Source organism: Helianthus annuus, chromosome 4 (genome assembly GCF_002127325.2).
Source record: "Helianthus annuus cultivar XRQ/B chromosome 4, HanXRQr2.0-SUNRISE, whole genome shotgun sequence".
Classification (NCBI taxonomy): Eukaryota; Viridiplantae; Streptophyta; class Magnoliopsida; order Asterales; family Asteraceae; genus Helianthus; species Helianthus annuus.
Window position 1 is genome coordinate 159611280 of NC_035436.2, and position 72089 is coordinate 159683368.

Sequence of the window (72089 nt, forward strand, 5' to 3'; positions counted from 1 at the left end):
ATCTGATTTTATAACCCTAGAAGGTTATTATTCATATCTGCATAAAGGAGGGAGGTAAACGCCTTAGTAAGATCGGTCTTATATCTTGTTCTTTTATTTGTCTGTTGATCTTGTGTTGTTGATGTCGGGGTTGTAAGGACCGGTTTATTATGTCTAGTTGTTGTTGATGTCGGGGTAGTGAGGACTGGTTTATTGTTTGTTCTTGGTGCTTGTTGTTGTCTCATCTTCTATATTGTTAGTTTTTTGGCTCCTGTGTAAAGACCTGTCCAGGCATTATAAGTGACGATCCTGGAATCTGGGCCCTGACACAGCTTCGCCTTAGGGTTTTACATCTTGTCTGTTGTTTTCTGTTGGTTGATTGTTATTCTTATTGTTGTTTGTTGGTTATTGATTGTTTGTCGATATGGTTGGTACTTCTGCAACACTTATTAGTAAACTTAATATAGGAGATCCACTTTACTTACATCCTAGTGATTCGAGTAGTCTTACTATTGTTAGTATCAAACTCAAAGAAACTGAAAACTATAGGGTTTGGTCTAGTGCTATGAAGTTGGCTTTAGAAGCAAAGAATGAATTTGGTTTCATTGATGGTAAATGTGAAAAAGATTCTGATGATCTTGTGTTGAGTAATCAGTGGGATAGATGTAACTTTGTTGTCTTAAGTTGATTCTGTGTCTGAGGAATTATACCTAGGTCAAGTTTTTTTCCAAGTTAGCTTCTGAAGTCGGGGCAAATTTGGAAGAAACTTATGATAAAGTTGATGGCTCTGTAGTGTATGGTTTGTATAAAAAGATTAGCTATATTTCTCAAAGTGGGAGTTCTGTATCAGAATATTATCATAAACTAAATACTATGTGGAGGCAATTTGATGTTATGTTTCAATTGCCTTCATGCTCATGTCAAGAAACTAAGTATTATAATGATTTTACTACCTTAATGTAAGGCCCTTTCGACATTTTAATAATTTCTATAGTGTATATAGTGCATTCAAATGCCGTTTTTCAAAAACATTAATATAACGACATTTACATAAGTTCCATAACCTTTAAACCAAGTTTACAAAGTTTTAGAACATTTTATGTTACTATTACATACTTAACTTGCAAAGCATTAGTTCAATATTTAAAAAGTTGAACAAAACAACCCCAAAGAGTTTAGTAACAATAGTTGTGATTTAGTCGCAGAAGCTTCAATTAAGTGTGTATTCGGTTCTTTCCTTTGCTTGATCGCCATCCGTCTAGTAAATATAGTTACCTACAATAAAAAACACCCAAAATGGTTAGTTTATGATAGTTAAGACTTGGTTGAATGAGTTCATGAGGTCAAAACATACAACAGCAACAAATTCAGCAAACCAAACCCGTCGCGTGCCTTGACGGGAGTGTCTGTTTGATGTCGCGCGACGCGACAAGGGTCGCGGGCCGTGGCGATGTTGCCGGTATGTGTCGCGTGACGCGAGCAAGCAGTTTCGACAGATAGATTGTTTAAAAAACCTGCACATTCCCGGCTCAACTAAATTTTACTAAAACGATCATAACTTCTTCGTTTTTGGTCTGATTTGGGTCACGTTTCTTTCTACATGATCGTAATCAAGTCATCTATAACATGGAATAAAAATCCAACATATGAATGAACAATTTTCTTGAGTTTACGCCCTCAGCTTATGACCTGTTCACTAACATGAACCATAAACTTAGTTTTTAACTTCCAAACTTCTACACAACTAACATATATAACATGCCTAACATAACGGTGCATTAAACATGCAATTTATGTAACCTTACTTATATGGATATGGTTAAATTCGGTATCATTTCGACGTCTTTATTCATGTAATCTTTCCGGATTACATCAAAACATCATATTGACACGTTTAGCTTTCTTAGCGAAATTCATCGCTTCATTTTACCAAAGTTCATTACTTTGGTTGTTTTGACCCGTTTGGTTTCCTTAATGACATTCGTCGCTTTATGTTACCAAACAATCACCAATTAAGTCCAATTGACCCATTTGACTATTCTAGTGAAATCCATCACTTTTATTATAGAATCATAACTCTAACTTCTGATTTAAATTATTCGGTTTGTCTATACAGAATCCACCGTTTTGACAATTTCCGAAATTCATCACAATACTTTTATCATTCAATAAAATTTAAAGTAAATAACTAACAATTTCTACGCAGCGTATAGCCACGTACCTTTAAAGCTTTCCTTTCAACCGATTATCCGCTCCGCCTTGGTTACTAGACGATCCACCCAAATTGCCTATAAAATCCAATTCAGAAATATCGCTTAGAATCCATATTTCTATATTCAACTTCAAATGTTTTTAACTAGTCAAATAAGTGATTATTTCATAATTCTCACTTATTTCAAGATCATTCAAGCATTTTATCAAACATCTTGTGTGCATAATTAGTATCCTAACACTATCATGTTCATAATTAACAACTTTAACCATGTTTAAGCATAGTATTTCGACTCATATATTAAGAATACCATAACCACACTTAAACTTACTTCCAAACATTCAAGTAACACTAAATCATCCTTACAATTCTAGTGAAGAGTTCTTCATTCTATTCACAAACCCATTATAATCACACATAGGATAACATTGAATTCAATAAATTATGACATGAAACTACAAAATTCTTCTCTAAGAGCATTCACATCCAACCCACTAAAATCCGTGAGTGGAGGTTTTATAATATAAAAAGTGGTTGTGAGTAAAGGAGAGAGAAAATGTTACTCTTCATCTGTATATTTGAGGGGACACTGTTCACCCCCTATAATTTTTTAATATATTTTGAAAGTGATTGTGAGTGGATGAGAGAGAAAAGGTAATGATAAAGGTATAAAAATATTATTTAATTGAACAGGAGAGAGAAGATGTAGTGTTTTTAGTGTAATTTAGGGTGAAAAATTGATGGAATGGATGTGAATGCTCTAAGACTTGTTCTTAGGATTATAATCATCCTAATTTAGTCATAACATCAATCAATTCTCTAATAATTTCAATTATGAGAATTTAAGAATAATCAAAACATCATCATATATCAAAATTTAGCATACCTTTTGATCTCCTAAGGTTAGTGATCAAGATTCTAGCTTAGGATTGAATCCTAATTGAATTTCTTCTTTGATTTTTGAATGTAATAGAATGAAATTAGGGTTGAGATGAGGAAACTCTGTTTCCCTGTGGTTTTGGTCGATCAGTACAAACACACACACAAGGTGTGTTTGAACTTATCCTGGTTTACTAAACATTATCCAAAATGACTAGTTAGTCCCTCAAGTTTGAAATTTATATAAAAAGGTTAAAATCTTTTGAGTCCCCATCTTTTATGACAAGATTTTTAATTAGGTTAATTATTCCTAGTTTTAAATCTCACTATTTTATTTCAATAGTAATAATTATACATGTATACATGCATATATAATTTAATATTTTTAGGGGTGTTACACTTAATAAAACTAATGCAGTTTCTTATGGGTTTAGATGATGTTTATCAACCTGTAAGAACAAATTTGTTGACACGAGAGCCATTTCCTTCAGTCAAAGTTTCTTTTTCAATTGTCTCCAGAGAAAAGTCATATAGAAATGTTAGTGGAGGAACCAAATGTCAAAATATGTCTTTTGTGTCTAAAGTTAATCAGTCTGTTGATCAAAAAAAGAAAATGTTTAGAGAACCCAAACCTAATCTTAAGTGTACTCATTGTAATATGTTGGGTCATACAATTGATAGATGTTTTGAATTGGTTGTGTATCCTCCAGGATTTAAGAAAAGGTCTAGTGGTCAGGTTGGGAAAAACTTTTCAAATAATAACAAGTCAAATGTGTCATCTGGTCCTTCTGTGTCTCCATTCTCTCCTGAACAGGTTGCTAACTCTTAAGTCTTGTTGGTGAAAAAACTAGTGCTGATCCTTAAAGTTCTAACATAGGAGGTGAGTCTAATTGTGTGTTTAATCCTTTTGGTATTTTTGTTAGTTGTTCAAGTCTAATAAACTTTGGTTTTGATTACAATTGGATTGTTGATTCTTGTGATAATCAGCACATGGTTAAGAAAGATAAAGATTTGTTTAATAGTATTGATGTGTCTGAATATGATTTATAAGTGTGTCATCCAAATGGAACCATAGCCAAAGTGTCTAAAATTGGGAACACTAAACTTGCTACTGTAGTTGTTTTAAATGATGTTTTCTATGTTCCTGACTATGATTTTAATCTTCTGTCTGTCTATAAACTGTCTAGAGATAGTCAAATTACTGTTGTGTTTAATGAGAATACTTGTTTACTTCAGGATTCGAAATCAAAGAAAGTCCTGGTGACTGGTAAACAAGATAATGGTCTGTACTTTGTGAATAAAAATGGTAATTCTGTAAACTTGTGTTTTAATAGTCTGAACAGTAGTAATCTTTGGCACAGTAGGTTAGGACATCCTGCAGACTAGGTCTTGACCATTTTAAAAGGTGATTTGGGTGTTGCTGATGTAGTTAGTCATCCCTGTGAAATATGTCATAGGTCCAAACAAGTTAGAGGCTCATTTCCATTAAGTGATCATAAGACAAAACATACAGGTGATATTATACACTTAGATGTTTGGAGTCCGTATAAGATCACTAGTAGAGATGGATTCAAATATTTTTTAACAGATGTAGATGATTATTCTAAAACTATCTGGTGTTATCTGTTAAAAAATAAAATGGAAGTGTTTGAAAATATAGAAAGTTTTTATGAATTAATACTAACTCAGTTTAAGAAAAGGGTTAAAGTTTTTAGAAATGATAACGGAACTGAGTTTGTTAATAACAAAATGAGTATTTTTTTTTTTTTTTTTGTAAAACAAATGGTATATTACATTAGACATCATGCTCTTGCACACCATAGCAGAATGGTGTGGTTGAGAGAAAACATCGACACCTTTTAAACATGGCAAGTTCTTTTTAGTTTCAGAGTAGTCTTCCGCTTCGTTTCTGGTCTGATTATATATTAACTACTGTATATTGATGTGCGTAGTGTGTGATAGGATTTTAGTTATATTTTAAGCCCTTTTTAACACTTTAGTCATGTTTTAAATTTATAAAACACGATATTTTACTAACACTAAACACACAATTTGGTAAGTGTACCCATCGTGAGCGTAGTATAGCGTTGGTAAGAAACCGAGGTCGTCCAAGGACACAAGAGCTTTTAATACCGGTTTATTCTCAATGTCTAATCAAATCAAAAGTTTAGAAAAAGTTTTAAATATGAAAAGTAAAAACTAAAAAATGCTGAAAATAAAAATAAAAATAAAAACAGATAGACAAGATGAATCACTTGGATCTGACTCGCCTTTAGTGTAACCTTTAATGATTTCCGCACTTTTGCACTTTTTAAGAGATTATCTTAGTTATAGTAGTAGGCCCCTCTTTTGAAGGTGACGTTACCCTCAACCCAGTAGTTTGAGTCAGCAATGATACAATCCTAAAGGGTCGGAATATTGAAAGATAATTAATTAAGTTATTAATGCGTAATGTGGCAGGCTCCTCTTTTGAAGGTGACGTTACCCTCGGCTAAGTGGTTTGAGTCAGCAGGGATACAATCCCAAGTAGCCGGGTTAGTGTATTACTAGTAGTTTACATATGAGGGGATCAAGCCATTCGCTTATAATTTATATGTTACATTTTACACACATCAAATACCCCCACACTTGAATCTTTGTTTGTCCTCAAGCAAAACTCTTTATAATGTGGCTTACACTCCCAAATGGAATGGGTAGAAGAGAAGTTTTGGGCTTGTCTTGAGTGTCGGGAATCCAAGATCTTTATTAGGCTTTATTTTTATGTTATTTACAATTCTATTCGTTATGATTTATTTGGAACATTTCATAAGAGAAATTACTTATTTGGGCATAACATGCCTCTTTAAAATTCCATTTATATACAAGTTCACATACCTCACGGGAGATCTCTCAACACTCGGCCAAAGATATATTTTTGTGAAACACTCGAGACCGGCATGGAACTTACTTCTACCATATGCTTGCCAAGCAATCAATCCTCCTCCTTTTTAACTATACATCTTTGTAAATATCAAGAGGACTTGGGGAAGGGTTAGGCTTGGGTTAAAGACAGGTGGTTTTGGGTTAGTGGTTAGTAAAAAGGGCGAAAAGCGTAAAAAGCGTCGGCCATCGTAAAACTTTTTGTTTTTGTGACTTTTATTCAAACGAAACATTTTCAAACAAAGTTTCTTTGAAGAACTTGTTTGTTTATTGCTAGACTTCATTTTTTATAAGGAATGTCACATGAAAACCGAGCTTTTTACTAAAATATAGGGTTAAAAATAAAAAGGGTTTTGGTGGGTAAAGGGTGTTTGTTTTGTGGGTTTAGAAACGAAAAGGTTTAGGCTCAAAGGGGTTAACTAGGGGGATTTTGGATAGGTGAAAAAAAATGAAAAATAATGGTGTAGAAAAGAAAAAGGGTTAGTCCTAATGCCTCCATCATTTACTTACTTGGGTTTAAGTTGGTAAGGACCGGGAATGTATCGTCATGGCAAGTTCTAGAGTCGTAAGAAACCAAGCGGTTATTCACACAGGAAACGAAAAATGAGCATTTAATTTAAAGATGGATGCTTTTATGCTCAATAAAGGCTCAAAACTCACTTTTTGTGGGAATGAGTTTTTAATGTGATCAAGTATATATAATCAAATTTTAACTAGATTTGTCATGCCGTTTCATAATTTTCTTATGTTTGTTCTTTTTATCACGACGCTATCGGTTGTAAATTTGTAAAAATATAACCTTTTTAGAACTTGTTATTCCCAAATTAAACCAAGATAAGTAAAAAAAATGATAAGTTTTTTGAAAAAAAATTGGGGTGATTAGCGGTTCCAATAGAGTTTTGTGTAAGGCTTGTTATTAGGACTTGCAAAATTCAAGGTTTTAGCATCCCCCCACACTTAAATTACACATTGTTCTCAATGTATCACAAAAATAAGTTTTTAGGTTGATTGAATGTGCAAAAAGGCGTTAAAAACAAAATTTTATGTTACTGGGCGTCTGGACACGGGCCCGTGTTGATCCAGGCACGGCCCCATGTTCAGATTGCCAGTATCATAATTAACAGAAGGCTGGGCACGGGGGTGTGTTCAATGAACACGGCCCCGTGTCCAGTTACCTGAACTGAGCATTTTCTGCAGATCATTGGTCACGGGGCGTGTTGGGCTGAGCACAGCCCCGTGCTGAACTTGCTGTAATGTAGAAAAATTGTCGGGTGGCTCTGTTTTTGTGCATGGGGTGTGGGTTCAAGTTCCCCTTAGTATCCTCCACCATTCCGAGTGTGTTTTATTCCTGAAAAGTTAAACTAAACTAGAAAACATAAAAGTTAATCTACACTAAAGCTAAGGATAGTTCCGCGGAATGCCTCCGTGGTGTGCCACGTTTATAAGGGTCCTTGGCTAGACCCAAAGTTAGTCATATGTTACCCAAGTGGGATGTTTTGCATCCCATGTTGCACCGTCGGAGAGCGTCATCCAAGCTTGAGTCTATGACTTTCATGTAGTTGACCGGGTCGTCGTCTTCTACTCTTTTCCCAACCCCAAACTCTATCTCCTTGTCCCCAACCCTTAGTGTTAGTGTCCCAACATTCATGTCTACCACTGCGTGGGCCGTGGCTAGTAATGGTATTCCTAAGATGAGTGGTACTTCGGTATCTTCCTCCATATCTAGTATGACAAAGTCGGCCAGGAAGACAAAGTCATCGACTTTTAACAATAGATTTTCGGCGACACCTTGTGGATTGTATGCTCATTTTTGTAGGGCTTGTTTTCCCTAGTCTGAGTTGGTCGAACATTGACACGGGCATGAGGTTGATGCTAGCCCCAAGATCGGCTAGTGCATTGCCTATGGGTGATCCCCCAATCGAACAAGGGATGGTGAAGCTTCCGGGATCGATCTTCTTTTGTGGGAGTTTGTTGAGTAGCAAGGCGGAGCATTATTCGCTTAAATTAACTAATTGCAATGATTCAATTTTCCTTTTGTGAGTGAGAAAGTCCCTCATAAATTTTGAATATTTAGGCATTTGGGTTAGGACATCTACAAATGGAATATTGACATGCAATTGTTTTAGTAGATTTACGAATTTTTTGAATTGCTCATCGATCTTTTGGCGAAGTAACCGACCGGGGTAAGGTACCGGAGGATTCTTGTTAGGCTCTTGATTTGGTGGAGGAGTCATCTCTTTTTGGGGCGTCGGTGAAGTTGTGGTTTGGTTAGACGGGCTCTTTTCAGTTGGAGGTAGCGGAGCCTCCTCGGGACCTATGGTATGGTTTCTCAACGTGATGAGATGTACTTGCGCCTTTGGGTTGGTTTTGGTATTGCTAGGTAACGCGCCTTGTGGTCTCTCGTAGAAATTTTGAGCTAGTTGATTTAGTTGTTTTTCAATGTTTTGAATACTAGCTTGTTGGTTTCTAAAGTTCGATTCCATTTGTTGAAATCGATCCGAGTTTTTCTTTTTGGTGTCGGAGATGAGGCGTGAGATAGTATCTACAAGCCTCTCTCGTCCCCTTGTTGTTGTTGAGAGAAATTTTATGACTCGTTGCTTGGTTGTTGAAAGTTTGTTCGTTGGTTTTGACTTTGTTGGTTATTACTATTGCCGGGTTCTCTCCAACCAAGGTTAGGGTGGTTACGCCATCCTTGGTTGTAGGTACCCGTCGGAGGACCTGGCGGCCTAGGTCTATTATCAATGTAGTTTACCGTTTCTGTTTGATTATCCATTTCTTTCATACAACTCCAATTTTCATGTGGTCCACCACACCCTTCACAAGCCATAACCGAGGCTGTTTTTGCCATTCCTAACTTTTTGATTTTTGAAGAGAGGGCCTCGATTTGGGCTTGCAAAGAGGTGCTCTCATCAACCTTATGGGCGCCCGGTGCAATATATTTTGTGCCTCGGGGAGTGTGCCAGTGAAAATTGTTTTGAGCAATTTCCTCAATTTAATTATAAATTTCATTTGGGCGACGATTACCTAGAAGTCCCCCGGAGCTAGAGTCAAGTGTTTGTCTTGTGTGTGGCAACAACCCATTATAGAAAGTGGATACTGGTTGCCATACCGCAAGACCATGATGAGGACATTTTATTAGTAGCTTCTTGAACCTTTCCCAAGTTTCATATAAGGATTCCCCATCCTCTTGTGAGTATGTATTAATTTCAGTCATTAATTCAGCCGTTTTAGAAGGAGGGAAATACTTATACAAAAACTTTTGGGCTAGTTCATCCCAGGTGTTTACCGATCCAACTGGGAGGGTGTTAAGCCAAGCCTTAGCTCGGTCTTTTAGTGAAAGTGGAAACATTCGGAGTCGGATGGCGTCATTGGATGCTCCGTTGATCCGAAAAGTATCACATATTTCCAAAAAGTTGGTAATATGTAAATGGGGATCTTCGTCCGCAAGCTCGTGGAAAGTTGCAGAGTTTTGGAGCATTTGTATCAAATGCGCCCGAAGTTCGAAGTTGTTGGCATCGACATTCGGTGCATTGATAGCGGCGCCGAGATTACCTACCGTAGGCCGTAGGTAATCCATTAGAGTACGTTGATCCGCCGTTGGAAGTGGGTCCCCCGAAACTTTCTCTTAGTTTTTAGCCTTAAGTATTTTTCTTAGAAAACGTATGAGTTCGTCTAGAGGTTCTTTTTTGTATTTATTGGAACTGGAGCTCATGCACTGCGTAGGAAGTTCAGGTGCGCCGCCTGGGTTCCAAGTCCTGCGATAAAAACGAAAAGATTGTTGGTCAGAAATTTCACCACGGCCCCATGCTCAGCTGAACACGGCCCCGTGGTCGCAGTTACAGTCAATTTTTTCCGGATCCCTATTACGGGGGAGTTCAACACGGCCCCGTGCTGCACTAACACGGCCCGTGCTCAACTCTCTATAACTTGTAAAATAAAAACTACCAGTAACGATGCTGGGCACGGCCCGTGTCCGACCAGGCACGGCCCCGTGCTGAGCTCTGCAGAAACTGAAAAATTAAGAAAAATCCTAAGAAAAACAGAAAAATAAGAAAAACGATTAGGCCGTTGATTCCTAACTTTCTTAAATTCCTTGTGTCCCCGGCAACGGCGCCAAAAACTTGATGTGCGTAGTGTGTGATAGGTTTTTTAGTTATATTTTAATCCATTTTTAACACTTTAGTCAAGTTTTAAATTTATAATACACGATATTTTACTAACACTAAACACACATATGGGCAAGTGCACCCATCGTGAGCGTAGTATAGCGTTGGTAAGATACCGAGGTCGTCCAAGGACACAAGAGCTTTTAATACCGGTTTATTCTCAACTTCTAATCAAATCAAAAGTTTAGAAAAAGTTTTAAATATGAAAAGTAAAAACTAAAAAATGCTGAAAATAAAAATAAAAACAAAAACAGATAGACAAGATGAATCACTTGGATCCGACTCGCCTTTAGTGTAACCTTCGATGATTTCCGCACTTTTGCACTTTTTAAGAGATTATCTTAGTTATAGTAGTAGGCCCCTCTTTTGAAGGTGACGTTACCTTCAACCCAGTAGTTTGAGTCAGCAAGGATGCAATCCTAAAGGGTCGGAATATTGAAAGATAATTAATTAAGTTATTAATGCGTAATGTGGTAGGCCCCTCTTTTGAAGGTGACGTTACCCTCGGTTAAGTGGTTTGAGTCAGCAAGGATACAATCCCAAGTAGCCGGGTTAGTGTATTAATAGTAGTTTACATATGAGGGGATCAAGCCATTCGCACCCCTGCCATCCAATACCAGTGGGTATTGAAGGAGGTCCTAGTAAGCTTGACCCAGGTCCTTGCAGGATCTATACCCTGAATAAGGCAAGAACCTTACCAACCATTCCCTTAACCCCCGATCAGGTAGCCAACATATCTCTATATAGACCGTAGAGATATGAATGGTGTAAATCTTTTATTTTATATAGACAGTAAAATAACGCCAAGACAGTACGGACAAATTATAAGGAAGTTTCACCTTCAACATAAGAAACTAGTTATTAAAGTCATTAATACAAAACCAAATAAAAAGTGCGAAAAGATTATAAATCAAAAGTATTACACTAAATGTTTGTCTTCACCAAGTGATGTAAGAGACTTAGACAAACATGGCCTTTGATTGTCAAGAACTCTTACTATCAATCTTGGATCCCGAGACTACTACACACACTCTATGATGGATGATGGATGATGGTGGTGGATGTGGGTTGTAGTGGTGGTGGAGTGTGGCTGAAGTGGGAGAGAGGTGGTTTGCCAAGGGATGCCTTTGAAGTGAACCAAGCACCTATATTTATAGCCTGCACAGAAGCCCGGACACGTCCCCATGTCCATTGGGAACGACCCTGTGTCCATCCTCTTTCTCTTTCTTCATTAATTGCAATTTGTTTGCATTAGCTCCACACGCCCCCGTGTCCGCTGGGCACGGCCCCGTGTGCGGAAGCGTATCTGTACTATCAAGATTTGCTTGGATTCTGCGAATCTTAGCGTTGACCACGGCCCGTGTTGAGCTGGGCACGCCCCCGTGTCGGGAATAGAAGCTTCTATAGCTTTGTCCTTTCTACAGACAACTGGCCACGCCCCCATGTTCGCTGGGCACGGGGCCATGGTCAGCCTTCTGTTCTCTTGTTTTTGCTTGGGAAAATGTTGTCGAGGGGTCGGGCATGCCACGGTTTATTCCTTTTCTTGTAATTATGTTAGATTTTGCTGCATATTTTCTCCTTTTGTTCATTTACGCTCATTTATTCTTGAAAATACAAAAGGAAGACAAAAGCAAACTTTTTCCAACATTAGTACTAAAAAGGGTTAGTTTTATGCCTCATTTGATGTAATTTATATGTTGCATTTTACACACATCAATATCTTATTAATAGGTTGCCCTCATCTGTACTTTTAGGAAAAAAGTCCATACGAACTGATGTTTGGATTTAAACCCTCTTTTGCTCACCTTAGAAACTTTGGGTGTTTAGTTTTAGTACTATCTTAAATGAGTCTGACAAATTTTATTTTAATGCTGAAAAGTGTGTCTTAATTGGTTATCCCAATGTTAAGAAAGGTTATAAGTTGTGGAGTTTGGATAGTCAAAGGGGGTTTTACTCTAGAGATGTAAAATTTTATGAAATTGTTTTCCCTTTTAAGTCCAAACAATTAAGTAATCAAGATGGTAATGTTTTTGAAAATGTGAATCATTTGATTTTTTTGATAGTGTTTAAGTGTCAAAACCCAATGATGAAGAGGGGAATAATGGATCTCACGAGGATACTTGTGATGATTAGCAACCAGTCCCCTCTACATCTGCCCATTCTAGTGACGTTGATAATCAACATGCTGGAACTGGAAGTGAGAGTAGTAGTAGTGGAGGATCTGGCAGGGCAGAGGATACGGGTACCTCAAATGTTGAGACCAACCCATCTGAGGGAACAAGTTCAGTACTTAGAAGGTCTAGTAAGAACATTGTTTTGCCTTAAAGGTTTGAAAATTTTGTGCTAAGTAGTAAAGTCAAGTATGATATAGGTAAAGTTGTTAATTACTCTTGTCTGTCTGTGGATAATCTCTGTTTTGTTACTGCCTTAAATAAAACTATAGAGCCTGCTTGTTATGAGGAGGCTGTTAGTGACCCTAGATGGGTTGAAGCCATGAACAAAGAAATGGAAGCTTGTTCAGGAATAATACTTGGGTTCTAACTGATCTTCCTTCTGACAGAAAAGCTATAGGTTGTAAGTGGGTCTTTAGGGATAAGTATAAGTCTAATGGTGAAGTTGAAAGGTTTAAATCCAGATTAGTTGCAAAAGGCTTTAACCAAAGAGAAGGCCTAGATTTTGGGGAAACCTTCTCACCTGCAGTAAAGATGGTTACTGTTAGATGTATAATAATCTTAGCTGTTCAAAATGATTGGCCTTTATACCAACTTGATGTAGATAATGCTTTCTTGTATGGTACCATTTCTGAGGATGTTTACATGAAGTTGCCTCAGGGTTATTATTTCAAAGATGAAACTAAAGTATGTAAATTGGTTAAATCTTTGTATGGTCTTAAACAAGCACCTAGAAAGTGGAATGAAAAACTGATTGGTGTGTTAATGAGTATTGGATTTGTTCAGAGTAACTGTGATCATTTATTGTTTATCTTTTCTAGAGAAAATGTGATTGTTTACTTGTTAGTGTATATTGATGATATTGTTATAACAAGTAACTCAACTAATGAAATTAAAAAAGTTAAATAGATTTTGAGTGATAGTTTTAAAATTAAAGATCTGGGTTTGTTAAAGTACTTTTTTAGGAATTGAAGTCTTATATAACAAAAACAGTATTTATCTAAGTCAAAGAAAGTATTGTTTGGAACTGTTAAGTGAGTTTGGGTACTTAGGTTGTAAACCTGTCAGTACTCCTATAGAACAAAGTTAGTTGGTTACTTCAAAGGTTGATAAAAATCAACAGTTATTAAAATATGTTTTTGTTTTCAAAAATTAATTGGAAAATTAATCTATTTGTCTTTGACTAGACCTGATATCAGTTATACAGTTTAATTTTTAAGTCAATTCATGCATAGTCCAAAAGAAATACATTTGAACTTGGCTCTAAGATTGTTAAGGTATTTGAAACAAAGTCCTGGTAAAGGACTGAGTTTCAAGAAAAGTGATAAATTAAAACTGTATGGGTTTGCTGACTCTGATTGGACAAAGTAGTGTTTGTCCACTCGGAGGTCAGTAACTGGCTTCTATGTTTTCCTGTTGAATGCCTTGTTTCTTGGAAAAGCAAGAAACAAAACACTGTTTCCAGATCAACTGCAGAAGCAGAGTATAGGGCCATGTGTTCTGCTACTTATGAAATAATGTGGCTTAAGAATTTGTTAACTGAATTGAATGTTAAATGTCAGTTACCTATTGAATTGTATTGTGATAGTCAGGTTGCTATGTCTATAGCAGCTAATCCGGTGTTTCATGAAAGAACGAAACACTTTGAATTAGATTTCCATTTTTTGAGAGAAAAAGTGGCTGATGGGATTATTAGTCCAACAAAAGTTGACTTAGAAAGTCAACTTGCAGATGTCTTCACTAAAGGACTTAGTGTTATTCAGTATGAATTTTTTTGTGCAAAGTTAGGATGTATTGATTTGTTTAAGCCATATGAATGAATGGGGGATGTTAAAATGTTATGATTTCTGTCATTCATATGGTTTGGGCTTGTATCATGGTGTAAATATATGGGCTCAATTATTATTGTTGATATTTGAGCTAAGTTGTTTGTGGGCTTTATGTGAGAAGTGATCTATATTGTTAGTTGTGGTTTAATATGAACATGCTGGAATTATGAGGGGCTTATGTGAAAGATTAGAGGGACCGTGATCATCTTATGTCATTGTTGGAGGTCTTAAGTGTAATTTATCATAGTTGGAGTATAAAAGAGAAGTATCCAGAAGTTGTTGCCATTCACACACTCTCTCTCTTGTTTCAGTTGTTCTCTGTATTGTGTATTAGGGTTTTGAGATTCGTTGAAGATTGTATTAACAATCTCTCATCCGTATCTAAGAGATTGATCTTGTCATGTTGATGATCATCACGAGACTCTTTGTATTATGTATTGTTTATAGATCTTACAATTGTAAGATCTAGGTTTTTTTGTCTCTTTTTTTGTCCCTATTTCTATTGTTCATGGTTGTGATTGTTGATTCATAAAATTCTAAAATTCCACTGACAAATAGTGAAAGTTTAAAAAAAATGTCACATCAAAACTAAATTTCACAATAAGTAATCGAGAACAAAGCATCTAGACTAAAAACTCCATCTAAATCGACAATGAGAAAAAAATGTCATTATCATCAACCCCAATTAATACTCCAAACATAATTTATAGTGAGGATAACAAAGTCTTCCTCATCGGGAAAAAAATAAAGTGTATGAAAAGTAAATGGTTAAGGGTGAGCGGGGCACTTTTCGGGGAGTGTTGCGGTGAGGTGAGTCCCCGAGCGGGAATACCGTCGCCATCAACTCGGGGAGGGGAAGCGGGGTGAGGGATCGGTGAGAGGTTACCGCATGGGAGAGAGGGGATGATTGGTTGTTAATGTGGGTCCACTCTTTTTCCATAATCATATTTTTTTCTTTTTTTTTTATAAAAAATAATTGTGTGAGTGGAGTGATGCCAACATTTGAGTGCAAAATGAGGACTTAAAAGGGGAGTTGACGTGGCACGTGCTGATTGGGTGTGTGTAAGAGGGGTCACTCCTCTAAAAAAAGATGTGCCCCTCTCACCCTAATGGTTTATCCAAACATAATCTTGTCTTGTAAGTCGTGTTCAATGTCCAAAATTCACAATCACCCCGATTAATACTCCGTTTTCATTTAACTTATCCATTACATGCCTGTATAATTTCCATATATAATAACCAATTTTGGTAAATATAAGAAATGAAAATCATTATGTTAATTGGTATTTAATTAAATTTTTCTATACACGAATATTGGCGCAAGATTATTATATTATCTTGAACTTGAGAATCATAAATTGGATATTAATTGGAATTTTTTTTTTGAACATTAATTGGTATTAATTGGATATTAATTGGTATTTAATTAAATTTTTCTATACACGAATTTCGGGGTAAGATTATTAGACCATAGGTAATGGTTAATGCCCACTAAGGGGCATTTTTCACCACATCATCATCATAATGCCCTTTTAAAAAAGGTGTAATGGTTAATGCCCATTTCATTTATTACTTTCCATTATTTTTCTTCTCTTTGGGCATTATTATAGAAATGCCCCTCACTCTTCATGCCCCTATAATGCCCATGAGTAATGGTGTAAGGGCATTATCAAAATCTTTCATGCCCTTATAAAGCCCCATTACATATGGTCTTATACTTATTTTGAAACTTTATCTGATATTTTTCAGATGTAAATATTATTTTTAACAGTAAAAGTGAATCATTGGTGAAGCACTAGAGTATTATCGTGTTACAGCGAAACCTAGGGGGGGGGGTTATTGCACGGACCTCCCGGCCGCTGGAGTGATCCCACTCCACAAGCTAGCAACGTCTCAATGCTGCCTGGCGGTTAATACCCCATCCCGAGCTGAGTCCGTTTCCCTCTGGGAAGAAGGTGGCAGAATACCCCCTGCCTGGACTCGAACCCGGGTCTCTGTGAAGAGTAGAGGTGGGACTGGCCAACTGGGACACCCCAGTTGGTTGTGTTACAGCGAAACCTATTGATTATATCCATGCATAAATTAACACTTGATTAACTGTTATCATTTAAAGATCATCCTATTATCCTAACGCTTATATCAAAGGAAAATATTCAATCAATTTATATAATAATAAATAATAAAAGAAGTGACACGTATTTCCGCATTTTTCGTCTATAAATAACCCAATGTTATAACAACCCTCCTGAAAATTTTCCGACACCCTAATATATTTTAAAATATCCCAATATGTCCTAAAATACCTCCCATACGTAAAAATGGACCCCGAATACCTTAATTTTTATTAAATTTAATTAAAAACAAGAAAATAGGGGCCCTGACGGGCCGCGACAAACTCCACTTAAGTCTACGCGGGCCGCGAGCGCCTGGATAAGCGGCCGCACCCTGAGCCGCCACGTGTCCTCACGCGTGTCGACCCTACCTCGTGATCGGGCAAGGCTACGCCCTAGACCACCTATGTCGCGGGCCGCGAAGGCCCTGCCTTCCTTCGTCGCGGGGCGCGACGGACTCGCTGATCAGCCCTATAAATTGCTTTGCTCGGCCTTCTTTCCAATTCGTTCAGTCTTTTCTTTTCTCTCTCAATGTCTACGTAGTGTACACTATCCCTAAATAACGAGGTTCTGCTCCGTTGTAAGCATCATAACCCCTGGATACGTATTAGATACGCCGCCCGATTAATCTAGGGTTCCGTAATGGCAGTCGTGATTCTGCCCGACGTAGTCGTTGGAATGCCGTCTCGGGGAGGGTATTATTAATGTTAAAATGGGTTATTATACTAACACATTTGTGTAATTTATAGATTGTCACCAGGAAACTTTTACAGAAAATCTAAGACAGCAATGTGAGTAATCTCCTTTTTGCAAATTGTTTTTACAAAACCTCACACGATTAATTATATATTAAGTAGTTATTGAGTATTTGTAAGGATACAATTATCGTTGATATGTTGGGGTTTTGTAAACAAAATTTGTTACTGCCTTGCGAAGGGTAACATTTCCACAAGTCGGGTTGACAATACCGTGGGTGGTAATTGGTATGACTTGGAAACAAATGTAATTGCGAGACCGCCCTCAATACTGTACAATGGTTTTTATTTAAACTTGATTAAACTGGGATTCACTCACCAGTATTTCCCACTGACAAAATGTTTTTTAAACGCGTTTCAGGTAACAAAATGTGAAAGCCAAATAGAAGTCAGCTGGACAACACTGAAGGCTTGGAAAAATGGCAATAAAGTTACCTAAAAATAAATAGATGTTTTATTAAATAAAAATAACATTTATTCCTATGAAAATGTGTTTACTCAAAACTTGGGTTTTATCCTATGTGTTTAATATTATGAGAATGTGGTATTTTACTCTAATAAAATATTTCCTAACTACGGCCCTGATGTAATTTCCGCTGCCAAAATGGATAAAATACAGATACCACCAAAACTGACCGCAACCGCCCGTTCCCGGGTTGTTAGGGGACGGGGGTTGTGACAAATGTACTCCCCTTTTCTAGCACCTAGCTCATCCAGTAGGCTCTCATCTTCTTAAACTCACAAGAGTTGTACGTTAGGCAGAGAGAGTTGTACGTTACACATAAAAAAGTTGTAAACCGGTTATTGGTGTAATGGCAATGGTAAAACCTTGTTAGACCTATTGGCGAAAAATAAAACATTTGGACTATACTGGCAAAACTGCCTAAAATACAGGGATCATTTTGGCAATTTAAAAAACATGTCACATCAAAAACAAATTTCACAATTTAAGGTAACACAAAACATCTACACTAAAAACTCGATCTAAATCTACAATGAGAAAAAAACTAGTCATTATCATCAACCCCATAGTGAGGATAACAAAGTCTTCCTCATCGGGGAAAAAATAAAGTGTATGAAAGGTAAATGGTTAATGGTTTGTTCAAACATAATCTTGTCAGTTTAGATCATTTGTAAGTCATATTCAATGTCCAAAATTCACAAACACCACATTTATTAGTCCGTTTTTATTTAACTAATCCATTAGACCCGCATGCGTGAAAATGTAGCGTGGAAGCCCCGCCACGCCGGGCACACCACCTCGCGTATGGCGGCCTTGTGGTGGGGCTTGAGGATCTTCACCGGCATGGAGGGCAATTTTGTTGGTGATTTGACGAGAGCTCACTAGTGGTTTTGGGTAAGAGGTTTGTGATTGGTAAGTTTTTTTAAACAAAAGGTGGGGTCCTTTTCACGCCCATCACCACCCCGTGCTTTTCTACCACGCCCTCTTGTTGACGTGACTGCCACATAACGTTTAATGCCCTCTCTTCATGTCCTCCCACACTGTATAATATTACATACCCGCATAATTTTCATATATAATAATACCCCCTATTTTGGTAAAGATAAGGAATGAGAATCATAAATTGGATGTTAATTGGCATTTAATTAAATTTTTCTAAGAATCATAAATTTGATGTTAATTGGTATTTAATTAATTTTTTCTATACACGAATATTGGTGCAAGATTATTATACTACCATCTCATAATGATCCACGTATAAATTAAAACTTGATTAACTGTTATCATTTAAAGATCATCCTATTATCCTAACGACCTTAATAAAATATTCAATCAATTTATATAATTAATAAATCATAAAAGTAATGACACGTATTTCGGCATTTTTGGTCTATAAATAACCCAATGTATCCCCTTTTCTATCACCCATCTCATCCAGTAGGCTCTCATCTTCTTAAACCCACGAGAGTTGTACATTACGCATAGAGAGTTGTACGTTACGCATAAAAAAAGTTGTAAACCGGTTATTGGTGTAATGGAAGGGGGAGTGCATCCGGCTGATGCGTCGTCGTTTAAAGACTGTTTTTCGTTGGCATGGAAGAACCCATACGTTCTGCGTCTTGCTTTCTCTGCGGGTATTGGTGGACTGCTTTTTGGCTATGACACAGGTGATTACTACCTCTCTGTCTTTGACAGTTATTTTTTCCGTTAATTTATGGGTTTTGTGGCTGATAGTGTTGGGAGGTGTGATTGTGTAGGAGTGATATCTGGGGCGCTGCTTTACATCCGGGATGACTTCGAGTCTGTGGATAAGAAGACTGTATTACAGGTGCGTATAATATTAGACCATAGGTAATGGTTAATGCCCACTAAGAGGCATTTTTCACCACATCATCATCATAATGCCCTTTTAAAAAAGGTGTAATGGTTAATGTCCATTTCATTTATTACTTTCCATTATTTTCTTCTCTTTAGGCATTATTATAGAAATGCCCCTCACTCTTCATGCCCCTATAATGCTCATGAGTAATGGTGTAAGGGCATTATCAAAATCTTTCATGCCCTTATAAAGCCCCATTACATATGGTCTTATTTAATATTTACGTTTATCCAATTTAGTAATATTTATAATATATAATGATGTCCATTTAGAAATAACATATAATTCGATTATATTTATGTCATGTGTTTGGAAATTACAATGTTTTGTTTCCATCACACTCTTGTTTTGGAAATGATACTGATTCGGTTACACGAGCTAAGCATAATTTCTCTGAACGGTGATTAATGTTACCCTACTCATACTTTAAATTATATAAAATTAACCTTAATCTACGTCATGCGAAAATCGAACCTTTGATCTCTCCCTATAGCGCTAATTTTCTTTTTCCTGATTTGTTGGTTACTATTTTTAGACCCGACCGAACGGTTAAACTATGATATATTTTTCAAAACATTGATTAACAGTAGTTATTTTTACGAGTGAAAACGGTAATTTAAATATTGGTGATATGTTGTAAAAATGGTAATTTACATATTGGTGTTATGTTGTGATAATGGTAACAGAGAAAATATAGAAATGCATTCAGAAAGTCGAAAAATTTTAAAGGTGGATAATTGGATATATTATGGAGATTTTAGAAAAAGTAATTTAAAAATCTTTTTCGCATGATAATAGGGTTGGGTTTTTTAAGTTATAGTTATTTTTTAACGATAAATTTCTTTTAATTCTTACGGATTTGAACTCAAAACTTCCCCTCTCAGTAGGGTTGCATGATTATGAATATTTTTAAAATTTATGAGATTGACTAAATATTATTTACAAGATAAAAACAAATTTTTTAAAATAAATCTGATTCTAATGATGCCAAATACTCCTTTTATTTTTCACGAGTTTTTACCAAAGACAATATAAATGTGTATATTAAAACTACATGATAATATAAATTATTAAACGAAAAAGATATATCCGGTTTTTATGTTCTTGTTTTCTATCGCATAGGAGTACTTTGTTTTTTTCTGAACGTAATATTTAAATTATATTTTACTTTGTGATCCTAACAAATATAATAGAAAAATAAATAAAATAAATTATATTTTTTTCTTTTTTGTTTGGAATCTAGAAGTTAATGAAGTTAATTGTAAAATTTAGACCGCATATTATCTCATAATTTATCCTTTAATTTTAATTTTAATTTTGTTTGGAAGCTAGAAGTTAATGAATTTAATTGTAAAATTTAGACCGCATATTATCTCATAATTTATCCTTTAATAAACACAGAAAGCGAAAGCATGCTTAAAAGGTTATTAACATTTATATTATGGTATTACTTTGGAATTTGGATTTCTATGTTTTCTTTGAAGGAAACATAAATATACACAATTTTCGAACAATAGGACTTGAACCCCTCACTAGTTAGGAAGATACACCATTTCTAACACCTTATACCATTGGGTAACATGCTCTTTAATGGATCTATATGTATACAATAAGTTGTTCCTAATCAAACAAAGCAATGTCATTTTCAAAGTATAATATATTTATCGATTATTTGGAATATTTTTGTTCGAAAGAGTCCAATTTTGACACAACAAGTGAACCCAAAAGTCACAAACCAAACTCTAAAGAAATACGCATGCAAATAGACAAAGTCTCAATTTAAGGGAATATTTGCATTTCTTTTTTCACACCACTTTATTTTATTTCATCAAAATCTAGAGTTATGAGCAAGAAGCTCAACTCCAACCAATGTTCATATTTACAGAAAATTTGGAGGATTACATTGAAATATTATAACATACTTATACTAATTCAGAATAAAAGGTTTAACTATAAATACCTAGAAAAATAAAGTTTTGTGAACTTAAAAACATATGAAAATACGAAAATTACCTGCCAACATTACCCAATGATTAAGAGGCGTGAGAAAATGCAAAGCAAAGACAAACACATATGACCTACCAACATCAGAGGGTTCTAGTCACTACAAAGGTCAAAGTCTTCACTTGGAACTTTATGTATCAAAATAGACCACTCTTAACAACCCTTTTTTTCTTTCTCATATTTAATTGGTATATTTTTTTTTTCCAATAATCTCTAGATCAAGTGGTGGAAGACTTGCATTTCTCTTGGGAGATGCAAGTTTAACTCCCACTTGGTGCAAAGTGAGGCATTGGTGGGCAATGATAGGAGACCCAGGGAAACCTAGGTTGGATCCTTGAGCTAAACGGGTTTTATCGGTAACTTCATCGTCGTGCCTACGGGCGGGTGGGTTACCGGGTTTTCCTCGGAATTGGTGGTGGACCCGGGTTACTCTCGGAGTACTCCATTTGGTCCAGTGGGTGCCCCGAGAATGCTCGAGATTGATTCTGTTGGCCGTTCGAAAAAAATTGGTATATTTTATTCAAAATAGACCTTTAGTTAAATTAAAAAGAACATAAGTTCTATATTATTACCTTAGATTAAGATTATAGTGTTGGAACCTTCAAGAAATGGCGTAGTGGTAAACATATTCAGAGATTCAGGTTTAACTTTCACTGCTTTCTTGTAATAATCTTTTGAAGGTCACATATCCGGCCTAAGCTGCGATTTACATGATCTTGTTGGTTAACGATGTATTGGCGGGGTCTTTTATAAGTTTTTTTGATGGGAGGTTGTTATGGTTAAAAGTTTACGGGTTTGAAACACGAGTATTTGATAGGTAAAAATGTTATTCCATCACTGGATTAATAAGAGCTTTAATTTATTTTTTCTTGATTCTTCTGAAATGTTATTTATGAAATATGTTTTAACCAATGTTTGGCCACCAAACGTTAGCCTAAATACGAATAAAGGGTCGGTTAGTAGTTCGTCCAGAAGTTAAGCATGCCGACCATCTAAATTCACTTCCAAACCAAATTCAGCTTTTCTTAATTTGGATAGCCGTTTTAATATCTCCTAAGTAATATATTACCCTTTTTCTATCTTAAAATAACATATTGTGTTAAATACGATGATAATAGTTATTTAATTTTTAACGTAAATTCATTTAACATTTTATTTATATAATTGCATTTGTGTAATATAGGAAACTTTCGGCTAGTTTGATCTATGTACCTTATTCTATCAGTTTAACCACTTAGATGTAACATGTTACCCAAAGGCCAAAACTACACTTATATAAATATATGGATACAACATGTCAACTAAATACTTTCAAATAATGTATTACATTTATGGATTCGACAGGAAAGCATTGTGAGCATGGCAGTTGCTGGAGCAATCATCGGGGCCGCATTCGGAGGGTGGCTAAATGACCGTTTTGGGCGGAGATTCGCTCTCCTATTTGCAGATTTTCTATTCTTCATTGGAGCCGTGCTCATGGCGGCTGCACCCAACCCTAGTGTCCTCATCATGGGCCGTATTTTCGTCGGGTTTGGCGTGGGAATGGCATCAATGACCGCCCCGTTGTATATATCGGAGGCCTCTCCGGCTAAGGTCCGAGGCGCTTTGGTCAGCACCAATGGGTTCTTGATCACTGGAGGCCAGTTTCTGTCTTACCTCATCAATTTAGCCTTCACAAAGGTGTGGAATAACAAAAATACATTACAATTATTTGGTGTGACATATAAATCAATTAATAATAATAATTATTTTGTATTTTTTTTAAATTGTATGATTGGAAAGTTTATTCTTGTATGATTATATTAAATAGTTACATTATTTATTAACCAGATATTTTGAATTAAAAGAAGCCAAATTTGAAAAGTAGTGGCAGTTACAAGGCTCTTTCCTAGAAAATGATTGTTCTCTTTTTTTTTTTTTTTTGATAATTGGATACATGTGAAGTAGGAACATTATGCCCTCACCCCACCATTAATCTTTCCCCTACTTGTGGAAACAATCCACAATATGAATCTACTTTTGTGTGTTATGTGCCCACTAGAAAAGTCACTTTTACATAAACATGTGATGATGTTACATGTAACACTCATACCAATTAATATTGTCTGTTTTTAGGCACCGGGAACATGGCGATGGATGCTTGGAGTTGCCGGGGTCCCGGCCCTCCTACAGTTTGTGCTCATGCTTGCGCTTCCCGAGTCTCCCCGTTGGCTTTACCGCAAGGTCCGCACTCTCTAAATGTTTTGTTTATACAAGTGTAAACAACTTATGATATAACGGAAATACCGATTTGTTGACAGGGAAGAGAGGCAGAGGCGATAACGATTCTAAGAAAGATATATCCGGCGGAAGATGTTGAAGCAGAAATCGAAGCACTCAAGGACTCGGTCGAAAAAGAGCTTGAGGAAACCGGGTCATCAGAAAAGATCGACGTGATCCAACTAATGAAAACCAAAACCGTAAGAAGAGGCCTCGTAGCAGGGGTCGGGCTGCAGGTGTTCCAACAGTTTGTAGGAATCAACACTGTAATGTACTATAGCCCAACCATAGTTCAACTAGCCGGCATTGCTTCAAACCAAACCGCGCTTCTCCTCTCACTCGTGACCGCAGGGCTCAATGCCTTGGGTTCAGTTGTCAGCATCTATTTCATTGATCAAACGGGGCGAAAGAAGCTTTTGGTCCTCAGTTTAATCGGTGTTATACTCTCGTTAGGCCTTCTTTCGGCTGTGTTTCAAGAGACCACAACACATTCACCGCCGGTTAGCATGTCCCAAACCACTCACTTTAGTAACTTCACGTGTCCGGCTTTCGAGCACAGCAGATCTTCGGCTAATTGGGATTGTATGAAGTGCTTAAAGGGTTCTCATTGTGGGTTCTGTGCTTCATCTGTTGACAAGGTAGAAACATAAAGTTATTAATAACTTTTGGACTCAAAGAATATCATTAATTTTTAACTTGTCTTGTGTTATTGTCACAGTTGCTGCCTGGTGCCTGTTTACTCTCTGATAGCTCGGTTAAGATCGCGGGTAAAACGGTTAAGGAAACGTGCCAGGGCGAAGGTCGATTATGGTACACTCGTGGCTGCCCAAGCAAACTCGGGTGGCTTGCATTGGTCGGGCTAGCGCTCTACATCATATTCTTCTCACCGGGCATGGGCACGGTCCCATGGATAGTGAATTCGGAGATATACCCGTTAAGATTCCGAGGGGTATGCGGTGGCATAGCCGCAACCGCAAACTGGATTTCAAATCTTATTGTAGCACAATCGTTTTTATCGTTAACCGAAGCCATCGGGACATCGTGGACTTTCCTCGGTTTTGGGGTGATATCGGTAGTGGCGTTGGTTTTTGTGCTGGTTTTCGTTCCCGAGACTAAGGGTTTGCCGATCGAAGACATCGAAAAGATGTTGGAAGAAAGGGCATTTCAGTTAAAATTCTGGGTGAAAAGGCCTGAGGATGTGAAGAAAAACTCTGAAGTTTGAGTGATGGTGTGTGGAAGTGATGCATATAGTAGTAGATAGTTTGTTATAGTTTGGCAATTGGCACTTTGGTGCATATTTTGATGGGATTGTGTTAGGTGTCCCCAATGAATTAACACTATGTTTTTAATGGTTATTCATCGTATGAGATGCCTACTTTAAAATACCTATCAATTATTATTATAAAAATAAAACAATGGTTGATGCTAATGGGAGCATGCAAGTTCGTAGTAAACAAGTTTACTCCATGTTATTTTTAAATTTTAAGACTTTACTTCGCCACAATTTTTTTCATTTCATTGATTTAAGTATTGAACACCTTTTAAGTTTGTGCTACTCCTATTCTACGGTATTCAAACAATCGGCATGTCTTAATGCCTTTGACCAAGGAATATCCCCGTCAGGGGCGGATCTACTTGGGATCCAGGGGTTGCCCGGGATACCCCTCAACTTTCGTCGCGAAGTACAATTTTTGTTGCAATTTTTTTATAATCTTCGATTTATGTATCGGGGATACCCCTAAGTAATATTAAGATAGCTCTAAATATAGATGAAGATGAGACGAACCAAAATTTTCGGAAACGAAATTTCCAGTCCACAAAAAGTTGCAGAAGATACAAGGTGAAGAAGATGAAGTTGTTATTAGGTTATGTGTAATGGGGCGCGAGAAAGGGCCATAGCGCCGCTATGGCGCCAAGAACACCGCCCCCCGGGGCGCCATGACCAAAAAAAAAACAAATGGCGTTAAAACTATCGCAGCGCGAGGAGATGAAGAATTTTAATTTTTGACCGTTTGATAACGGTCATATATTAAAAAAAAAAATCAATTTTTTTTTACTTTTCACACTATAAATAACCTCATATTCTTCCATTTTTTTTACAACTCAATACATTCTCATTCTCATTCTCTATATATTTTTAAAAAACCTAGTGTCACCTTATAAAAAAATGGGTTCCCCGTCGGAAGAGTCTTTCACCGAAATTTACCGAAGATATTTTTCGCCCGACGAAGACGCGGCCGAGGAAGAAGCGGTTACGAGTGCATGTACTTTTGTGCTACAAGCATTTGAGAACATTCGGCCTACTCCCCCTCCACGACCCATCTTGCGACGCACCTATATCTTGCGAGATCGTGAAGCCGCGAACGAGCGTTTGATGAAAGACTATTTTGATGCGGCACCGGTTCACGGACCGAATGTTTTTAGACGACGTTTTCGGATGAGCCAAAGGTTATTTTTGCGCATTAATAATGACTTGGAAAATACGTATGATTTCTTTAAGCAAAGAATGGACGCATGAGGATATCTAGGCTTCACCTCAATTCAAAAGGTCACATCCGCCTTACGCGTATTATCATACGGAAACACGTACGACATCAACGACGAGTATTTGAAGATGGCGGAGAAAACAACCCGAGATACCTTGGAACATTTTTGCTATGGTAAGTTTTTATTGTCTTTTATTTATTTACTTTTATATATTTATTTTTTCGTAACTTATTAGTAATACTTTTGTATATTAAATTATATTTTAGGAATATGCCAGTTATATGGAAAACGTTATTTGAGAAACCCCACTTGGAACGACCTTCAAAAAATATATGAGGTGCATCTAGAAAAGCATGGAATACCCGGCATGATTGGTAGCTTGGATTGTCGTCAATGGCGTTGGTATAATTGTCCAACCGCATGGCGAGGTCAACATACACGGGGTGATCAAAAAGGGCCAACTTTGGTATTACAAGGTGTTGCGTCATACGACCTTTGGGTTTGGTCGGCCTTCTTTGGTGTAGCCGGGTGTTTTAACGATATTAATACGTTAGAGGCTTCACCATTAATCGAGGGCTACATTTCTGGAACTATACCAAAGGCCGGTTTCCATGCAAACGGGAACGATTACGAGCATGGCTACTACTTGGCCGATGGTATCTACCCTGAGTATTCGATTATTGTTAAAACGTTTTCTGAAACTTTCGATGAAAAAAGAAAGTATTTTAAAAAATTACAAGAGTCTTCGAGAAAGGACATCGAGAGGTGTTTTGGGGTTCTACAGCAACGATGGCATTTTATCAGAAATCCTTGTCGCATGTGGCATAAGGATAAAATACGAATGGCCATGTATGCTTGCATCATTTTGCATAATATGATCATTGAGGATGATGGAAAAGCGATATGCCAAAACTATATTCCCGAAGATTTGGTCGAACTACCCAAGCGACAACGGAAGAGAGACTCGCAAATGCTCAACTACTGCGATCTAGAGAAATACATAACACGTTGAAGGCGGATTTGGTTGAGCATGCTTGGGCGATTCGCCCAATTCGATTAAACAATGATCACGACGAAGATTCCGAGGAAGAAGTGGTTGAGGAATTCGAAGACGGGAACTTTGAAGACGTAGGTTTAGATGCTGGAGAAAACGAAGAGGAAGAAGGAGAGAACGAAGATGACACCGAAGAATAAATTTATTTTTTAGGTGTAATTAATTTTTTAGGTGTAATTTATTTTTTAGTGTAACTTTTTTTTTTTAATTTTAATGTAGTGTTTTTTATTTAATGAAATGTTTTTTTATTTTATAAAACTTATAAGTTATTTAAAAAATTGAAAATTAAATTAATTGAGTAATGATTACACAGGGGCTTTATGACTACGGCCTCAAATTGCATAAAGCCCCATAAAGCCCCTTGCTGACGTGGCATGCCACATGGCGCATAACGCCCCTTTAAGGGGCTTTATGACTACACATGCCCTTATAATTAAGCATTGGAAAGATAAATGAAAGGTAAAGCAAGTCTACAAGTCTACAATTAATTTGTTTATTTACTTTTCAATTAATATTTACTTTACTTCAGTTAAACATTATCAGATTCTGTTTGTTTTTTTTATGATATATTTTTGTTAGTTAGTTTGTTTGTTTGTTTATCATTTTATTATTAAGTATTAAATTTATTTTATATTTAAGTATCAAATTTACTTTATCAATAATTTTCGGTTTTTTCTCGTTGAATATATGATTATACAAACTAAATTTTATATATAAAACTTTTAAATAACATTTGAAGTTTTATAAAAAAATATTTGATAACATTCGTGTTTGTGTTTGGTACACCAATTAATAAAAAAATAAAACTCAACATATGCTTCAGAATATAAAAATAAAATTATATATCGATAATATAATTAAATAGTTTTCGTTCTCACACTTTGTTAGAGAATAATACTCTATTATAGAGTATGGATTATAAAAAGTTAATTTTACTTTTGAAAATAGTTTCACAACGCACATCAAAATGTTATATCTTATCTCAAAATGTTATATGTATACCTAATTAATACGTAATTTCAGTTATATCTTATCTCAAAATGTTATATTGTAATTTCTAAATCCTATTACTAACAATTAATAATTTTTATTATAAATACATGTGTCTGTAACCTAGTAATTATATATATATATATATATATATATATATATAAGCCCATTTTTGCTAGCCGCTCAAGGCCCCTAAGGGCTCTCGAATTCTCAGGCAGGTCCCTGGGCTAAATAAAATTTAAGGGTTCATTTTTACTACCCGCATCTGGCTTTTGAATTCTCAAGAATAGTCCTCGATAAAAAAAAATAGGGATACCCCTGAGTTTCTTTTCTAGTTCCGCCACTGATCCCCGTAGCAAAAACGAATAATGAAATAACGTAAGAAAGGTTTTGAGATAAGCTCACACGATATAGGGTTCAGAGGGCTTTTCTATTCATAAACTCAGGGTTCGGATTTCCACTTATTTTGGGCAGTGGGAACGACTCGAATGTTACCGAGTTGAACCTCAAACTGACTAGATTACTTAAAAGTTAAAAGCACAAAATAATATATATATATATATATATATATATATATGTATATATATATATATCATTATGTATAACTTTCTAAAATGAAGCCCAAACAAAGGCGCACATAAGTGAACAAAAAATAATTTGACCCACAATGCCTTGACTAAAATGAAGCCCAAACAAAGGGGCACATAAGTGAACAAAAAATAATTTGACCCACAGACACAGTGCCTTGAACTCCGCAAAAACAAAGTCTTATCAACTCTTTCATCACTACTTTTGTGCTTAATAAATGAATACAATAATTAAATCCTAACTAAAAAATTTGAATATAATAATTAAATAATAACTAAAAAATTAATACATGTAAGGGCTATTTATTTAGCTTTTAATGGGGCTCTTAAGACTATGGGGTATGAGGCCTGGGTTGGGGCGGGGGTTGAGGGAAAACGCCCAAGCCACTACCCCGGGTGAGCTTGGGTTGGGGCGTGACCCTTGGGGCTTGGGTTTCAAGCCGGGCGTGGGGCGGGGAAGCAAGCTGACATGGCGGGCTGTGAATGGCAAAATCAAACTAGCCGTTGGCCTAGCCGTTGGGGGCTAGTTTAAAAAAAAATTCTTTTATAAATACCTTACCATATTTAATCATTATAAATACCTTACCATATTTCAACGATTCCTGGGTTCAAAACCGACGAAGATGACGAAGAATGATAGTTTTTTTATTTTGATAATTATTTTGTATGTTTATGTTGTTTTTAATGATTATATATATAGGGAGCGGTTAACATACAAAAGGCCTTATCGTACTTCACGTACACGACACTGATAACCATCAGATCTGGGATATAATCACGCATTGGACAGTAAATAACGCATGGAGCCGTTGGTTTTGTAATAATCACGCATGGGAGCCTAAGAATCACGCATGAGAGTCAAAAATCACGCATGGGAGCCCTAATAATCACGCATGGGAGCCCTTATCCTACAAATCACGCACCTTATATATTAATCACGCAAGTTGTTTTTCTGTCGCGTACGTTAACGTACGTTAAGCCCTTTTGTACATTATACTTTCTCTCTCTCTCTCTCTCTCTCTCTATATATATATATATATATATATATATATATATATATATTAAAAAAACCTGATGTGGCTTGGCCACGCCAGCCAAGCCACGCCCACCATACCCCATACAAAATGGGTTTTGAATTGAGTTATCAAACTTTCCACGTGTCAACTCATGCCCCAACCCAAGCTCCACCATACCCCACGGTCTAATGGTTTAGACCTTATCTTTTACTGGTTCAGCACCTAATGGTTTAGACTATTTGTTTCGCAAGCAGATGTCTGAATGGTTCAGACATTTGCTTCTGAATGGTTAACAATTATACTAAGTTTGAATGATTAAGACCTCTAATCTGAGTTGGTCAGACATTTGCCTCTAAACGGTTAAGTATTATACTGGTTCTTAATGGTGCAGACATTTTACTGCTTTAACACTTAATGATTCAGATCTCTTAGTGGTTCAATATTTACCCAATCAAAAGTTGCCAAACATTTTTGGTCCTATACGGTCGCATACCCAATGAGCCGGCCTTAGATACCGGTAAGACGGAAGCGCTTTGGTATTTACTCGTTATGGTAAATACATTTCTTTTTGTTAATGTATCTTATTATTATACAAACTGGTTCAACAAGATAGTTATTTAACTTATTTTTGTTGTATTTAACTATTAAATTAAATTACTTTTTCTGGGTAAAAATCAAACTTTACATTTCTTTCGACATTAGTCAATAAAAATTGCTTTTATAGTATTTTGTATTTCTTTTTTTTACAAAATAACGTATATATATTTTACCATTATATGTTTATAAATATAATGAACATTATCCCATATATAAATAAGCAAATTTTTTATGCATACCAACTTGTAACATGTGCTTTGTGAGTTTTTCAAAAAAAAACTTCCTTTTTTAAATTTAATCCAAAGGTTTTTAACTTTTACAATTTTAACCCTACATAATTTGTTTTTTTAACTTTAACCCAAACTTTTCATTATTTTTAACCTAAAAGTTTTTACCTTTTGCAATTTTAACCCTACAATTTGTTTTTTTAACTTTAACCCAAAACTTTTCATTATTTGCAATTTAACTTCACAACTTTTGTCACTTATACTTTTCATCTTCGGCAAATTTTCGTTTTACGTATAGTTCTTAATTTTTCGAGTTAATACGACGCAACGTACAAGTGTGGTTCAACTTTTTTATGTTTTGTTACCTTTTGCAATTTTAACCCTACATAATTTGTTTTTTTAACTTTAACCCAAAACTTTTCATTATTTGCAATTTAACTTCACAACTTTTGTCACTTATACTTTTCATCTTTGGCAAATTTTCGTTTTACGTATAGTTCTTAATTTTTCGAGTTAATACGACGCAACGTACAAGTGTGGTTCAACTTTTTTATGTTTTGTTTCAAATTTTGCAAGTTAATACGACGCAACGTACATGTGTGTTCAACGTTTTTACCTCTATTTTTCCATGTTTGACAGGTTCGTCGCAACACGCAAACCCTAGGTCGAGTCAGTGTTGGTGGTCAATAACGGTTGTGTGACATTAGTACTATTTGACACCGTTTTACGCCGCGTCGCAACGCGGCGTGTGCTTTGGGGGTTTTCCAAAGAAAAAATCGTTATGCATCTGGTTGTCGTAACCTTGGCTTTGGGGGTTTCAAAAAAAAAATTGATTTTTTTACTTTTCACCCAAAAGTATTTCATAAATTACTTTTAACCTGAAACTATTTGTTTTTTTTACTTTTAACCCAAAAATTTTTATCTTTTGCAATCTATCCTCACAAATTTTTTTACTTTCAACTTTGGTCATTTACAGTTTTCATTTTCCACAAATTTTTCGCTTTATGCTTGGTTCTAAATTTTGTGCCTTAACACATCGCAACGTGCGTCTTTTGTTTAATTTTTTTACGTTTCGTTCTAAATTTTGCGAGTTAACATGACGCAACATGCGTGTGTGGGTGAATGTTTTTACATCGTCTATTTTTCCCGTTTGACAGGTTTAACATAAAATGCGAGTCCTAAATCGACTTAGTCATAACTAAAGAATCCCCGCCGCATTACGGCGGATCTCAATTCTAGTTTACTCTATCTTAAAACAAAAAGTCGTGGCTTTTGCCACCAACTAAAGCCCCCCCCCCCCAAACCAACATCAGACCAAAACACCCTCAAACTTTCACAATAGAACCAAAACGCCCCCAGACTCTCACATTACACATCATCTTCTTTAACTTCAAACTTTTCTACTTAATAACTTGACACTAATTTTGTTTAAACTATTTTTACGACTTTACACTACACCTCATCTTCTTTAACTCCAAACTTTTCTACTTAATAACTTGACACTAGTTTTGTTTAAACTACTTTTACGACTTTACACCGCAACGTGCGTCACATTATTATAATATTTTATATATTTCTAACCACGTTAATGCCTATATTATTTTTACGACTTTACATTGCTGTCTAAATTACTTTTATGACTTTATAACGCAACGACCAAGACATACTCTTTTTATTATCTAACTCTAATAACGTTAATGTCACGGACGTAACGTGTGTAACAAAGTAAAAACCGCGTAATGTCGCTTGCGGGAACCACACGTTAATGTCATCATCGTAAACTGTAACCACAATGCTTGTATAGGTTACACCAAGTTAGATCGGATACGTCAAAACAAGTGTTTTTATATGGTTAACACATCACATAACGTGCTACCAACTATAAACAACTAAGGCGTCGCCGCCGCAACGCGCTGCCTTTGGCAACACTCTAGTTTGTTTTTAGAGTTAACTTTCATTTTCCTCCCTATGATTTGGTCATTTTAACGGTTTTGCCCCAACAGTTTAAAAATAGCCATTTTCCTCCCTGATTTTTCTAATTTATCGTTATTTTGTTCCCTGCCTCTAACTCCATCCAAAATAAACCTATAACTTGTTTATTTACACGTATATAAGTAATTCTTTTCTGATCCCCCATATTTCCAACCACTCTTTCTACCGGCCACAACCATCCACCACCACCTGCAACTACCACCTGTCGACCACGACTACCGCGACTTTTAACTAAACGTATTAATTGAGTTAGAGCCAGAGAGTAAACTACCGAAACACCCCTACTTTTAATTGAACGTTTTAACCGAGTTAGAGCCAGAGAGCAAACTAGCGATAAACTCGAAAGATCAGGAAGGAAAATGGCTATTTTTAAACTATTGGAGCAAAACCGTTAAAATGACCAAACCACGGGGAGCAAAAAGAAAGTTAACTCTTGTTTTCATATCGGGGAAATGGACTGTATCACCCTAAACTATGCAAAATTGGCCAATACCACACCCAACTTTCAAGTTGGCTCCCACCACCCTCTACTCGACAACTTGGTGTCACTGTCACCCCTTCGTTAAAAAATCACTAACTCAGTTAGGTTTTTAATCCTACGTGTCATGGGGATGATAAGGTGGACAACCTACGTGGACTCAAAACAAACTAATCATGTCTTTCTCTTCCTCTTTCCATTTGTTCTTCCCCAATTCTTTACCCCTTTTCAAAACCCTAACCCTCTCTTCTTTCCCACTTTCCCCACTAAATCTTCAAATCATTAAACCCACCACAGTCCAATCAATACCCACAAGATCATTTCCCATTAACTCCACTTCTTAATCATCTTCAAACCCCAACAACAACACACTCCAACCCATTGAAGAACTCCCCCAAAAGCTTCAAGAAATCATCAATCTTTTCCGGTCCGTACAAGACCCAAGAGCCAAGTATGGAACAACTGTTTTTCTATTGCAAGAACCTTACATCGAAACCCAGTTCAAAACTGATGAAAATAAGGTCAAAGGTTGTGTTTCTCAGGTCTGGCTAAGAGCTTACTTTGATTTTGATCACAAAAAATGTCATCTTTGAGGCTGATTCTGACTCTGTACTTACTCAAAAGTGTCATCTATGGTGGCGGAGTTTGAGCTTGAAATTGGATTTTTTGAAAGTTCATCAAAGTCGACATTTTTTGAAGAGGGGTTTAGAGCATACGTGAGTTTGAGCTTGAAATTGGATTTGTGTGGGTTTTGGGGGTAAGAAATGGTCCGGGCTATGGTGATTTCTGGGTCGATTCTTGCGATGACGGATTTGATTAGCGAACAGACGCTGAAATGTAAGATTAAATATATTTTATGTTATATTTAATCTAGTAGCCATTATAATCATTTACATTATATGGATCAAAATATATAACAATCCTATTAAATAATTAGTTGGTAATTGTTGATGGGCCTAATTACCCTTATTAACTAATTAGGGTTTCCTCCTAGGTGCATATATAAGGAGAATAATGTGGAGGTTAAAGGGTTAGACAATTTCACAAACCCTAATAACACATAACATCAATCTCGCCTCCCTCTCCATAACCGATTCCCTTGTCGGTTTCGTATCATCACCATCATTAGATTGCACCCTAAGGAGGAACCAGATCAAACTGACAATCATGTCAAACACTGTTGCTGCGTCTCCATCTGGATTCTCTGCTGGCCTGTGCTGATGCAATCAGGTATGTTTTCATGTTTTCCATTATGCCTAAAACAGAACTGATCAACATGTGGTATCAGAGCATATGTTGATTAAATCAGTTCTGTTTTTATCCATTATTCTGGGATAGAAATCTGGAAAACGGAGTTTGAAAACTCAATAAACCTCAACAGTAGGTTTCGAGTTCTTTGAATGTCACCGAAAACACTTTTTCGATAAACTGAATTGGTTAATAATGTGACTCGAAATCGAATAGGTTAATTTTATGTCCGAAATCTGTTTTAGAAGCCTTAAAATTCAGGTTTCGGGTTCCAGAATCATGTTTTTTTTAGGGTTCATCATGTTTTCTTAGGAAAATTCGAAATTCCTTTATGTTTTGGAATATAATTTGGATTTTTGAGTGTTATTTCCCTGTTTGATCCAATTGAATCTGTTAAGTTCATTCGAAAACTGTTAAAAGATATACAGTTATAATTTTCGAAATATTATGATAAAATTAGATCATCACTAAAACAGGAAACCATATCTCAAAATCCCTAACAATTCGAATTTTCGGTTATGTTTTCACATTAATAGCTGTAACAGAAGTTTCGAGATAAGTTTTAACCACCCGAGACAAAGGTCTCGACTCGAGACCACAAGAACTCGACTCGAATTCATAAGTGTTCTCAAATGTTTACAACTCGAGACAACGATTTCGACTCGAGATCATAAGGTCTCGACTCGAGACCACTGAGGTTTCGACTAAGGGCTTAAATCTGTACAACTCGAGACAAGGTCTCGACTCGAGACCATAAGGTCATAACTCGAGACCATAAGGTTGCGACTCGAGACCATAAAGTCACAACTCGAGACCATGGTTGCGACTCGAGACCTCATAAAGAGTCGAGATCTCATAATTCATAGCAGTCGAGACCATGATTACGACTCGAGACACTGAGGTTGCGACTCGAGACCATTAATGAGTCGAGACCTCATAATGTTATAAGCTGAGTCGAGACTTGACTCGAGATCTGACTTGAGACCTCATAACTGACTCGAGATCTCACTCGAAACCTCATTATTTTAGGTTGTTTAATGTGAACTAAGATTTAGCTGAGTCGATCCGCGCTAACAGGTGGTTTGCTATTAAATGATTGGTTTTTGTAATTACTTAGCTAATTAATAAGGATCAAATAATGTTTTACAAAACCAAAATGGCTTTACTTGAATGAGCTTCTGATGTATCATTTCTGGCCAAAGCTGATTTGATACATCTACTTATCGTTCAAGTATTACGAAAGCTATGTTAAGTGTGCATCATAAACATGAATGTCTTAATATCTGGCCAAAGCTGATTTAATTCCTTCATAGATGGCATACTTAACAAGTGCATAACTAAAGTGATTGTCTCAATTTCTGGCCAAAGCTGATTTGTTACAACCACTTTGCACACATACTTAAATGATTACACTTCTGGCCAAAGCTGATTTGTCTTCGTTTAAGTAGAACTTTAAATAGTCTATTATTTTGATGTTAGTAATAGACATATCACAACCTCTTCATATAATGATCCTTACATTGATGATCCTTAATTAGTTTTTATGATCATTTCGTCTGCTTTATTCTTAGTACCCATAATTTTACTCACTATAATTTTCTTCCATAAATCTATATCTCATCCACTCTAATTCCTAAACCTAAAATGTTTTGCTTTATTTAAAGTTTCTATAAGAATTAGCTCTTAAATCAAACCCTTGATTATCTCTTAAGACACAATAATCCTATTGCTCTTTTCTGATAAAGCACTATAGAAGAAAAGTAGAGCATGATTAATAGGACAAATCGAACATGATGTCTCTTATGATAATCAAGATCTCTCTAAAATAATTGTTATCACTAAAGTTATTCCAGATTAAGTCTTTCCTAAGACTAATCTATTATTGTGGAATAATCACAAGAGCTCCTAAGATGCATGCCTTCATTTAAAATTATAAACTATAAAGCTAAGTGGTATATGTGAATACATAATAATGTACAATACCATGACCCATAAAGTTAAGGGCTTACGCATGGAAATAAGTACATTTTTCCAGTACATTACATACTAAGATTTTCACTTGTACAATTTGATGCCTTATAAATCAACTATAATACTCAAAAGTACCAAAGTATAATGAGTGTGTTGATAAGCAACATATGTACAAAGAAATAAATGTTTAAAGCTGGAAAATAAGTTGTTACTCACCTTACAACCACTTAAACTTTAAAAGAGGATTGTTTTAAGGTCCATAGACAAAATTACAAGTACTAATTCTACCTCTAAGGTTCTTCAAGGGAAAATCTCACTGCATGATTATGCCATTAGACTAGGCATAAGCAACGAGACTATCCATTAATCCAAAGAACAGTTGGATAAGTTAATTAGGTAGTCATTTCCTAATGATATTTAAGTCTGCTAATTTTAATATTCCAATTAACACATGATTAGTTGACTCTAGTTCCATACGTTTCTTTACCATAATTTGACAAATAACTAACATGAGAGTTAGTGACAAAATTAATTGTTAAGGCTATAAGAACCATAATAAGCAGTCTTCTAACAACGCCTTTCGATACCTTATATATTCTGAAGATTAATCAGAATATAGTATCATAATTAAGCAATGTTATGAAGGTTGTGAGGTTCGCATAGTCAGCATAAAGTCACACTTATCTTAAACTCTCATTTTATTTGTTCTAAATATCTGGATAGAAACATTACTAAGATGAAACTAGATGATACCTTACATTTTCACAACGTTTGTTATCATGCAAATGAGAATTTGACAAAAGGAAAATGAGACTTATAAATTTCATCCATTATAACCAAAATTCATGAAAAATCATGGCATGGTTAATGAGGATGATTTTTTTATCTAATCTCATTCAAAGTGATTTTAAATCATGACGTTATAGCCCTAAATATTACTTGGCTTAAGGAATAAGTATGGGTCCATCATAAGTCATTCATTGACATTCGTGGAACTTATTCCAAATGGAATATTCAGACACAATTCATTTATCATTTAAGAGACTATCAACTTGTATCTAAATTTTGTCGCATATGGCTCACGGTCTTAGTAGAAATCTATTCATATATGTACTTACTAAGATTTCTATTAGATATGTCCCTAAAGTTTCGTATGACATCTGGACATTAAGGAAATCAAATAAAGTCTAACGTATATGTGATAGGTTCCCACGTCACGTAGCTCATTGAAACTTCTTTTGTAGCATTCTATAGATATTAAAGATCAGTGGGAGCATTGAGTGTCTTAATAGTATCTTGCAATAGTTGCAAGTGGTGGGGCAGTGAAAACTTCATATTACTTAAGTTTACACCTCTTGTACAAGACACTGCTCCATCACGACACTGTTCCATCAAAGCTTGTCTCCTTAAAATCTAATGCTACTCTTACAAAAGTTTCATTGTTGCTCAATTGTGGGCACACTTAGATTTCTTACCTAAACTAACATAATCCTCAACAAGAGAAATCACAACGACTAACGTCATTAACTTGTTTCTCTATTAGAATTTGTTGGTCGTTACATATTGACCCTAAGCATGCTGAGTTCCTTGTGGGAGCAGTCAAAGTCCTTATCATGACTTGCAAGGAATACAAGAGGCGGGGGAAGAGTGTCATTAAATTTCACTCCGAATTTAACTCCGATTACACCTCTTGTACACCATACTGCACCAACTCTTTCAAACTTAGAATGAAAATGATAGCAACCTAACCAAGAGCTAATCCATAAAACTGAAACTTCTAACAAACCCAATAATCAACTCAGGAGGTCATCTAGGTTTAGAAACCTACTAACTTTGATGATTACATAACCTCCCTAACTAAAGTTGAAATGGATTATGGAAAAGTTTACTGATCCTATCTCTTCGAATTAAGCCATTAGTGTCAATCAATCTTCTGAATGGAATAAAACAGTTTTCTAGTAAAACTGATTTTATGTGTTCAAATAACGTTTGGGATTTGATTGAATTACCTAAGAGTGTTCATAACTAAACCAAATCCTAATATAAGCATGATTGATTGTCAAAGGTTATACTTAGGAAGAGATAAATTATCAAAGATTTCTTTGAGGATCATCACTGTTCTAGTAGCTTATAATGGTTTAAAGCTACATTAGATGAACATTAAAAAGAATTTTCCTTAACAAACTGGCTGACACATTTACATGTTCATAAAACAACCTGAAAGTTCTAAACTGAATGTTAAAGAACACTTTATTTGTAAGCCAATAAAATCCGTGTATGGGTTAATGCAAACATCATAATGTGATGAAATCTTAACGTAATTATTTTCATCGACAACCAAGTGGATTAATGTACCTACCTCAAAATGAGTGGGAGCAACTAAGATAAACTTGTCTATATAGATGATATTCTTTTGACAAGTATATGCTACATAAGTTAAAGCATTGTTAATACAAACTTTGATATAATAGATCTCAGAGAGATCTCTTATGTAACAGATATCATAACATACCGAGATAGACCCAATGGGACATTAGTTTCAGTCCATAAGTTTAACATTAAATGGTTCCTTACATATGTAACAAATAATACTGCTCTCCTTTAGAGGATAATAGGATAAAGGAGATTATTTCCTTACGCTTCATTAATTGGAAGCCTTATGTAAGTTTAAGTCTATACTCGTTTAGATATTACTCACATTGCAACACACTAGATTTGTCTAGATTAATGTGAAGCATCTAATGGAGTATTACAATATCTTTAAAAGAAACGAGAGGCTACAATTAGAAGAAGAATTGAGAACTAAAAACCGGTTGATTACTTTAACTTTGGGATATTCAAAGATGACAAAATGTAATTTCGGGTATATCTTTATGTCAGCAGACAAAACCTATCTCATGGAGGAGTCATAATGCACTGCTATCAACAACCTAAGTTGTAACGACATAATATATTCACTAAATGTTGTTGGAAATTTATCAGTGGACTCATAAGTTTATTAACTTCGTATAATTAATGTTTTGAAGACTTAGTGTGATAAAGTCAGCTACCATGACTCCTTGAACAGTAACAGTTCAAGAGGTGCTGCATTAAGTTTCGATACACAATTAATTATTCGTTTATGAACGAATTGAGGAAACTAAGTTTTGTAGCGGATACATTCATGATATGCTTAAGGATCCTGTAACTGAAGGGCTATTACCCATAAGTCTTATTAAGAGAGCTCATAGACGGGTATTAATAAATGGTCGTGCGCAATTGCATATCGTACTATGAATGACTAAGTATTAGTTAATTTTCCTCATCAGTTTGATTTTGTATGTCTCTAAGAATATGTCAAGTCGACATAATGGCATATAGACAAATAAAGTTACAAATCAAACAAAGGGTTTATGCGTATTTTGATCATGACGATTAGGTTTTAAATTAAGGCTATAGTATGATTAATGGGGGTCCTGAGTCGCATAATGATTCAACGGCTGTATTTCTCTGCTATAGTACTTGTTTAAGGCTAAAATGAGTGTTAACTCCTGATCAGGCTTATCTAATACTCATAGTAAATGATTACTCAGCTAAGTGGGCGAATGTAAGATTAAATATATTTTATGTTATATTTAATCTAGTAGCCATTATAATCATTTACATTATATGGATCAAAATATATAACAATCCTATTAAATAATTAGTTGGTAATTGTTGATAGGCCTAATTACCCTTATTAACTAATTAGGGTTTCCTCCTGGGTACATATATAAGGAGAATAATGTGGAGGTTAAAGGGTTAGACAATTTCACAAACCCTAATAACACATAACATCAATCTCGCCTCCCTCTCCATAACCGATTCCCTTGTCGGTTTCTTATCATCACCATCATTAGATTGCACCCTAAGGAGGAACCAGATCAAGCTGACAATCATGTCAAACACTGTTGCTGCGTCTCCATCTGGATTCTCTGCTGGCCTGTGCTGATGCGATCAGGTATGTTTTCATGGTTTCCATTATGCCTAAAACAGAACTGATCAACATGAAAGGGTTGGGTTTTCGTTGTCTTCTTAGCTTTTGTTGCCGGATTCTGTTGGAGGGTGGTTATGGTTGAGGGTGATTCGAGGGTGGTTGTAGGCAGCTGATTTACCACAGGGAAGATAGTGGGCTATTGGAATTTGCAGACCTTGATCAACTGGAGAGCCCTGATTTACATGTTGATTCAGTTAGAATGATGAGTTTGCTTAGGAAGGTTAGAAAGATTATTGATGCTATTGGAATTTGCAGACCTCGATCAACTGGAGGCTTTGAAGATGTATAAATGGGTTGTAAGGGGTGAGTCCATGTGGGCACGCCAGGTCACAACTCTTTTGCCACGTAGGATTAAAAACCTAACTGAGTTAGTGATTTTTTAACGACAGGGTGACAGGTACACCAAAGTGTCCAGTTGGGGGTGGTGGGAGCCCATTTGAAAGTTGGGCGTGGTATTAGCCAATTTTGTATAGTTTAGGGTGATATAGTCCATTTCCCCTTTTATATCACTTTTGAGTTTACACTCACTCTTCTACAAATTCCAAGTACAAGGACTAGGCTAATATGTTGTCGAAAAAACATAGTTACTACCGCTTCTTGTTTACTAGTTTGTCGTCTTCGTGCACCTCAAAAACTATGGTTTGGTAAAGTTATCGACATGTCACTACCAAGACTAGGCCCGATATAGTATAGTGGATCGTGGATAACAATTGAGTTAGATTTAAGACAACTTTTTCTCCAACCAAAGCTTCCACTATAAAAAAAACTTTGAAGTTCTTTTAAACTATAGTAGATGGTTAGTTGAAAATTCTTAAATCTGTTGGGACGAGATCACACCTTAAAAAGAAAGAAAAAGTATCGCATTTCGCTTAGATATGTTTATCATTCTAAGTGACACCCATTGTATTAGCGACACGTTAGAGAAACATATTGCCACACAATTTGACAAAACCTATTTTTCTCGGTAACAAGAACATCAATGTGGGAGACAAAGGCAAAGTTATACAAAGCAACTGGAAAAAAGCAAAAGAAATCACATAACTTGCTAGCCATAGAAATAAAGTCGAAAGTCGTGGCTACGCCATGTACAAAGGAACCATACAATCTTGACATGTACACAACACTTTGTTGCAGGTTTCTGTCTTATTAAAGGAAATGCAAACATCAATATGTGGTCGTGTTGTGAAAAACATAGTGGATCATCTCATAATGATATAAAGGAAGTGATCTAGAAAGTAAAATAAGATCCTAAAGTTTGTGTAATAAACCAATTATTTTTTGTTGTAGATTTGTAATCTAAAAGTCTGCTGGTATAATTCTTGATTTACTCGGGTCAAAATTCTAGATAAAAAGTGGTGTATCAATGTTTAGTTACTAAAAGCCCAAAAAATGACTTTTTGTGTCACATTGGCTAATTTAAAAAGATACTAGTGAAACTCATAATCTTTCTGCTATCGTTAGTAAGCATTAGTCTTTTTGAAACCCAAACTTTATTAAAAACCATCAACCCATGAAATGGGGAGGCTCAAAGAGAAACTACACAATTACATAATTACAAAATTACACCATTCAATCCACGACATGTACCTAGAAATATCTTCTATCCTAGCCTGACCATCCAAAAATTTAACATCATTTCTGGTCCGCCAAACATTCCAACAAGTCACCATCACTATCCCGTGGAAGATCTCTTTCGTTTCGCCTCGTAAACCAATATGATCATGAATATCCAAAAGCTCCCTAACTGTGTTGACAATGATAGGCACAATTTTACATCATCTAGTGACAAAATGTCAAACTCTATTCGCCACAATACAAGTTGCGAAGAGATGATTGCTCGATTTGTAAGTAGCAAGTCTATTAAAACTTAGCAATATATATAACGTTTAATACAAACAAAAAGAATACCGTTTAGGTCAAATACTATTCAAGACGACATATTTATATTTTTCTTTTGTCAATTCAAATCAACCTTCAGTAATTTCACTATGAACAGGTTACTTCAATTGTTTGGTTTGCTAAATGTGACACAACAAAACAACTGCTGAAATAAGATGTTTGCTTTTCCAACGTTAGGTAGATATTCGTTTTTTTTTAATGGCCAACGAATTCTCCAAATAAGCTACTGGCAAAATTCATCACATCGGGATACACTCGCCTCCGAACTGAGAAAAACCCTCAGTGGCGAAGCTTGAGATTTCCGACCGGGGGGTCGGAAGTCACCGGACCTAAAATTATACCTTAAAAATTATAAAACCGGGGGGACGAAAACGTATATATCTAAAAAATTCTATACGAAACGTACATACATAACACTACTGAGCGAAAAGTTCGGGGGGTCGGGCGCCCCTCCCGGCCCCTTCAAAGCTACGCCCATGAAAACCCTCACATAGGGAAGAAGCTCGTGAACACTCATTTTATATGATAATATTTAACATATATAACACTATTACTTTCTTAGTCCGGTCCACTAGATGGAAATGGTGCATTCGTAGGCAAGTAAACATTCTTGGGTGGTGGGTGTTATTGGATCGACTACTGACTAGAACCAACTTGCCAAATAGAGGGCTAGATATACCCTTGGTTCTTTGTCCTTTTGGTTCGATGGCAGCGGAAACAATGGGGCGTTTGTTTGGGGATTGCCAGGTGATGGCTAGGACTTTGGTGCGTGATTGGTAGATGACTCGATTTGATATTATCGTGTTCTTTAGAAGATCTGGTTTTTAGGCAGGCCGGGGCACTCCACGCGTAGGGTTCCCCAGGTTCGAAGCCATGCCAGAACACCGTCGCCACCCTTGCGGGTATGGCTCGCGGGTTCAACTAGCTAGCACCACTACCCGCTCGAGATTTTGCTATTCTCGATGAATCCGACCGTTTGACAACGGTCAATTGACCATTATTTAAACAAATCTAACTTATACACTTTATAACAAAATATTGACAAGAAACTATATGACATATAAGATTATTAATTAAAACGTTTATCTTTACTTGTTTATATATCTAAATAAGGGTAGATGAATTTAATTATTTAAATCTAAATGTAACCTTTTATTTTTTAGTTTTTTAGAAGAAAAAAATGTATTATAAAATCATTTTGACTTTAATACTGTATTTAAATGGGGATATTTCCTAAACAACCATTATAACTTTCTGATTAAAAAATAGGAAAACAAAAAGAAAAAGAAAAAGAGTTAATTACATAGGTGTTGTTTGTTTTTTCAGAGGTAAAACGTCTGCAGTCTGCGGACCACATCTGCAGACATCTGTAGCTGAAGAGGTGGACCAAACCTCTGCCGTCTGCAAGAAGAAGACTGTTTGTTTTTTAACTTCTGCAAGCTGCTGAAATAAACTGAAATATAAATAAACTGATTTTATTTAACTTAAAAGAGTTTTTAACATTCAAACATAAATAATAGTTATAAATACTAAAATAATATTTATAAAATGATAATAACATTTTTTTAAATCATTGAATCCATGCTTTGCATTAACTGCTCAGCAATCTCATCTCGTAACTAAGTCCTTTAAGCGTAAACTTAAAGTTCATATAAGATAAATTTTACCTTGTACAAATCTCTATATGCTAATGTGTGAAAAAAAAAGCATATAAAAAAAATCAATGTTGAAAATTTAGGGGCGGATCTAACGTAGGTTGACCCTCAACTTTCTAGGAGAAGTAATTTTTTAGCGTATTTTTTTTCTTCTTGGTCTGTATCGGCTACTCTTGAATAAAAAAGAAAAATTAGCCTGCACTACCCCTCATCTTTTCTTCTAGATCCGCCAACAGTTGAAATACGATGATACATATTAGTCGCTTTGACCTCTAATGAAATTCATACTAAGGCTCACAGTTGATGATATGGTCATGTCGTGCATCGACCTCTTTTTTAACGAGAACGTTATCAACTTTCTGTACTCTCATCTACCCCATCCCGTTACGACGAGGATCTTTCAAATTTGCACTGCGCGCAGCATGTCCACTTTATCATCGCAAAACATTCACATAAGTTTTTGGAGCCAACTCGGAAACTCGTTTATTACTCGAGTATAAATTGTTCATTTTTTCAAGTATATGAGGGCAACAACCTCAACTGTTTGGTACAATCTAGGTAACCTATACCAACAGTTGATGATGATAAGAATTTCCTAGATATGTTACATGATCACATACATCCAAAAACATGCAAGAAATAATAGAATAGTCAATGTATTCCATCTGAAACATAATATTGGTATCAGTTTCTACTACTAAAAGTAAATTGGTATCAATTTCTACTACTGAAAGTATAGAAGGTACAAACATTAGTGTGTCAATGTAAAGTGTAACCTATCTAAAAACATTCTCCTCTTTGGTTTTCACCCTCATTCTTCTGCTCATACTGGTATTATATGTATCAGGTATGTGACCGCAACTTTTTAACCGGATCGGTTACACCGCCTCTGCGAAATCAGACACAAAAAAACATCATCAAGCTACTGATTGTATTTTAAAGATAGGACTATGTTCAAGCATGTTATATTCTTGATCACAATTAACAGTTTTCAAAGCTACTGAATGTATAGGGCAGTGACATATGCAGGTCAATTATTCCATGTATTAGGCTACATAATGAGTTAGAAGGCTCACTTCAGCATGTGGTAAGTGATAACAACATTGTCCTAACACATGCAGTAAATGAAATCGTTATTATCAAAAGAATAACAACTGAACTCGGTGGCTATTATCATTTGTGATAAACCAAATTGTAACTCATCTTTCAAAGAAAGATCAGAGCATATAGATGTGAGCAACAAGCATGAGAGAAGCAGGGACAGTTTGGGTGGAGAAGATAAAGTACACATCATAACAATGCTGAATAAATAACACTGCTTGTTATAATCCGCAATGCAGATACATGAGATTGTTATAATCTTGATTTTGTGAGTAAATATCAAGATCTACAAAGTTTATCCTTTATATTCCTCTCTAATAGCACAAATCATATTATAAAAACAAAGTTTATCTTTTATATTTCACACCATATCAAAGCCATGAATCAGATCACACTAGAGTAATCTAACAACTCTTAACATTACCTGTATATCATAATAAAATACCACCTACTGAAAAAGACATCAATCATCACAAGGGATATCAACAACGAATCAAATAAGAGAGTATAGTATCAAACAGAGTGAATAACATCAAACCAATGATTAAAAATCACTAATTTTATGCACAATCTGATAATGCCATTGGATCTCGTCACGTACCTGAAGGTGGAGATGAGGGCTTCGTCGGAGATGAAGATGGAGATCGATGGAGATGAGGGTTTCGTCAGAGATGAAGATGGGATTGATGGAGGTGAGGGCTTCGTCGGAGATGAAGATGGAGATCGATGGAGTTGAGGGCTTCGACGGAGATGAAGATGGAGATCGATGGAGATGAGTTTTCGACGGCGATGGAGGTGGAGATCGATGTGTCAGCTGGATGGATGTGGAGATCGATGTGTCGTCGGCTGAATGCTAGGGTTATTAGATTTGTTTTGAAAGAGTAGAGAAGAAGAGGGTAGAAGACCCTTGAAGACACTAGTCCACATCTGTATGAGGAAGTGGTGTTGAAGACTTTTTTTTAACAAAAGCACTTCAGGAAAACAAACACACTGCAGACTTAAACGTCTACGCGTGGTCTGCGTGGGGCAGACATAAGAGGTTCTGAAGTGCTTTTGACAAAAAACAAACACCCCCATAGTTAGTCTTTGTGGTTTGTACAAGCCACAAAGTAACATACTTAGGTAGTCATAGTTTAAAATCACATTCTAGAGTATTAACTTTTCATTTTGTAACGTTTGGGGGTATTAACGTTATTTGTAGGTTTAAAATCACATTTTATTAGTACCTAAGTATGTCATTTTGTGCAAACCACATGGACTAACTATGTTAATACCCTAGAAGTTAATATCACCAAACGTTACAAAATGAAAAATTAATACAAGAAGGTGATTTTAAACTATTAATACCTAAGTATGTTATTTTGTGCAAAACGCAGGGACTAACTATGTAATTAACTTAAAAGGAAAAAGAGGAAAAAACCTTGATGGGCTAAAAGGGGGGAAGAGACGGAGCTGGGCCAGTATACGGGTCTGGACTCTGGACTTTAGAGCCTCGTAACACGTGTGAGGTTGTGAGCTCTTAAAAAAATTGGGCCTTTAGCATGGCTTGAACAGTTAAACCGTTGTCAGACTTAGCGGCAATGTTGCTACTTGCTACAACAAATAATTTCGTTTGATATATTTGATATATTCACAGATTCGTAGAGTTATAAATATTCTAAAAACATTGTTCGCACTTAATACAACCGAACTTATTCTTTCAAGTGAGTAAATTTTATTTACATTTACCACTACCCATAATTTTAAGTACACATTTATCACATAACGAGAAAAATCATTGTTGTAGCTCATGAAACCGATTGAAGACCATTGGTCTTTGTCTACACTTCATGTCTTCAACGATGCCCATTTGCACAATAATTTCTAAACTTCCCAATCTTCTCTACTCGGTTGTGGATTAGGTTGGATGATCATTTGTTCACTGGGGTTTTACTATGTAGCGGGGTTTTGAACCTATCTCATGGGTTACTTGCAAACAACGCACAATTAGATATGGGCGTTCTCTCGAGTCGCTAGGATTTCTAGAGATCAAGAGTTGTGAGCTTGTGATCTACGACTGTGGCGGTAAAAGCAAAAATTGGGGTGGGATATTGATTTCGGAAGAAGTAAAAGAGATAAACCATAGTGTGTGTGCGCGTGTGTGTGTTTAATGAGTCCTGTAGCAAGATTAGACACCGTTGTGGCTAAAGTTAGCCAAAGTGAGCACCCGGATTTATCCTATACTATTGCTCAACTTGGCGTTGACTCGTGGATAAAGCCACTGCTGAAGCTTCATGACCCTATTGTGGTCCAGATGAGCAGTGGCTTGAGCGAGTATTTTTTACTTTTAAACAAATGCAAATAATAAATATAAACTAAAAACATAAATTTTATAAAATAAAACATAGAACATACAACTAAATAAAGAAAACATAAAACATTTTTTTTAAAAGAGCACCGATAAAAAAAATCTAGTCCGTTGTGCTTTGATGTTTCTCTAGCTCCTTTGCGATACGCTCCTTCTCCTTTTCAAGTATCGTCTGGCGAGTAGGTGATAGGTTGTTGAAGTCCTTCGTAAGAAAGTCCAAATTCCTCAACCTCTGTTTCTCTTTTTTCGCTAGCGCCTCGTCTCGATACTACTTGAGATTTCCCGAATCTCAGCACAAAATTCATTATCGGCTTCTGATATTATTTTTTTCCCCGGTCCCTTCCAGCTAGATGACATGGTCCCTCTTCTGCCTCTTCATACTCGTCGGTGTTTAGATCAATCCCTACATGAGCATCCGAGCTACTAGAGGAGACGCATGCCCCGGATGAATTAGTTTTTGTACGCTTTGACCCCGACTCGGCCATTTCATCTACGCTAATTAACTTGGTCCATTTCGAGCAATGCCGTAGAATGATCCACAAATAGTCCTCGTCAAACGTTTTCCTAAGAGTTAATTACTGTTTTCGTCCTTGTGGTTTGTCAAAAATCACTATTTCAGTCCATTAGTTTAAAAATTGCGATTTCAGTCCCTCTGGTTTCACTTTCGTAACCATTTCAGTCCCTATGGTTTCATTTTCGTAACCATTTCAATCCATTATTTTGTTAAGTACAGGGACTAAAATGGTTACAAGGTGGACTGAAATGGTTACGAAAATGAAACCATAGGGACTGAAATCGCAAATTTTAAACTAATGGACTTCAATAGTGATTTTTGACAAACCATAGGGACGAAAACAGTAATTAACTCTTTTCCTAACCTTGTGCTTACGAAGCACCTCTTGCTTCATTCTTTGCAAGTGAATCGGTAAACTTGAAGGTCATCACTCCCACTTGATTATGTGCTATACTACCTACTTGCTTGTAGAACACCTCTTGTATTTTTTCCCAAAATACTCTAGCTTTTTGGTAGTCCGCTACATAAAATATATAAAAAAAGTTTATGAAACCAAAAAAATTTATATAAGAAAAATATATAAAAGAGTTAACTAATATATTATATCTTTATTATTTTAACATTTTTTACATCTATATACAAACAAACCAACTAATATATTATATCTTTATTATTTTAACAATTTTTACACATATATACGAACTAACCTTACATTTGTAAGGATTTTAAGTTTTTAACTTAACCTTACATTTATTAGGATTTTAACAACACTATTTGTTTTGTTTATGACAAGCACTATATATTAAGCAATTGTCCTGAATTTTGTTATCTTTTATAGGTAACAATTGTCCTGAATTTAGTTATCATTTATAGGGTAACATACGGTTAATCCATCACACTCTTCTCATGGGTGACACTTGACTTCACCAACTAGTTGTCCTGAATTTATTTGTCGACCATAACTTGTCAATAAACTCATGTCGTTTTCGTCTTTATGCACATTTTTTTAAATATGGGACAATAGGTGGCCTATAGACAAAGTACCTATTCGATGAAATGGTAATAAATACAATTGATGGTTGGCACCAAATACTAAATTTATTGCACGTGTTCTTTATACAAATACATCTTTCTTTCTCCATTTTAATTTGATTTCCAAATTACAAATTTATTCATGAACGATGTAACACGTATTTTATTTAGAAATTTGTCATGTCATCGACACTGGTTAACATAATTTTTATAGTATTATTTAGGGCTGGCATAACGGGTCAACCCGATCTGTTAAGACACAAACATGATAAGACATGAACCCGAAACACGTAAACACGAACACGACATGAAATCTTATCGTGTCAGATTTTTCAAAACACGAACACGAACCTGTTAATAAACAGGTTACACGAAACGACCTGTTAAGACACGAAAAAATTACCAACGTATCATACGACCTGTTTAAGACACGAACATGACCTATTAAGACACGAACACGACCTGTTTAAGACACGAGCACGACTAAATCGGGGAAGCTGTGAACCGAATTGGGAATGGTGGTGTTTGTGAGAGAGATTTAAAAATTAGAGTGGATTGTTGAAAAAGAACCGCGTGTTTGTGTATAATTCATCCCACATCCCACGACTGATGACCCCATGTCCCCATGTCCACACCCACATATAATACTTTTTTATTTTTTTTAATTATTAACATGTACTTAACGGGTCTTGACAAGTTAACGAGTTTTAACCTGTTTAGACACGAAACCCATTAAGGTCAAACACGAAACATGATAACTTCGTGTAGGTTTGTGTCGTGTTATCGTGTTCGTGTCAGAATTGCCAGCCCTAGTATTATCGTCATTTATGGTTTTACATACAACCTGTGGCGGAGCTTGACCAAAAGTTCTGGGGGGCGGAAAGTCATGAGACCAATTTTTTTCTTATCACTATGTTTCGAGTTATATGTTTGGGTCGGATATTCGGTTCGGGTCGAGTCAAACAACAATAACTCCAAATAAAACTACATAATTTTTATTCATTCAAATAATGCGTTCTTACACATAAAACTAAATAGAGTTAACTGCCATTTTCGTCCCTGTGGTTTGGTCACTTTGGCCATTTCAGTCCATTTTTCAAAAATGCGCCATTTTCCTCCCCGACGTTCTGGAAAGGTGCCATTTTAGTCCAAAAATCATAACCCAGTTAAGTCGGTTAGTAAATAAGGACTGATTGTGTAAATTTGTAACATAAAGGACTGATTGTGTAAATTTCTAACACCACCACCACTAGCCATGCCACCACCATCACTCCGCTGCCACCACCGCCACCACCGCCACCACAGCCACTGCCACCACCACCACCACCGCCACCACAGCTACCACCGCCACCACAGCCACTGCCATCACAGCCACCACAGCCACTGCCACCACCACCACTCCGATCTGCCACCAACATCTCATACCACCATCTCCACCTCGTTCACCACGGAGGTTGGCGGTGAACGAGGGTTGTCGGAGAGGATGACGACGATGAACGGAGGTGAACAATGGTGGTGAACGATGACCGGAGTGAGGTTCAGGTTAAGTTCAGGTGGTTATCTGGCACGGTGGTCTCGAGAACTCCGAACACAGCGGTGGTGATGTGCTTGGTGATCGTTGTGATCGTTGACGGAGATGATGACGATGATGAACGGTGACTGTTGATGAACAATGATGGATGGATTGGTGTATGCTCTGCAATCACCACCATAGTATGATGAATAAGTTGAAAGTGAAATTGCTCAGAGGAACTAGGCTCCGGTGAGAGAGATTTTGGTTTCGTTGGAGAGAGTTGCACAGATGGGATTGGAGGATGATTGATGATAATGTTGTTGCTGCTGTTACTGTTGCTTCCTTCAGATATTATTTCCCACAATACAATGGAAACATATTGGTATTCTTTTGGTCTTGCTCCTAGTAGAGGCTACATTATGAGGGAAACATATCCGGAGGCTTCTATTTGAAGCATATCCGGAGGCTTCTATTTGAAGCATATCCGGAGGCTTCTATTTGAAGCAAACGTGATGTTTGCCGCCGCCACCGCACATTCTCGTTCATCGTTCATCACCGCACCATCACATTCTCGTTCATCACCGATTCACCATCACATTCTCGTTCCATCGTCATTACTCCGACATGCTCCTCATCACCGCACAATCCGAACACCGCAGTCACCTCCGACAACCATTAACACCACCGTCTCCTCACCGCTGCAGCATCACCATAACCCACCACCACTTCACCGTAAACCACTGTTCACCTCTATCATCACCTCCATTCACCGCAGTAAAACCGACAACCTGCAACTCATCTTCATCAATCATCATCACAGTCGGAGAGAGAGAGAGAGATAACGACGAAAGAGAGAGAGAAGGAGTGGTGGTGGTGGCGGTGGTGGTGGCAGGGCTAGTGGTGGTGGTGTCACAAATTTACACAATCAGTCCTTTATGTTACAAATTTACACAATCAGTCCTTATTTACTAACCAACTTAACTGGGTTATGATTTTTGGACTGAAATGGCACCTTTCCAGAACGTCGGGGAGGAAAATGGTGCATTTTTTTAAAATGGACTGAAATGGCCAAAGTGACCAAACCACAGGGACGAAAATGGCAGTTAACTCAACTAAATATTATTTAACAAAAATAAAGACCAAAATATTTATAATGATGTGAGATAAATGTAAAATTTTTTTATTGTAAGAAAGAAGCATTGGAGGAACAAAACTAGAAGTAGGCACTTTATTATGTCTTAATGTCAGTCTGTGTTAAAATGTTGCACAACACTGGTGAAGTGATTACTTTAGGTTTCCTCCCCAACGATACACTATCAATCATGAACATATGTATAACAAACAAGCATAGTAGGTTACCAATGTTGCATTATAAAGTTAACCAGGCTAAAGATGAGAATGTATGAACACAATCGAAAACATTAAATATTGAAAATGCACAAATTGTGGTAAATGATTGATGAAATAAGTTGTTAGGCAATTTAAGACGAACTTTCGGCGTGATTCCTTAGCTTCTTTGATATCTCCATATAATGCAGTTGTAAAGACATTAAAAGGCATATAAACCTTGGAAATGCAACTTTAAATTCATATAAAAAGCCAAAAAGAGATAAACTTTTATAAATGAGCAACCAACTAAACGTATTACCCACTATTTATCGTTAGTTGTCAAGAAAATCTAACGACTATGAAATGTCAATGGTTGAGTTATGACCCGTTTATAAGTTGATAGTACCGCATAACGCCACAACCTCACTCATATGTAGGGTTGGCTTAATATGTCAGAAAGAAATGATAAGACACGATGATCTAAGTTGTTAGACACGAACACGACCTGATAACTAATTGTGTCATTTTTTCCAAACACAAACACGGACATGTTTGGAAATAGATTAACACGACACGAGCTGCTAAGGAATATGTTTACTCGAGGCTCAAATTTCATAAAAATAGACGATCAAACCCTAGAACCAACAAAGAGGCGAAATGAAAATCATAACAAATCAGATCTAAATACATAGAATATGAGCAAAGTGAAAGATTTTACCAGTGATTAGTGATTACTGAAAAAACATGTGAATACGGAACTTGGTATCCCTCTACTTGAAAGACAAAGTGGATGAAGACGATGGCCCGATGAAGACAAATAGAAGATTTGAGGATGAAGAGGATGAACCGATGTCTTTGACTGAACTTTGATAACCAGACTTGAAGCCTTCAAACGGCGCTAATTAAAATTTGATAATCGTTGAAGAGGATGAATCGATGAAGGCAAAGAGAAAATACAAGAGGCGGCTTGTGAGTTGTAAGGTGGGAATAAAAATTTTTCAAATTAGGGTAACTCTACGGTACCACGTATAGAAGATTACAAGGTCATATTATTTTTAAACTAAAAAAATATAAACATGCTATAAATAAGTTAACAATTGTTTAACCTATTTAGACACGAACTTAAACAGGTCATAACAAGTTGACCTGTTTAAGACACAAGACATGTTAAGCTCAAACACGAAACTTGCTAACTTTATGCCATTTCATGTTAACACGAATTTTTGTAAGGTCAATCAGCCTTACTTGCATGATTGACCTTACAAACCAACCATACAAAGAATGATTGATCTTGTGATTTTAAATAGCTCTAATATGCTTAAATTAGCGTCATCGTTAAAATAACACGGATTTATATTGATCTCTCTATTTGTATGCGTTTAGATGAGTTATGAAACTGGTTTATAAATGTATCTACACTACATGCATTAAGTTAGATTGCTAATATCCGTAGACCTAAATATTGTGGGGTATACACGAGTCAAATTCGAGTATAAATTGAATTTCATATGTGATGATAAGGTGATACGTGATAGTAGTTTTGCAAAGATGACAATTTAAGGAGGTATCTCATATACATAATTGTCACTGATGTGCACAAAATGCAACATATAAAGTACATCAATTATGGCTTAAAACTAACTCTTTTTTAGTACTAATGTTGGAAAAAGTGTGCTTTTGTCTTCCTTTTGTATTTTCAGGATTAAATGAGCTCAAAATAACAAAAGAAGCAAAAAGACAGCAAAATCTAACATAAATACAAGAAAGGGAACAAAAGTGACATGCCCGACCTCCCGACAGCATCTTCCCAAGCGAAACAAAGAAGACAGAAGACAGAAGACTGAACACGCCCCGTGCTCAGTGAGCACGGGGCCATGCCCAAAGGACGGCAGAAAAGACAAAGCCATAGAAGCTTCTGTTGCCCACCACGGGGCCGTGCCCAGCGGACACGGGGGCGTGGTCAACTCCCTACAGACGCATTTATTGCAATTGCGAATTACAATTAATGGAGAGAAAGACGCGGATGGACACGGGGTCGTGCCCGAGCTTCTGTTCAGCCAATAAATAGGAGTGTTTGAAGCTCTTGCAACTCATCCCTTGGCACACCACCTCTCTCACACTTCACCCACCACCCACCACCACCATAACACCATCATCCACCACCATCATCCATTGTCTATCATAGAGTGTGTGAGTCGTCTCGGGATCCAAGATTGATCGTAAGAGTTCTTGACAATCAAAGGCCATGTTTGCCTAAGTCTCTTACATCACTTGGTGAAGACAAGTGTCTAGTGTAATACTTTTTATTTTTAATCTTTTGCACTTTTTAATTGGTTTTGTATTAATGACTTTAATTACTAGTTTCTTATGTTGAAGGTGATTCTTTCTTATTGTTTGTCCGTGGTGTCTTGGCATTATTTTACTGTCTATATAAAATAAAAGATTTTCACCATTCATATCTCCACGGTCTATATGGAGGTATGTTGGCTACCTGGTCAGGCGCTAAGGGAACAGTTTGGTAAGAGTCTTGCCATTGTTCAGTGTATAGATCCTGCAAAGGACCTGGGTCAAATTTAGTAGGACCTCCTTCACTACTCAAAAGGTATTGGATGGCGGGGGTCCAAACTCTTTGATCCCCTCATAAGTTAAACTACTATTAAAATTTTAACCCAGTTACTAAGGACTGTATCCCTGCTGACTCAGACTACTTAGCTGAGGGTAACGTCGCCTTCAAAAGAGGGGCCTACCACATTATGCATTAATAACTTAATTAATTATCTTTCAATAATCCGACCCTTTAGGATTGTATCCTTGCTGACTCAAACTACTGGGTTGAGGGTAACGTCGCCTTCAAAAGAGGGGCCTACTACAATAACTAAGATAATCTCTTAAACAAGTGCAAAAGTGCGAAAATAATCAAAGGTTACACTACACACGAGTCGGATCCAAGTGATTCATCTTGTCTATCTTTTTTTATTTTTATTTTATTTTTCAGCATTTTAGTTAGTTTTATTTTCTTAGTTTAAAAAACCTTTTTCTAACATTTTGATTTGATTAGACGTTGAGGATAAACCGATACTAAAAGCTCTTGTGTCCTTGGACGACCTCGGTATCTTACCAACACTATACTACGTCCACGATGGGTGCACTTGCCCATATGTGTGTTTAGTGTTAGTAAATATCGTATTTTATAAATTTAAAACTTGGCTAAAAAGTGTAAAAGGGCTTAAAATATATACCTAAAATATAACACACTTCACGCACATCAAGTTTTTTGCGCCGTTGCCGGGGACACAAGGATTTTAAGAAAGTTAGGAATCAACGGCCTAATCATTTTTTTCTATTTTCTTTTTATTTTTTTTTAGGATTTTCTTAATTTTTCAGCTTCTACAGAACTCAGCACGGGCCGTGCCCGCTGAACACGCCCCATGCCCAATCTTTGGAACTGGCACTCTTGTTTTAAGTCAGACAGTAAGCTGAACACGGGGACGTGCCCACTCAACACGTCCCCGTGCCCAAGATTCAGTTACTGAAAACAGAACCGTAAGATCCCGACGGTTGGTAATTTCTGACACAAAAATGAGTGATAATGATCTTTTTTACTTTCGTCACTCTTATGGTATGTGGTGTCAATTATGTGGCGGTGGTCATAAAGAATTAGAATGTTATTTTCTAAATTATAAGCCCCACTATATAGGCCCATCGTTTGCCTGTAGCCTTAAGAGGGGCGAAAGTAAAAATAATCCTTATCTCTCCCTGGAAGGCGCCCAACCAGATATTTTAGGAGAAATGCTTCTTGATGAACTATTTCAACTAGAAGATCTGATTCTTAATTGGTTAGAAGAACTTAAGATGGATTTCCTTAATTCATCTCAAGACAATGACCAAGAAGAAATGTTGGGATCGCATTCAAACAACCTCGTTGCTCCCGATAATACCTTCAACTCTAGCGAAGACTTAGACGATAGTCGTCCCTGTGTCGATTGTGCCGTGAAGGACTACCCATCGACTTCGTTCGATGCATACATAGACCTGAGCGATTCGGCATATACCTTCATTAACAAGAGCCTGGAAAAGGGTTGGACTTGTCCACCTACATTTAGCATAGGAATCACCCTCACCGACAACCTCTTGCGTTCTCATCTTAATCTAGATCAATTAAGGTATCTTAGGCACTTTGGGGTTGTTCCATCCAGTAAGGAACCACCCGATCCGGATAAGTTCCTTAAAAATAGACAAACTTCATAATCAGCCTTTTGACACGGGGCCGTGCCCAGCCAACACGCCCCCGTGTCCACCAAAAGATTCCTTTCTGACTTCGCGTCAGAATACGGACAAACTGTGTCAGGATTCTGTCTGCACACGGGGCCGTGTCCAGCCGACACGGGGCCGTGTCCAGCATGCTGTCGTTTTCTATAAATGCAGCCAAGAATCCTGCACATTTGGACCATCCAGGGACAGAGATTTGAAGGGATCTTCTCTCCTACCATCCTAGGTATGTTCTAAAAGAAGGTTCCAACAACCATCTTGTCCTTTCCTCTTTTATCCATTTCCTTCTTCTTCATCTTTCTCCAAAAACCTCCATTAAAGCTTGAGATTTCAAGCTTTATTGCAAGGATTATTGAGTTTTGTTCAAAGAATCTTGTTAAAAATAAGTTGTATAATATTGTTTTTAAGTTACTATTGTTCAAAAAGGCTTCACAAGTTAGAAAAAATAACTTAAAACTTTAAGATTCCTTGTTTCAAAATTCTGCAGAAAGGTGAACACGGGGTCGTGCTCATTGAGCACGGGGCCGTATCCAAGGTACTGTTTCATTAAAATAACCTTTTTTTGGTTTATTTTCGTAGAATGTCAAGTGAAAACAGTGGAACATCGTCCGTGCATTCAAGAAACAGTAGAAGTGGAAGGAGGCCTTCCGTTGAAGCTACCCTTGTACACTACGTCATGGCGCTACGGGAAGCTCTCGATGAAATGACTTCGGTAGAGGAGGTCCTAATAGACCGTATAAACTATCTTACGGTGGGGCTGGAAAATAGTTTTCAAGAAATTAACCTCTTGCACCAGAGGTTAAATATTCTTATAACACCTCCCATGGAACCCGTCCTCCCTCAAGAGGATTGGAACCTAGCACTTGGAGTCAACAACCCTACCGGATGGGATGACATTCCAGCGGAGCCTTCCCTTGAAAATTTACAAGAAGTCCCGGTGGAAATTGTACCTCCTCAAACCGACGCCAACGAGCCCTCCTTCCTCCTCCCAAGGGAGATAGAGGAATGGCTCGCCGACATATGAGGAGTCCATGCCCGGAGGAAGGAGTTCTATGAAGCCGCATCCAACCAAGAATATTATCTTCTTGGAAATTTTGCTAATTAAAATAACTTGTAGGCTAGAACTCCTTGGTTTAAGTTTCTTGTGCTTACTTATCTAACTTACTAGCATTTTAGGACTATGTAATTCTCTCTATGACGGTTTTTAATGAAATGATGGTTTTAAGGTTTGGATGATGTTGTAATAAATAAAACATACTCAGGATGGCGAAGGATAACAAGGGAAATGAGAAACATCGCCCCATGCACGAAAACAGGGCCATCCGACAACAATTTCTTCATTACAGTAAGTTCAGCACGGGCCGTGTCCGCCCAACACGGCCCCGTGCTGCACACTCTGCAGAAAATTGCCCAGTTCAGGTAACTGGACACGGGCCGTGTTCGCTGAACACGCCCCCGTGTCCAGGCTTCTGTTTCTTTTCTTTAATTTTTGTCGCTGGCACCTGAACACGGGGTCGTGCCCGGTCACCACGGGGCCGTGTCCAGGATGCCAGTAACATAAAATTTTGCTTTTAACACCATTTTACACATTCAATCAACCTAAAAACTTATTTTTGGGACACATTGAGGACAATGCGTAATTTAAGTGTTGGGGGATGCTAAAACCTTGAATCTTGCAAGTCCTAATAACAAGTCTTACACAAAACACTATTGGAACCGCTAATCACCCCAAATTTTTTTCAAAACTTTTCATTTTTTTACTTGTCTAAGTTTAAGTTGGGAATTCAAGTTCTAACAAGGTTATATTTTTACAAGTTTACAACCGATAGCGTCGTGATAAAAAGAACCAAGATAAGAAAATTATGAAAAGGCATGACAACCTTAGTTAAAATTTGATTATATATACTTGATCACATAAAAACCCTTTCCCACAAAAGTGAGTTTTGAGCCTTTAATCGAGCATTCAAATACATATCTTTACACTAAATGCTCATTTTTCGTTTCTTGTGTGAATAGCCGCTTGGTTCGTACGACTCTAGAACTTGCCACGACAATACATTCCCGGACCTTACCAACTTAAACCCAAGTAAGTAAATGAAGGAGGCATTAGGACTAACCATTTTTCTTTCTACACCATTATTTTTCATTTTTTTACCACCTACCCAAAATCCCCCTAGTTAACCCCTTTGAGCCTAAACCTTTTCATTTCTTAACCCAAAACAATCACCCTTTTTACCCACCTAAATCTTTTTATTTTTAACCTTTTCTTTTAGTAATAACGTTCGGTTTTCTAATGACTCTTCCTTAAAATATATATATATATATATATATATACACACACATAACTATATTTTGATGAAACCAAATAAACAAACAAGTTCATCAAAAATAACTTTGTTTGAAATAAATGGTTCATCAAAATAAATAAAAATGAAAAAAATAGAAAGTCTTTCAAAAACCGACGATTGTTACGCTTTTCGCCCTTTTACTAACCACTAACCCAACCACCCACCTTTAGCCCAAGCCTAACCCTTCACCCAAAAGTCCTCTTGATATTTACAAGAGTATATAGTTAAAAAGGAGGAGGATTGATTGCTTGGCAAGCTTATGGTAGGAGTAAGTTCCATGCCGCTCTCGAGTGATTCACTAAAAAATACACCTTCGGCCGAGTGTTGAGTGATTCCCCGAGAGGTATGTGAACTTGTATATAAATGGAATTTAAAAAAAAGGTATGTTATGCCCTAATAAGTAATTTATCTTATGAAACATTTTTAATAAATCATGACGAATAGGATTGTAAATAAATAAAAATAAAACCTAAGTAAAGAATCTTGGAAATCCCGACACTCTATGACAAGCCCAAAAAACCTTCTCTTCTACCTATTCCATTTGGGAGTGAATAAAGCCACATTATAAAGAGTTTTGCTTGAGGACAAGCAAAGGTTCAAGTGTGGGGGTATTTGATGTGCACAAAATGCAACATATAAAGTACATCAATTATGACTTAAAACTAACCCGTTTTTAGTACTAATGTTGGAAAAAGTGTGCTTTTGTCTTCCTTTTGTATTTTCAGGATTAAATGAGCTCAAAATAACAAAAGAAGCAAAAAGACAGCAAAATCTAACATAAATACAAGAAAGGGTACAAAAGTGACATGCCCGACCTCCCGACAGCATCTTCCAAAGCGAAACAAAGAAGACAGAAGACTGAACACGCTCCGTGCTCAGTGAGCACGGGGCCATGCCTAAAGGACAGCAGAAAAGACAAAGCCATAGAAGCTTCTGTTGCCCACCACGGGGCCGTGCCCAGCGGACACGAGGCCGTGGTCAACTCCCTGCAGACGCATTTATTGCAATTGCGAATTACAATTAATGAAGAGAGAGACGCGGATGGACACAGGGCCGTGCCCGAGCTTCTGTTCAGCCTATAAATAGGAGTGTTTGGATCTCTTGCAACTCATCCCTTGGCACACCACCTTTCTCACACTTCACCCACCACCCACCACCACCATAACACCATCATCCACCACCATCATCCATTGTCCATCATAGAGTGTGTGAGTCGTCTCGGGATCCAAGATTGATCGTAAGAGTTCTTGACAATCAAATGCCATGTTTGCCTAAGTCTCTTACATCACTTGGTGAAGACAAATGTATAGTGTAATACTTTTTATTTTTAATCTTTTGCGCTTTTTAATTGGTTTTGTATTAATGATTTTAATTACTAGTTTCTTATGTTGAAGGTGATTCTTCCTTATCGTTTGTCCGTGGTGTTTTGGCATTATTTTACTGTCTATATAAAATAAAAGATTTTCACCATTCATATCTCCACGGTCTATATGGAGGTATGTTGGCTACCTGGTCGGGCGCTAAGGGAACAGTTTGGTAAGAGTCTTGCCATTGTTCAGTGTATAGATCCTGCAAAGGACCTGTGTCAAATTTAGTAGGACCTCCTTCAATACCCAAAATGTATTGGATGGCGAGGGTCCAAACTCTTTGATCTCCTCATAAGTTAAACTACTATTAAAACTTTAACCCAGCTACTTAGGACTGTATCCCTGCTGACTCAGACTACTTAGCTGAGGGTAACGTCGCCTTCAAAAGAGGGGCCTACCACATTATGCATTAATAACTTAATTAATTATCTTTCAATAATCCGACCCTTGAGGATTGTATCCTTGCTGACTCAAACTACGGGGTTGAGGATAACGTCGCCTTCAAAAGAGGGGTCTACTACAATAACTAAGATAATCTCTTAAACAAGTGCAAAAGTGCGAAAATAATCAAAGGTTACACTACACACGAGTCGGATCCAAGTGATTCATCTTGTCTATCTGTTTTTATTTTTATTTTATTTTTTAGCATTTGAGTTAGTTTTATTTTCTTAGTTTAAAAAACCTTTTTCTAACATTTTGATTTGATTAGACGTTGAGGATAAACCGGTACTAAAAGCTCTTGTGTCCTTAGACGACCTCGGTATCTTACCAACACTATACTACGTCCACGATGAGTGCACTTGCCCATATGTGTGTTTAGTGTTAATAAATATCGTGTTTTATAAATTTAAAACTTGGCTAAAAAGTGTAAAAGGGCTTAAAATATATACATAAAATATAACACACTTCACGCACATCAGTCACCATGTACATATTTGATTGTGTTAGCTTTATGTTGTTGGATGTAACTTCCTGGTTTTTCGACTTTAGGAACATGTATGGGTTGCACGTTATCACTAACGAGCTTGAAATAGATTAAAATGGCCAAGGGTTGGTTTAGGCCTAAAAAGGAAAGGATTTGGGGCTCTAAGCCCTTGCTATAAATAGCAAAGAGGAAATCCTAGCCTCAAAATCACCATCTTCACCAACATTTCTAAAGAAAGAAAGTAGAAAGACGAAGTGGGTGATTCTTGCATTCGAGCTTGAGGATTGAAGATTGAAAGTTGTAGCCCTTCAATTCCTGATCATTCAACAACAATTTGGTCAAGAGTCAGGCAAGTTTGACCTAAAATCTTAGATTTTGTTGTTTTTGGGGTTTTCGTTAAAACTTGGGTTTTCTCAATAGATATTAGATTTTTATGTGTTAAAGAGATTGAAAACCTTAGATCTTGCTTCATGGAAGTTAAACAAACGTTTTAAATGTAAAATGTTAAGAATTTGGGTTGAAACGGGTTGAAACGTAGAAATTTCCATGTTTGCGACATTGGAACTTCGACATGCGACACTCAAGGGATTAAAGGAGAAGACGTTGCAATTCCCAAGGTTTTCCAACCATTGATGACGTGTGTCACCAGTGACACTATGGAGTGTCACATGCGTGAGTGCAATGCTCCTAGTGATGGTTTAGTCAAGTCCTAACGAAAGTTAGGCTACGGTCGTGCGACATTATCCTTTGATACCGTGCTTGTGACATTGTTAAAAACTAGTTGAAAAGATGACGAGTTTTGCGTGTTAACTTTCATGCAGAACGAGTGGCGGTAGAATTTGTGTGAATATCTTTACACCGAGAAGACAAGCACAAAATGGTGACTTCTAAACCCTTTTCTTACAACCTATTTTTTGGGGCTGATGTGCATACTTAATGAACAAAGTTTAAATAAGAAAATGTTTATGAAAACCCTAACTGTAAGTAAGGTTTTTGAAATGACCTAGTGTAAGATTGAAAGTACGTTTTGAACAGACTGATTTGAAAGGTTAATCAAGAGGTGTGTTAACATATAACGATTTGAACAGTTGACATTAGGGAAGTATGTTAACAAAGAATGATTTGAACGGTTGACATTAGGTTCCAACATGATGAACATTTTAAAACAATACCAGAGATGTTTATAAAAGAAGTTATTACAAAGTCTTTAACAAAGATGTGGTGTTATTTTGACCAATATCTTGACCTTGTCCAATAGAAGAGGCTATTGCTCAGGATTCCTATTTTTATCACCAATTACATCTAGTATATATGAGATAATGATGAAAGATATTTGAAGCAGGTATGTAATGTATGTGAAAGGGAGAGGCAAAGATAGCAATGCAAGAACGGAAAGAAAGAAGAAATGTGGAGACATACAAGGAATAGAATTGTTTATAAATTCATATAATAATATATTTGATTTAGCCATATTGAATATCTTAAGACTAACTAAGAAAAAAAAAGTGTTGATGTGATAGGCAGGAACTAGGAAGGTGTTCTTATGGAGTATAAAATTAAAAACAAAAGGTTGACTTATGAAAAAGAGGTGTATGTTTAGAAAAGTTATTAAATGTAAAAAAATAATGTGATTAACAAGAAGTGTGTTTTAAATTTATAAAAAAAAGTATGGGGTGTTTGTTTGTATGTATAGCAACAAGAGTACAACACCACCCATTTATTAATTCCCGTTGCATTGAAGTGTGTACTTCCATACCGTACATTAAAAAAGTACTCATCTTCAATCTAATCAACCAATAAGTAACTCTTACTTAAACATTTAAATTATTGATTTATTTATTAATAAGATTTGAATTTATAATTTAAAAATATAGAAATATACTGAAGCAATCGAATCAAATATCACATAATTTATTGAGAGCGTGTTTTAATAATAGAGATAGACGTTGAATTTTGTGGCCAACCAAGAAACCATGTGATTCACCTAAGCACTAAATTTTGTTTCCACATGATTCAAGTTAATGTATCAAATTTACAAATGAAAAATAAATAAGTCTTATATCAAATTATAAATAAGTTAGATAATTAAGTTGATGAATAAGAACTCTCAATCTTCTTTTCTTGTTCAAATTATTTGATGACCATAAAGGATATTTAAACTTTAAGATAAAATTACATTTGATAAACCTTCAATCTTTTTCTTGTTCAAATTAATGACCATTAGGAAAATAAACTTTAAGATAAAATTATATTTGCAAATATAAAACTATGAATATACACTAAAAATTGATAACATAGTTACAAAGATATGGAAGTTTGGTACACAGCTAACAAATATAAGTCACCAAACTTATAATCTTGTTTATTTATATTTAATTCAAGCAAAATAGCTTAATTTAACCAAATGTATATTTATTTTTGTTTATCAAAATGTAAACATTTAGTTTGAAAGTTATTGAATGATTTGATAGACCAATCATAGCTTCAAATAACAATGGTGTAAAAGATGGATCAAAAAATCTAGTTGGTTCCAGCAGTGACAAATCTTTCCAACTCTTCACTATATCCCCCATTATTGCATTTCCCTTTATCTTCAATCATATGTAAAAGCCCGAAAATAAGATGCATATTATATATAAAACCAATATATTACAACAGAAATGCGAGTTAGAAAAATGTTTCCTTGTTGGGGAATTTATTTATTCCATTATAAAATTTAATCAAAGTATATAACTTTTCAAAACAAGTATTGCCTTTATATTGTTTAAGTTATGTAAATCACCTTTAGAATAATAGAGTTCATTTGTGAACAACTCCCTTAATAATGAACACTAGTGAACTAATCTTAGTCTTTAATTATCAATACACAAGTGTAAATCAATGACCAGGATTTGATGATGTAAATCAATAGCCAGAATTTGTTCACTCATTTCACAAATACACTAGTGTTAACTCTAGAACCTCACCCATAATTATATACTATATTTATACTTAAGTTTAAGGTTAATGAACGTGCGTGAAACTCGGAGATTTATATAGTAAAATGTTGTATATACAAGAAATTACACTCATGTTTAAAGTGAAAAAAATTTAAGTAAACCAACAAAGTTTGCACCCTAGGTTTAGATCTAAGGGTGGTGGGTGTTGTCACGGTGCGGTATCGGCAAAGGTTAGGTGTCACTAGGGCTGTAAACAAATTGAACTCTGGGAAGAAAGCGTTGTGGAACTCATTTTCTATCGTTTGCTTCATTTAGAAAACTAGTTAATGCCTCGCCCGCGTTGCGGGGCTATAGCCGAATAATTCTCAACCAATTAAAAAAACAGTCATATAGTTTTGCCAGAAAAAAACTAAAACGATTACAAGACCGTTAGCTCAGGGCAAAACAGTAATTTGTCAGGACTAATGAGCGAATGTTAGACAGCTCCTTGACACGGAAAATAATTAAATCGAGTCAACCAATTAAAAGCGAAAACTTTTATAATTTTGCTAAAAAAACCAAAACAATGGCAATACTGTGATTTTTAACTAAGGGAAATGTTGTATTTTTTAACTGTGGTAAAATCGTAATTTTCCAAAAGCTAACGTGATGGCAATACTGTAAATTTGAAGCAGGGGCAAATTCATAAATTTGCGTAGGGCCAAATTCATAATTTTTAACTTAGGGTAATATCGTAGTATGAATCTGAACTAAGGGCACAATCGTAATTTTAGGCTGGAGGGAAAAGATAATTTTATTTTGAATTGAGGGCAAAACTGTAATTTTGAGTTGGGAGCAAAAGCGTAAATGTATTTTAAACTGGCGGCAAAATGATAATTTGTAACATAGGGCAAAATCGTAATTTTTAGCTAGGAGAAGACATATTTTTATTTTGAACTGGGGGCGAAAACGTAATTTTGAGCTGCGGGCAAAATCGTAATTTTTATCCGAGGGCAAAATCGTAATTTTTAACCGAGAGCTAAAGCATAATTTTATTTTGAGTTGGGGGCGAAAACATAATTTTAAACTGGTGGCAAAAACGTAATTTTAAAGTTAGTGTAAAATAATAAACTTGTTTGTTCAATGGGGTAGTGTCAGGCAGCTGCCATTGGAAACTAACGGCACAATTGTAACTTTAAACGGGGCAAAACCGTAATTTTGAACCAAAATTTTAGCAGGGAGCAAAAGCGTCATTTTATTTTTACCTGGGGGCAAATACGTAATTTTGAACTAATGGCAAAAACGTAATTTTGAACTGATGGCAAAAACGTAATTTTAAAGCGGGGATAAAAGCATAAATTAATTGGACTAATGGGGAAGTGCCAGGCAGGTGTCTGGCACTATTCCCCTTGCCGCCCATTTCCTCCAATAATAGGGAATCTCTATTCTCGCGGACATGTGATTTTGAGGTAACTAGGTGATGCCCCGCCCGCGTTGCGGGGCGATGTTTGAATTGTTCTCAGCCAATTAAAATACAATACTATAGTTTTGCTAGAAGTAAAAAGTAAAAAGAGTGTTAAGCAGCTATTTGACACGATTTTTAGCTGGGGGCAAAGTCATATTTTTATATTTACTTGGCGGAAAAATCAATTTTTTTCCCGAGGGTAAAATCCTAATTTTTAGCTAGGGCAAAACCATAATTTTATTTTGCACTGGGGGCAAAAACGTAAATTTGAATTGAGGGTGATATCGTAATTTTTAACCGAGGGGAAATTTGTAAATTTTAGTTGGGGGCAAAAGCATAAATTTATTTTGGACTGGGGGCAAATACGTAATTTTAAACTGTGGGCAAAACCGTAATGTTAAAGTAGGTATAAAATAATAAATTGGTGTAAATTGGTAATTTTAAGCCGGGGGGAAAAACAAAATTTTATTTTGAACTGGGACGAAAACGTAATTTTGGCTGAGGGTAAAAGCGTAATTTTTTTACCGAGGGCGAAATCGTATTTTTTAGCTCGGGGCAAAAGGGTAAATGTATTTTGAAGTTGAGACAAAACCGTATTTTTTAACTGGGGGCAAAAACGTAATTTTAAAGTGGATATAAAATAATAAACTGTGTGTTCCAATAGGTATTGCTCGCCGCTCATTTGAACCAATGGGAGAGAAACACTATTGCAGGGCTAAAACGTAATTTTAAAGTGTGTATAAAATAATAAACTGGTTGGTCCAATGAGGGAGAGGCGGCCGCCCATTTCAACTAATGGCAGGGTGATACTATTCCCTGCCATTAAATTTAATTTCGAACCGGAGGTGATATCGTAATTTTAAATAGTAGATAAAATCGTAATTTAACGAGACTTATAAATACCTATTTTATAGAAGAAAAAAAAAAGATAAAGTTGGCCGCCACCCCTGGCCAACCATTTGATTTTCCTATTCCCGCGGACATCTACAAACTTGCGTTTGTATATGTTGGAAATGTGGTAATATCTCTTGACCTCATAACTTCATAAGCGTCTTTAGTTTAGGCCCTCTTCAATATTATAGTGGCAATAATCCAAGATGCGAGTGTGTGTAGTATAATCAAGCCCCACTCCTTATGGCGTTATTGCATTGGCGAAAGCGTGATGTCCACACACACATCCACTCTTCCAGACGTCCATTACCACTCTCACACCCTCCCCTTTAATTCCCTATGGCGCCCCTTCGAGAGGTGTTTGGCACCCCTACATGATGATGCGGAGCCAAACACCAACCCACTACACTTGGTCTAAACTCAACCTTATTCTTCAACGAGGCAAACTTGAAAGCCTAAACCAAATGTTTTAGCCTTCTTGATTATGTTAGCTTTTCGTGATCTCAATAGATGAGTCTAGAACAACAATTAGACCATCCTGAGTTCAAATCTCATAAGAAGTAATGTTAATCCTTTTAATAACCGAGTTCAAATCTCATAAGAAGTAATGTTAATCCTTTTAAAAATTAAGATATTCAAGCATAACAGGTTTTAACATAACATCTCCCCAAAATCCTATACTCCATACCAACGAACCACAAACAAGCTAGTCTAAACCAAACCAACATGGCAAACCGCCGTACTTGTTACTTTTCCGCATTCAATAATCATGGGCACTACTGGGTCAACCGTATTAAGTGCTTAAAAGATAGGACCACATCCATGAAGAGTATGCTTCAATGACACCCACCCCACCCATGGCCCTTACCCCTAAAGACAAATATAAACGATAAGCTGGCTGGTGTCTGGTGATGATGACAGAAATAAATTCAGTTCAGTCTTTACACATGTATGCTTTGAGTCAGGTAAAAAAAATTACCTTTCAAAGGTGTTCATTATAATGTAGAAAGAAGATATCATATGCAAAGATAAATATAATTACGACCCGACCCGACAAGCGTGTTTCCGGTCTAATAGCTTAGCATAATGTATATGTCAGAAACACTGAAGCAGCAAGAACATTGATACAGTATTTAGATCTTATTAAATATTAGACTAAAACAAGAGTAGCATTTACTACAAACAACATTTAAACATGAGACATGGATATTTTATACCTACAAATAATATTCACAAAACAACAGTTGTCAGTCTAATGAACCCCATTTGCATGCATATTCATTAAAGGTAACAAAATTGTGTGTTCTCTCTGCTGCCTCCCTGCCTTTCAATGTCCAATGCCTTGAGAAACAAACAAAACTAAACTCATTAAACAAGTAGCAGTAGAAAGAGAATATCAAAATAAATAAATAACTGAAACTTTCATGATTAAAGATATCAACATTTATAACAAACAAAAACATAACATGCTCTTTCTTATGTAAAGGACTACCGTGACCACTAATCATCAAAGGATGTGGGGATTACCAATCAAAAAGAGTTGCTTGTAGTTGTAACAAAAGCAACGAACGCCTTACAAGAGCGAATACCACAAGTTAATAAGGGCGTGAACAAGACGAGCAGAGCCTAATAGCACGAGTAAGCTTAAGGCAGCTTAAGCTTTATGTCTAAAACTCAAGAATGGCTCGTTTATTGTTTATCAATTATATAATTATATATTATAATATACATTGCTTTCTAATCATATTCATATATGATACTATCTGGTTCTAATTATATAGTATACAAATGTATTGATATAAAAATGAAAAGATAGGCCCTTTTAGGTTCACAAGCTTAATCAAGCCTTGTGTTGCAGCTCGGGCTAGCTTATAAAATGAGCTCCATCGAGCTTTTAGTGAGGTGATCTCAAGCAGCGCATAAGCGGTTCAACTTGTTTATGCAGAAGTGAATAAGATTCTTAATATATTATAAACTAACAGCATGTGACAATTGCTTTTATTCGTGGCAAATGTAATCACATTTTCAGATAAAAAATCAAAATCCCTAAGGCAATTATAAACAATTTCAAGAAACTAAATACAACAAAACAAGTGCAGTTCATCGTAAATCTTACATCAAAAGGAGTTCATCTCAAGGCAATAAGTCCTTCGCTTGACCAACATCTTCGCAGCAGTCCCAAAAGGCTCCTCAAACGCAGACGAAACCCACAATCCATCCGAAACCTCCCTTTGCACTGACTGATCACTAGGACGAGTAGCAACCAATGTAGCCCCTTTCAACACCGTCCCATCCGGCAACTCCAAATACGGCGCATACCAAAGCCTCATATTCAAAGCAGGAACAAGCGTTCTCTTCGAAGCAGAAGAAGCCGACAACGGCTTCACCCTCAGCTCCTCCAACTGCTCCCTATTCATACACAACACCCCCTGCCCATCCGCATCCGTCAAAACCAACGAATCCAACGTCTTATGTTCCGCAATTATCGGTTGAAGCAAGTAATGCCTAGCAGACGCCGCAATCAACGAGCTAATTGTCCACACCACGCGCAATTTCAACCCGCCGTTGGTATAAAACGACTCCGGTATACTCCCATTATCATCATTACCCCCAATTACATCACAATTAGACAAATTAGATGCAACTTTATCAGGATATACAACAGAAGACGCCCCAAGCATCACACAATTATCCAAAGTCGATCCGAAATCGGCTCTCCACCGCAACAAAACATCATCCTCTAACCCTAACTCACCACTAGGAAGCTCAATTTTCAAAAACCTAATCTCATTAAAGTTTTTAAGCACCTGAGTAGGCGAATGATGCGTAACACCGCCGCCTTGTTCCAGATCATCACCGTCGACGGTTCCGACGCTCAACGACGACGTCGACGGTGACGATAACGGCGAGGTCGCCGCCGTGGACGGCGGCGACGACCGTTTAGGACCGAGAAATTGACCTAGGGCTTGAATCGGTTTAAATATACCTCCAATAAGGACGCGGAAGAGAGTGGAAATGGATCTGGATTTGTCGGAGGAGTTGGAGGAAGAAGAAGGATCGTCGTCGGAGATGACGCAATCGACGCGAACGACGACGTTTTGGACCTGAGGAACGAGAGAGTGGAATCTTCTGGAGACGGAGGAGCAGCGGCCTAAGGCTTTGACGTCGGCGAGGTTGTTGAAGATGAGGAGGAGGAGAGAATCCGGAAGTGAGTCGAATCGGTCGAGTTGTTGTGGTTCGGGTGAGAGGATGCATGGTGGTTCAGGGTGGATTCTGGTGGTGAGATCTGGGAGGAGAGATGACATGGTGGTTGTGAAGAGATGAGGGTGGGATCTGATTGATGGTGTGGATTTGGTAAGAGAGATGAGATGAGATGAACAAGTGTGTTGTGTTATGTTGTGTTGGATATTATCCTTGCACTCAACCCAAAATGGAACTATAACTAGTTTTATATGCATATACCAATATAATATCTTTCTTATTAAAGGTCACATCCTAGTGTGACGAATTTCTTTAATCATGTTGTTAAAGAATGGATAAGAAAGCAAGGAGGGACGTCGGGAGCGGTTAGGAGGCGATGTTGGCGATAGGGACGGACCAATGGATGACCCTGGGACATCCACCACACCCTTTAGTCTTATAGGTTTCTGAATCACTTTTTTTTAACCATTTGCCTTTAGGTAAGGGTCTACCCACTGCCATTGGTGGGGAGTAGTTGTCCTCACTAAAAAAACCAGGGATGAGCTTGGAACCGAAAGTATCGATCCTGAAAATCGACAAAACTGGTTACTGATATAAAAAATGCTTGGTATGGTACACTACGATATTTGAACCATACCAAACTGGTGCCGAGTCGAAAGTACCAATCCTGTAAACGCCAAAAACGACATGGTATATTCAGTACCTGTAACACCCCAAAACCCGAATGGTTATAATTGCCATGTGTTCTTATACGACTTAGCATGAAATAAACAACTAGGTTATTTAACCTAGTTAAGTAACGCCCCAAAAACTCGAACTACTAAATTTGCTAGTGAGACCCCATGTTTAATAAAATAGAATGTAGTAACTAGGTTATTATACCTAGTCAAAAGTTTAGCAAAGCAAACAAGGGAACAAACTTGAGGGACCATATATGAACAAGGGGGAAAGTTATGTTTTAATAAACAAAATCATAACACACAACACACATACATCATGTGTGTGTGTGCGTGGAATGCTCTGGAGAAGAACAAAGGGGTGTAAACCCTAGTTCTTAAAGAAGCTCCAAATTGAAGGTTGAATCGAGGCTCAAATCTATTAAGGAACATGAATTAGTGATCACCTAGACAAGGGGATCGTGAGGTATGTCTTGAAACTTAGATTGATGAACTTGTATGAAGTGGGTTATGTTCCAATCCGCGAATTGGTATGAAATTGATCATTTATATGTGTTAGATTCACCATATAGGACATGGATTATGCATGGTTTAGGTTAATTTGATGTTTAGGGGTGAAACCCGTTTGTTATTGTGAGGATGATGACTTGAGTCACCACCTATGTCCAATTCTTGTTGAAAGATTGATGTAATATGCGGGTATGATGAATTGTTGTTAGGTGATTGAATGAAATGCGATGATAATATGTTTGATGTTTAATTTTAAATACTACTTGTTGATGAGTAGAAGGATTTGATGAACTATGTATGAATTTAGAAGATTATGCATGAATTAGTTGTACGTTATGCTTAAAAGGTGGTACGCACGCCAAGTGTATGATGAAATGCTTAAGTGAAGTTAGGATGCAAAATGTTATGAAAAAGCTTGGTGTATATAGGAATGAAATACGAAAATGATGGTATGATCATGTTAAATTACTAATTTGAATATGGTTGTAAGCACATTTGCATCGAGAGTAGGTAATGTATATGGTGCCTTTTTGTATAGCCTACTTTGATATTACGAGTAGATGAGAATAAGTCGAAAGTTCACATAATGAATTGTTGACTTCTGAAAGTCAACTATGTATAGGAAGCATGATATGACTCGTTGCCATAAAAATAAGACTATAGGAAGTCGTAAGTTACATGTTATGCCGATACGTGATATTGGTGATGGCATGACGAATTTCATGAGTTTGAAAAAGATATGAATTTGATTATATGTCTTATGCTTGTTGATTGTGACTAAAGTAAGTCAAACGTGAAATATGAGATTGATATGATTGTTAACATGTACAAACGAGTATGCTAATAAGAGTGTGATTTCGACGAAATGGAAGTATAGGAATCAAGTCGAAACGGGCTCAAGCACGAGGTGTTAACGGGCCAAGAGGAAGCAAGGGATCAGATATGAACACGGATGCATGAGGTAAGTGATTCCGTAATCACTTCTTAGTTGTTTATGTAATGTTATATGCAATTTAATTATATGTGATAATTGAGGTCAAATAGGAATGAATTGTATGATGTCAATGAAGTATTAAACGGATCTTAGTTTTGATCCGAGCAAGGTAGGTGTGATTAAGAAATTGTAGCTAAGTAGTGGAATTGGTTACTTATGTAAGAAATTCCTTTGTTATTAAGGATAGAGCATAGTTGACTTAAATGCCCTTGATAGGTATATCAGGCAAACGAGCTTAGAAGTCGTTTGGAAACGAGCTATTCAATTAGAGTAATGTCTTGGACAAGTATGAAAGCGAAGTATAGGGTTTTGTATGTCATAGTCCACTTAATGCGCAAATACCCATAACGGGTCAAAAATAAGCCCTTGAGCGAAAATGGGTTAAGAGGATGCAAGACGTCCGAGAATTTAATCTTTTATGGTAGGTGCCAATGAAATTATTAAAGTTCATATGGGATTGAGGTCAAATAAACAGATTATGTTGATAAATGCACGAACGGGTCAAATAGTTAGAAAATGATAATATGTCGAATGCACGTAAGTTAAGAATTTCCTTAATCCGGAGGTAGGATTTTAAGTTAATATGATAGAATGTGAATTTACAAGCATGTAGGAAGAAACGGGAGGTTAAACGGGTAAACGGGTCAAAAGTTATGCGCGTTTTAGTGCGTACGGACGACGAAACGGAACTGCAGAAAACTGCAAATTCTAGAGGGCGTCGCCGACGGGTATGGGGCCGTCGCCGACGGGCTCCAGAAAGTGAATTTTTGGCTGACGGGTTATTTGAATTTGACTGTCTACGGGGATTTTTGGCTACGGGTAATTGCAAGGGCCGTCGCCGACGAC

General features: G+C 36.5%; 2 protein-coding genes, 3 long non-coding RNA genes and 1 other non-coding gene across 6 annotated transcripts; 3 read left to right on the plus strand and 3 right to left on the minus strand.

The window, feature by feature from the left end:
- Positions 1-1039: 1039 nt before the first annotated feature.
- Positions 1040-3202, minus strand: LOC110935005. The gene is made up of 3 exons (XR_002588792.1): positions 3078-3202; positions 2201-2267; positions 1040-1254 (listed from the first exon to the last, which is right to left on the minus strand). It is a non-coding gene; the product is annotated as an uncharacterized LOC110935005 (long non-coding RNA).
- Positions 3203-9102: 5900 nt separating this feature from the next.
- Positions 9103-9209, plus strand: LOC118491792. Its single transcript, XR_004892237.1, has one exon. It is a non-coding gene; the product is annotated as a small nucleolar RNA R71 (small nucleolar RNA).
- A 9691-nt stretch (positions 9210-18900) lies between these two features.
- LOC110937149 (probable inositol transporter 2) lies at positions 18901-25055 on the plus strand. The gene is made up of 6 exons (XM_022179562.2): positions 18901-19151; positions 19242-19312; positions 22712-23047; positions 23483-23590; positions 23668-24264; positions 24345-25055. The coding sequence occupies exons 1-6, from the start codon at positions 19019-19021 to the stop codon at positions 24846-24848; spliced, it is 1749 nt and encodes a 582-aa protein (XP_022035254.1). The 5' UTR covers positions 18901-19018; the 3' UTR covers positions 24849-25055.
- Positions 25056-33757: 8702 nt separating this feature from the next.
- LOC118491105 lies at positions 33758-40787 on the plus strand. Its single transcript, XR_004890378.1, has 2 exons — positions 33758-33891; positions 40306-40787. It is a non-coding gene; the product is annotated as an uncharacterized LOC118491105 (long non-coding RNA).
- A 3695-nt stretch (positions 40788-44482) lies between these two features.
- LOC110937150 lies at positions 44483-45873 on the minus strand. Its single transcript, XR_002590583.2, has 2 exons — positions 45545-45873; positions 44483-44731 (listed from the first exon to the last, which is right to left on the minus strand). It is a non-coding gene; the product is annotated as an uncharacterized LOC110937150 (long non-coding RNA).
- A 21098-nt stretch (positions 45874-66971) lies between these two features.
- Positions 66972-69296, minus strand: LOC110937152 (F-box protein At4g18380). Its single transcript, XM_022179563.2, has 2 exons — positions 67978-69296; positions 66972-67202 (listed from the first exon to the last, which is right to left on the minus strand). The coding sequence occupies exon 1, from the start codon at positions 69164-69166 to the stop codon at positions 67979-67981; it is 1188 nt and encodes a 395-aa protein (XP_022035255.1). The 5' UTR covers positions 69167-69296; the 3' UTR covers positions 66972-67202; position 67978.
- Between the last annotated feature and the right edge of the window lie 2793 nt (positions 69297-72089).

What these genes read in the sequence shown, in the direction of transcription:
- LOC110937152 (XM_022179563.2), bottom strand. Translation starts at nt 69,166, where the DNA reads ATGTCATCTCTCCTCCCAGATCTCACCACCAGAATCCACCCTGAACCA.
- LOC110937149 (XM_022179562.2), top strand. Translation starts at nt 19,019, where the DNA reads ATGGAAGGGGGAGTGCATCCGGCTGATGCGTCGTCGTTTAAAGACTGT. An exon ending in ATAAGAAGACTGTATTACAG is followed by an intron (nt 19,313 to 22,711) that starts GTGCGTATAATA and finishes TGGATTCGACAG; the next exon opens with GAAAGCATTGTGAGCATGGC. An exon ending in TCAATTTAGCCTTCACAAAG is followed by an intron (nt 23,048 to 23,482) that starts GTGTGGAATAAC and finishes GTCTGTTTTTAG; the next exon opens with GCACCGGGAACATGGCGATG.